Below are 68684 nucleotides of genomic sequence, written 5' to 3'. Positions count from 1 at the left end.
TCTAACTAACTTACCTCAATTATACTATTCTGTGTTCATGTACCACCCCTAAATGTTTCAAATTCATGTATTCCCCTATTTCTAATTGGACAGGGCAAGGAGGTGTGTTCATCACACCATATTAATATGTTATTTTACTTTAGGGTCTTTGTTCTATGTTTCCGCCCCTTAATTTATTTCCCAAAGCTTTATTCCCACCCGCATTTCACATTATGCTTAGTAAAATTTATACAATTTATAATATGTTACTCTTGGCGGGTCGATGGGTTAAGTTCCCATGAGATTCTCCCCCAGGTTCTCCTTGGCTGGGCTACAATGGTGTCATCATAGTTCCGGGCAGGGTTTAGTGCGTGTGCGCACAGATCAGGTGGGGTAGGGATTTCAGTCACCCTCCGGGGCCCAAATACGAACTAATAATAAAGGCAGAGAAAGGCATGTTAGAATACGAAAATAAATGAATTCACTGTGTACCACTTATCACTACTCTAATCCCATTTACTTATAATAACCTTTCGCATTAGTAATTAGTAGAACTTGCAAGGTTTAGTTTAAGCAGTAGCATGCGCATTAACATGTGAGTTTCAAGCAGCAATTTTAAAAGCTATTGCGCAGGTGCAAAAGTTTTCCTCCAATCATAGGATACGTCATACTACGTAGATGCAGTAGACGCATGCACAGTGAAGTTCCCGCGTTTTGTCGCCCATTTTAAGACACTCGGGTTACTAGTTAGTAATACACATGTGAAAGCATTCCCTAGATACGATATATTTTGTGCAATGCAATATTAGTATTTACAAGACAAATTGATTACGGTATTATACGTTATTTGAGAGGATTAAGTTTCTTCTTTACAAAATCTTGCTCCATCACCAGTAACCTTTGAATATCACTCCTGTCCTCCTGAAACACTTTTGCACTGATGGCAAGTCAAAGCTGAGTCCGGCCACACTGTCTGTCAATATTGTTATAGTTTAGTTTTATTATACTATAACTTGTGTAGTAGTCTCACGTGAGGCACACCCGCTAAGACTACAACTTATCAAAAAAAATTGGCAAACAACTACACAATTGCATAAATAAAGCAATATCCTTTCATAAAGCGGGCGGAACAATGTTTTTACATTCAGTGGAGTCCACCCGTTTCGTTCACCAAGCAGGTCCAGAAATTGCTTTCACATCGCTGCTCTCTCTCAAGCTTGGAAGCCATCAAAAAAATAAACTTTGAAGCCACAGGAGCTGTGCACAGGAGTCTTGAGGATTTAGGTGCAAGTACACTCTTATTGGACTGCAAACATGAACGAGCCTTTGCAAAACGCCGCTGCTGCTCCGCTGATGAGCAATAACAAGATGCGTGCTGCATGGCGGGCCAATTTTATACCATTACTACTCCCAATATGGCCACTAGACTATTGTGCTTCCTGCCAAATATAAAGGCATCAAGGGGATTGAAGTTCTCCCAATGGTCTAGTAGTAAATAGTAGTTAAACAGTGTAGTTATTGGGCATCATGGCTGCAAACATTTGCCTCACAATATAGATAGCAGTGTCTCACAACATTCTATGACCCAGCAAGCTTTCTATACCACCAGGAGTGTGCCTATAAATATACAGCATCCCTGGTATTCCCCACATGGGATTGGGAATATAAACAAGATTTTCTGGGACAAGCAATACTGGCAGCATTTCTTTATGATGGGGACCAGGCAGTTGTTTCCCTAAGACTGTAGATCACTAGGCCAGCCAACTAGACCTTGGAGTCACTCTAGGGTTCTAAGTTCAAGCAAAGCAGGTCCAGTCCTTTTTACCCAGATAAAAGGGAAATAGAGAGCAGGTCAGCACAGCAGGTCAGCACAGCAGGGCAGCACAGCAGGTCAGCACTTCAGGGCAGCAGTGCTTCAGAGCAGTGGTCCAGCAGAATGGCAGTCCTTTCAGCAGTACAGCAGTCCTTCTTCCTTGCAGATTGTCCATTACATGTACTGAATTGGTGGTGTCTGAGGTCCACTATTCATACTCAGTTGTGCCTTTGAATTGGAGGAGAAACTTATAGAGGTTTCCATTTGTAGCCCACAGCCTATTCAAATGTAAGTAGGAATGTGCCAGTGATGGCCCATCCAGGCACAGCTAAGTTGCCTACTGTCTGTGGCTCTCTAAGAGGAATACACAAAACCCACTTTTAGATACACCCAGTCATGTGACCATGGGACAAGCTACTGGCACTAAATGGCTATAGTAGGACAATAGCAACTTTCTAAAAGTGGCATTTTCAAAATAGTAATTTAAAATCTGACTTTACCATAAGTTAGGGTTTTTCATTACAATTCCAAAGACACCAAACAAGAACTGGGCACCTGTTCCCATTTGAAAATTGCAGCTTACTAAATGCAATGCAGTAAGTTTTTTACTACCAGGACGTATAAAAAATTATATGTCCTACTTTTTAAATACATTGCACCCTGCCTGGACGGCTGTTTAGCTCCTACCCCAGGGGTCACTTATATGTATTAAAAAGAATGGTTTGGGCATGGCAATGTCAAAATGGCAGTTTAAAAACTGCACACACAGGCTGCAATGGCAAGCCTGAGGCATGTCTAAAGGGCACCATAAGTAGGGGACACAATAAGTGCTGCAGGCCCAATTGCAGCATTCAATTCACATGCCCTGGATACATGTAGTATCACTTTATTAGGGACATATAAGTAAATTAAATACATCAATTGGGGATAAGCTAATATTACAAACATTTAGGGAGTGAGCATATGCACTTTAGCACCAGTAGCAGTGGTAAAGTGTGCAGAGTTGTAAGCAAGAAGTAGAGGAGGAAAGCAAAACGTTTGGGGGAAGAAAAGCCTAAGGTTGACAGGGCTAACAACCTTAAAAAAGAATATAGGCTTCGAAGCAATGATTGATTGAAGTAGATTTAAAATAAGATGTTGTCAAAAAACCTTTTTTTCTATTGTCTGTTAGGAAACAAGTAGAAACATCATTTTCACAGTATGTAGTCATTTGTGAAAATTAAATCAATATCAATGCACATATTGGATTATTATCTACACTTGCAAGATTCATTTAACACATTTGTCACATAACTGGCTTAAAAAATTGACCAGTCTAAGCTGGTGACATATTTGATTATCTTGTGTCTTGTGTAACTTGGAAGTAATTGGTTTCACCAGTCATTGTATCTGAATTGAGATTTCCAGCTGACAAATATCAATGCCTTTTCCGTTGAATGCCCTTCATGTAGTTAAGCTAACACCCAAATTACACTTGTCAGTCAGTACATGTCATGACACATCTTCTTGCACAGGTGTGTTCATTGACAATGTTTAAAAGTCCTTCTTCCTATGGCTGCAACCAGTTCTGTCCAAGATGGGTAGACATTTTCTGTGATCTTTTATAGACAGGAATGGGCTGAACGTCGATAGATTTTGGACAGGTAGGTTTGGATAGCTAAGAAAGGTTTAGCGCACCCATTTCAGGAACTGCATCACAAAGCATTGTGGAATTGTTTTTGCTATGAGACACAAGTAGGGAATCTGCAGGAGATTTTTAAGGATTCACTCCAGGATTGTCTCCAATCACAACATAATAAACCTTTGGAAGTTGCAATAACCTCTCTTTGGGGAATGTAGTGATCAGAAATAAGAAAAAGGAGAGATGCCCGGCTAGCTGGAATAATTCCAAATTCCATTCTGAAAGACTGTTGATGGAGTGTGTCTAGTTTATCCTTGAAACTATGGACCTGAAAGCCGATACACTTTTTACTAAAGCTAGCCTCCTGCTGACCCACAGGGATAAAGAGGGGCGGGTACTGGTGTCTGCTTGCAATTTCCACTTGTCTTCTGATCTGAGAGATTGTGGAAGATCCTGAGGAGAAAAACAGTGATGTTCAACAGTAATAGAACCAGTAGCCTTTGGCAACCGGACATTTTCTTCCCCTAACCGATGTGAAAAATTCTCCTTCCAGTATCTTGAGTTAAAAAAGGCCTGCATACTTAGAGCTGAATAATTTGGCACAACAGCCAATGAAACTCATTAAATTACTGTTGTTGGGCATTCTTCAGTGGACTTGAAGGTATAAGGAGCCCATGCAACTAGAAACCATAGACTAGTGCCTGAAGAATCTGTCCTGAAAAGCAGAACATGTTTTTATATGGTACCTTTTTTTACAAAACATTTGTTACTACATGCAAGTAACATTTTTAAAGGACACACATCCTTTTCAAAATGACTGTATTTTAAACAAATATACTGGGGCATTGCTTTATTTAAGTGCCAAAAGCAAATGAAGTGCTCCGATATTGGCCATTATTGTTGCACATTCTTTATTATGTGCTATTTTTACAAAGAGTGCTTTGTGATTCAAAAGTATCTGAATTACTGTCTTAATATATTGTTTTCAGTTTGGTTTAAATGTTTTTCTATCAATTTGTATAGGAATTTTAACTTGCTTCTTCTTAACAAAAATGTTGCTGTGATCTTGCTGTTCTTGTACCACATGCAAATTTCTATGACAATGACCTTCCTATTTGTATTCCAGCTACTAAGGGCACACTAAGGGTTTTCAATATAATATCATTACTTGATAAAAATAGATTTTTTTGCCTTTGTAGACAATTCACATCAATACATTATTTTCTGTCCCCAATGAGTCACAATCTGGTTTCATACAAGCAGTATTTTTGTATAGGATAACAAAGGCAACCTGAATGCTTATGTCATTAAACTGTATGAAAGATTTATTGTATTTTCCCCAGAATGGATGGCTGTGTCCACCACACATTCTGTTCACCATTCCAGTCACTCACAGAATCTTTTCATCCATCTCTTCTTTTCACTCCATCAAAAGGGCTTTTAGTTTCTAAAGGGATATATACCCAATTGGACCTCAGTTTACTCCACTGGCCCCTGGGACTTACTTTCTACTTTTTTTCCGTGTAGCAATGCTCTTACTCCTGCAGATTTAATACTGATTTATTTGTGTTTAATCCACCCTCAAGCTTTTAGTTCATCTCCAACTGACAAACCATGGAACCCAGAGCCAAGAAGAACCCTCTAAGCAACACATTCCACTTGCACAAGTGCCAACTCGAATTCCAAGGTAGCACACATCTTACCATTTTTATATTAAATTATACAAATCAAAATAAACCAACACACTTTACAGCATTTAGGGCCTCATGTAGGTGGGCTTGCATTTACCACTTCATAAATACCGAATCATACCGATTCGGTATTTATGAAGTGGTAAATGCAATGTAGGTAATGAGTCGGTAAATATTACCGATTCGGAAAAATTCGGTAATTACCGAATCGGTATTTACCGATTCGGTAATGAGGCATACCTTCCCATTGATGGGAAGGTATGCCTCATTACTGAATCGGTAAATACCGATTCGGTAATGGGGGAGCACATGCAAGGGTGGCAGGGTGTCACATTGACACCCTGTTGCACCCCTGATTCGGCCATGTGTGCACATGTGGCACACATACATGCCCTAAGGGCATGTATGTCTGCCACATTGCACACTTCTAAGCGCTATAAAATGCTTTTACACATCCATTCATTATTTACCACCAACTATTAGTTGGTGGTAAATACCGACTCCAAACAACACCCACACACTCCCCCTACATCTCATTTCTGTATTCGGAATTTACCGAATCGGTAAAATTACCGATTCGGTAATTTTACCGATTCGGTAAATTACCGAATACAGAAATGAGCCCCCTACATGTCACAAGCCTAAATACCGGTCGGTAACGGTATATTTACCGAAAATCGGCCGTTACCGACCGGTATTAGGCTTCCTACATGAGGCCCTTAGTCCTTAAACTAACAGAATAAATATCAGCTAGAAACATGAAGCTACAAAAAGAAACATGTTTCAAACATTTTCAAACATTTTCATACCAAGCACTCACTTTATTGGTAAAAGGAAATTCTCCTCACATTATAAATGAGATTCAAAAAGACAGTAAGCATCTAAGCTACATAATCTTTCAAATGCTGAAGTGACATCACCACCCTCCTCCTTTGTCGAATAAGGTCACTATTCACTTTTTATGCAAATCTGTTCTTCACCTACACCTCCCATTATGCTTCACTGCATCTTCCACCGCTTCCTCCTACACATCATCCTCACCATCATCCTTCTCCTCTCCATGCTTCAACACCACCACCCTACTCAGATCCCAAATGCGATTATCCTCTAGTTTCACCACATTTCAAAATAATGTATCCCCCTTCTGAAGTACTCCAATATTTGCGGACTTAACCAATCTAGGTGGTAACTTTATTCTGACCCAGTCACCCACAGTCACTTCCGTCCAATTGACCTCATGCCTAGAATCATACAACTTTTTCCTCCGACCCAGCTTACCCTGCTGCCTCAGTCTCCACTCATCCAGACCACCCAAAGTGTTCCTTTAATCTGATTAATCCAGAATGAACACATCAAAGAGTTAGGTTTCCTCCCTCTAAAGAGTTCAAACAGGACCTTTCCCATGATGAAATGTGCAGTCTCTTGTCTCCAGCTTGACTATCTGTGTAGTCTCCTCCAGGACTCTATTAAATCTCTTCACCACACCATTGGATTCTTGGTGGGACAGAGCGCATTTTCTATGCTGGATTCCTCTGTGTGACAGGACATTTTTAATCTCCTGAGAAACTAACTGTACACAGTTGTCCGTGAGGATGGTATCTAGAATCCCCTCTCAAGTGAATACTTCCTTTAAAAAAAATTCATTATATTCTTTGTATCAACACCTTAAGTAATTCAAATCTCCGGCTACCTAGAAAACTAGTCCATCAACACTAGGACATAGTATTGCTCAGCCTTGGTGGTGACAGATCCCAAAATGTCTAGTGCTTCTTTTTTCCCACAGTCCTTCTGGTTGTTTTTTCTCATAAACGTGAATTGTGTTCTTGTTATGTAACCTTTATCACTGTTTTTGCAATCTACACAATCTCTAAGTGCTCTTTCAATCTGGTTATTCAGCCTCAGCAACCACAAACCCATTCCAATACTCTCTTTTGTCTTACTGATAACCAAATGTCCTTGATGGGCCAAATTGAATAGTTTGTCCCTCACATTTGTTGAGGGAATCAATTTTGTACCCATTCACAACAATCCATGATGTTTCAAAAGCTCATTCCTTGCCTCCCAAAACTTTAGAGATTCTGGCTTTGTGTTCTTACCAACCTACATCAATCAGTTTAGTCACTTGCCTCAATTACTCATTCTTTAAAACCTGATCCTTCCATTCCTTTCACTTATTATGTCCTCAGTGACCTCACAGACACTAAATTCTTCCAATTCCCAAGGATCCTCTGCCATTCACTCTTCTTGCTCATCCTCCTTCACGTCAACCAATCTTGACAGACAATCTGTCACTACCTTGGGAATTGACTCCGCGCTGAAGTCACACTCCTGTAGTGAAATTACCCACATATCAATACTTCTTGACCCTGCATCTAAACCCTTCTTTCCATAAAGTTCTTTAAGGGGCTTGTGATATGATTTAACTAAAAAATTGGTGCCCCATAAAAATATTTTGAGGTTGCTGATAGCCCAATAGATGCAGAGGGCCTTTGTTTCTATTACTGAATACTGGTGCCCCGGACCAATCAAACACCTTGAAGTGAACATAATGGTCTTTTCATTACTTCCTTCACCTTGTTGCAACACCACTCCGAGTCCACTAGCACTGGCATCAGTAATTAAGATGGACCTATCCTCGGCATTTGACACAGCTTCTTTCAAATCCTTAAATTCCATATCACACTGTGGCGACTCTGAAAATTTCACTTCCTTTTTTAGTAGGTTTCTCATATTGTAGGCATGATCAGCCAAATGGGGGATGAACTTGTTGTAGTGCTTAGCCATTCCTAATAATTTAACCACGTCCTCCATGTTCTCTGGGGCAGCGAACTTGATTATGGTATCAACTAACTCCTCATTGGGTTCTACTCCTCACTCCTAACCTATGCATCAAATATACAATATCTTTACAGTTCAATTTACATTTGTTCTCCTTTAATCTGAGCCACCTTTTCCTGAACCTTTCCTGTACCAACCTCAAATGAATCCTGTACTCCTCTTTCCCTACCAAACAATTGCACAAGCACATTGTCCTGGTAGATCTTTACATCCACCATATACCCCATATATATCCCATAGCCCTCTGAAAAGCTGAGACTGCTGAGATCAAACCAAAGAGTACCCTGTTGAACTTAACTTATACACCCCAAAAGGTATGGTGTAAGCTGTTGGCTCTCTGGGCTGCTTCTCTAATTCAATTTGATTTGGTGATATACTGCTCTAAGATCTAACATGAAGAACCCCTTAGCACCATCCAACTGTGACAACATGTCTCTAATGTTTGGCAGGGGATACCTGTCTACCACCACTGTTTTTTTAATCATCTTAGGTCCACACAGAATCTAATTTCTCCTGAAGCCTTACATGCCAAAACTACCAGTGACACCCATTCTGAAGCTTTGTGTACTCAATTATGCCTTTCTTCTTCAAACCATCTAATTTGTCCTTCAAAGCTTCTCTCATGAAAAAAGAACTCCTTGCACTTTGCATGCCACAGGTTATGGATCATCCTTCCTCACAATCTCATGCGTATAGTAAGTCAAACAACCCAATTCATTGTTAAACATATCATGAACTTTTCTATGCCCAATGTCTTTTTTTCAAACCGACCCTCATCATGGCCCATCGCAACTTCAGACAAAACATGGGACCCATCACTCTTTTGAGCATCCCCCTGATCAGGTTGCTGCTGCACTTTGAAACATGTAGCAGCTTTTAAACAGCTGCTCCGTATTTCACTTGAATAAGTTGCCCCAGGGGCAGTGTGAGTTCCCAGATGCGCTGAGGGCAGCACATTCTTTGTAATACAGAGAACTGTCCCTTTTTGCGCCTGGCACACCTTTTGAAAGGTGTGCCATGTTGCATTTAAGGATCCCTGCACCTTAGCCACTGAAAACCATAATTTACATGTTATCACTAAATTACACACAGCGGTATGTTTAGCCCTTCATATATATAAGTATTCTCAACAACTTCTGAGGTTCGCTGATGTAGACTATTTACAGTTTATGCCCAATTCCTCAAGGTTTTATGCCAGCTCTGCCACTTTATGGGCAATATACCCATCCCCCTCGGGGCCCAATCATTGTCCTTATAGATAGTAATAACTTTTAGAAGAGCCTGTATATAACTTCAGATTAAATCTGATATACGCCTGTCAGCTCGAATACAGATTTTGCTAACCACATTTGGCTTTTCTGTGTTCATGTCAAATATCGAGTTAAACTGACCCCAGCGCTTCACTGCCGTTTTTTTCTCTTATTAATTTAAACGGGGGCATATCCTGACCCAAGATGGCCGCCGTCTTTCTATAACATATTGCTGCAACCAGACGTTACAATTTAGATTTACCTAGTTTCGACATTCTGATAATGGCCTTTGAGATATATTACGTATCCATGGAAATTATAGGATACAATTACTAACATTATCATCTTTATAAACACCCGAACATACTTTCTTCGCTGTTTCGGGACTATTATCTTATCATGCACGCAAGTAAATATTTACGTCTTGAATTACCCACACGATGAACATGATCATATTCTGATCGCCTATATACATTGAATTTGCTATTCAAAACAGTCCTAGACATGGCGCCTGCAGTTACCTGCATTGTGTTAGTACACATGACCGATTTCCGGTCATGTGACTTCCGATTCCGAGTCAAAAACATGCCGAGTGTTTTCTACCGGCAACTCGAATTGGAGCCAGACGCGGATGGGGGCAGTCTCATATTACGGACGTACTCTCCACTACTCGGAGGTAAGAGAGTAACTAGCAGCACTCGGGACGCGCATATTGGGTCCTTTTGAACACCTATTAATTTAAATAGTGTTTCCTTACACGGATCCTATTATTTTGTCTCGTTGACCGTAGATGGGATCTTTGCTGTTATACTGAGCACAGCCACCAATCGAAATTGTTTACCTTATAAGGACCGGGCCCCCCCCATCGCATGACTGTATGACCCGGAATTATCGTCATACCCTAAGTATGTATCTCTCTCTGGCATATGCCTGTGACGATTATTATGACTTCAGTGTCCCCTTACGTGGGTATTCGTGGCCACATGTACTTTTTCTTTTTTCCTTTTACTCATTGCAGATACTGATAATTAGACAGTGTGCAGGTCAGTTTGCTCATACCTTCGAGTTAATAACTTTTCAGCTTAACATACCCCACATTGATGTTATATGATTTGCAACTGCCCATTACCACCTACCTGGGTCTTTGGCTCTGCATACCGCATGCTTTAATCAGTAGACATCACAAAAAAACGGATTTCTATCACATATGTGTATTTTCACTATACACCACACTCACGCTAAAGCTACATGTATCTGATTGGTCACAAACGGATATTATAAGGCTAGTACTCACCTGATCTCACGGTGCATGCTAAGTACACTATAGCCTTGGGATACCACCTCCCACGAAAAGAACCCATAATTTGTGACACTTACCCTGGGAGCACATTTGTTTACAATGTTAACAAATGTATGCAATTTCCTAAATAATCAGTTTAACTAATGTAATTTACCATATCAATTTGTACCTAGCCGTGAACAAGTCGCATGTACAATATTACTAGAGGCGACGAAACACGTGTTGGCTTGGAAACCACTGTGAAGACTGTGAAATTGCTATGAATCAAGAATATTAAATTGAAGAAAGCTACAAGAAAGAAACGGAGATTCACTTATTGTGTTACAATTGTTACTTGATGTAATAATCTATGCAAACTTTATTTCTACGTGTGCTTGGGTACCCCAACTCTTGACTTTTGTTGCTCTGGCCACAAATCTTTTAGGGAGGCTAGTGGTTCTCCCCTACCCTCTAGCACCGTTACTGATTTAGAATCTCACGAATACTGGGTGCACTCACCACAAGCGCCTATTATCTATTATAAATACCACTGCCCAGCTCAAAAAAACTCTAAAAAGGGAAAGTGCACCATACCCATAATACTGCCCCGGATGCTTTCGACAATAGAAACGTCGCTCATTGATCCCAAACTTTAAAGTCTCAAGACAAAAGCCCCATTTACCCTTTGTCCATCTTCTGGATGATGGTAACATTCATAGTCTTTTGGGATACAGTGGCTATACTTGTGTGGTGCTTATTTGGGCATCCTCTTATAAAGCTGGTCAAAAGACCTTTGACCAGTGAGGTCATTTCTATCTATTTTTTAAAATGGATGGGGATTGTTAGAAATGGGATTTTTGGTAGGCTAGTGCATGTGCCAAAGCCAGGCAGAGACCTCCACTCTAGTCAGGATAAGGGAGTTACACTCCTAAAATAACCCCTGCTCACCCCCTTGGTAGCTTGGCATGAGCAGTCAGGCGTTTCTTAGAGGCAGTGTGTAAAGCATTTGCACCTAACCAACAGTAATACAGTGTAAGCACTACAAAAGGACAACACACCAGTTTAGAAAAATATCCAATATTTTTATACACTTAAGGCAAGACCAATAACGATAACAAACCACAATACAGTACTTAAAAATCTTCAGTTATCAAAATATGCTTGAAAAAGAGTTCCTTGATGTTGATAGCTCCATACCAGGCTATCACGGCATTGTGAGCAAACAGATCCAAACAGTTCTGGCTGACCTCGGTGTCGCGGGTCAGCTATGGTGTCGTGAAGACCCACAAACTGTTCCTTTTAGAAATGTAGGGGATCGGCGACCTCTCATTGAGCTTCCGAAAGCACGGCATCGGTTCCGGAGGTAAGTGCAGCAGGCATTGGGGCTCTCAAAGTCACACACGTTACAGATCGATCTCCTCTCTGTTGGAGTCAGGAGCACTCGCGTCGGCAGGCATTGGGTGTTGCGGTGCGAATGGCAGAGGTGCAGCGTGCGGTGCCCTCAATGTCATGGTGCGAGCAGTGGCTCGGTGGCGGCGTCAGATGGCGTTGTCGGTGAAACCAGGGTCACGGTTCAAGGTGAATCCGGTGCTTGTCGTGGTGCTGGCAGGTCGTGGTGCAAGCAGCGGCGTCATCGTCCCTGAAGCGCTGTCATCGGCTGACAAACTCAAGTCGATGGCACCAGCATCGGTAGTTCAAGGCTGTGGTGCGGGATGAGGACAGTGCGTCGTGTAACTTTATGAGCGGTGCCCTCAAACCACGGTGCAAGCAGCGGCGTAGATTTTGGCATGGAGCGGCGTCGTCGGAGATACCAAGGCGTTGTTGTGAAGCCAGGCGGTGCGGAGTGCGGTGCCCCCAGGTTGCCGTGTGAGCAGCGGCTCGGTGGCGGCATCACCAGGGTCATTGGTGAGACCAGGGTCGCGGTGGGGCATTGTGGCAGTGCCCTCTGCAGTGCCTTCAGGACACAGAGTCGGCAGCTGTGTCGTAGATGTTGTCGGGTTGCTTTTCTTCTGTTGCAGCACAAAACACACAGTCCCCAGTGTTGAGGGCAGAACAGCTTGAAGTCTGTGCTGTTCCTGAGACTTCTTGAACAGGGGGCAAACTCTACCTCAAGCCCTAGGAGAAACTCACAAATAGTACTGCAGAAAGTTCAGTCCAGTCCTTTCACTGCCCAAGACAGAAGCAGCCACTGCAGGCCAACACAGCAAAGCACACAGCAAAGTGGTAGTTCCTCCTCACAGCTTCTCCGGCTCTTCTTTTCGGGCGTCTTCTTGGTCCAAAAGAGTTCTAAAGTCCAGAGGTCTGTGCCCAATATTTATATTCCAAAATCCTTTGATCTCTTAGGCAGAGAGTGCCTGTGCCCAGCCAGAACCAGTTGTGCCTTCTCTGATGTGACTGCCTGGCAGGAGGTGGAGACGGCATGGTCAGAGGCAGACCAGGCCCTTTGAGGTGCAAGGAAAACTCCTACCCCTTCCCCAATTTCAGCCCAGGTCTATTCAGCCCTTTCCTGACCCATCTAGACTATCAGGAGCCACACCTGCTCTCCAGTCTTCTGTCATCGAAAAGTAAAACCGAGACAGTCAATCCACATTCCAGCAGAGGCACACAGGATGACTGAGCAAGAAAACACCTATTTTCTAAAAGTGGTATTTTCAAACAGAGAATGTAAAAATCACCTTCACTAAAAGATGCATCTTTAGATTCTGAGTTCAGGCACACTAAACTTGATTTCCCTACCTAATTCCCTGGGCCGGTTATGTTTATAAGATGTTATAAACAAACTCCCCATTCTTTCCTATGGGGAACAGTTAGCCTTGCAGTAGCGAAAAACTAATTTGGCCGTAATTCACAATCAGGACTTGCCACACACATCAGGGCATGTCAACCTTTCCCATACACTGCACCCACCCACAGGGGTACCTTGGGCCTACCTTAGGGGTGGCTGACATGTAAGAAAAGGGAAGGTGAGGGACTGGCATGTTTGTGCACTGGCCAAGTCGACATGGCAGGTACAAATGCAGACTCCGCAATGGTGGGTCTGAGTTACCTTTTCAGGGCTACTCACGTGGGTGGCACAATCAGTGCTGCAGGCCCACTAGTACCATTTGATTCACAGGCCTTTGCACACTCAGTGCACTTTACTAGGAACTAGCAAGTGAATCAAATATCCAATCATGGAAACGCCAATCCATAGCACACTTTCCCACAAGAGCACTTGCACTTTACCACTGATCAGCAGTGAGAAAATTGTGCAGAAACACTACGCCAGTCAAAACCGGGAGGTCGAAATCAAAAACTCGGGAAACACGCCAAAAGATGCCAAGTCTAACAGGGATATTCTGAAATATTATGCACATTTGCTTCACAATAATGATCACAACTACTGGAACCAGAGTGAACAGAGGATAGTTTGATTTCATCTTTGTTGCTTCAGTGATCAGCTTCTCTTGGCTTCACTGCACTTTCAGAGTAGAAAACCAGCATCTGGTAGACCAAATGGGGGGAAAAGTGGGGGACACCTGCTAAAAGCCTGTTTTCTTACATGACCTATCCCTAAAAATTATGTATGTGAATTGACAACGCCAATTGGCAAGGGCTTTAACCCCCTTATAAGTCCTTGGTAAGTGGTTCCAGTGGTACCCATGGCATGGGAGTTAAAGGAGACACTAGGGCCTGACACACTGATTGTGCCACCCTGAGTGACCCAAGTAAACAGATGACAGCAGTCCTGCCATTGCAGACTGCATGAGCAGTGCTAACTGCTCAAACTCAACTTTTCCCTCACCGTGGGTGACAAGATCTTTTTAATATATTTTAGTCACCCCTAAGGTAGGCCTCCTAATCCTAGGATGCAGGGTGCATTATAGTAAAGATGTGCAAGCTTATATATCCATATCGTATGCTCTTTCCATTAAGGGTTACTATAAGTGTTCAGGGATTCATTGGATAATATGGACTGGCACCTGGACACCCTGAGGTTGCCAATTCCATTTTGGTCCCACTGAAAAGACTCATGATTCCCAGATTTGATGTGACATTCCCCCAGGTGGCTACCTTAGAAGTTGCCTTCCTGGTTGCCCTAGCCTTGCCTGGGCCCTCTCTGACAGCCTGCAGCTGCTGCTGCCAAGACAGGACTATGACCCCCTGCCAGGAGGGTTGAATACTCCAAGGAGTCAGTAATAAAGGCCTAGTTGAGAAGGAAGTGACACCTCCCTCCCTGATAGGATAGCTACTGAAGTGGCACATCAAGGCGATGAGCTTCAAAGCTTACACCGCCTCTGATATGCATCCAGGCAGCCCCCAAAGGAGGAAACAGCAACCCCCCCCAACCCCAGGCACATTTGTACCTGGGCAGGTGGGAAAATTAGGTAGTCAGGAGGTGTACATCCCCAGAAGGATAACCACATCCCTAGGGTGGGCCACCTGGTCCTTAAAGCCAAGGAAGGTTTCTTCCATTTTTAAAAGTGGCAGAACAGAGGGTCCTGGATAGCAAAGGTGGCACAATCCCTGTATGCAGTTACATCAGGGGCGGATCAGGCACTAGGGCTAGTAGCCCATTGGCTACTTGCACCCACACCCCTAACGACCCTATATCTAGGATTTGAGCGGTACCCATGGCACCAGATCCTCAGATATTATTTGCTTTGCAAAGAATACACTCAAATGTACAGCCTCAGGACCTGCATGAAACAAAGGTATGATACTCTGCACCTGTGACAACCAACAGCCCACTGCACAACAGTGACATATACTGCACCAGAGAATGGTTCCCCATCAACAAACAACCCCTCTGAGAGCCAAAGGCAACTCAAGAACTCCCTTGGGCCAGTTGCATTCGCTTCCTACAGCCTGTAGAGAACTCACACTCATGGAAGAAAAGAATCACTGGTAAAAAGTATCTCCCAAAAGTAAATGGTACAGTGCATTGTGGAAAACGTAGTGCTATTCTTCGGAAAGTTTCAGGTGGCTATCAATTTCCTCCAGACTCCAGGACGGTGACATATCTTGAGGATGAGCTTTCCGCTGACAAGGCTTGTTGGTGGTCAGTCCGGCTGCCACTATCTTCGTTTGATGATGTGCCTCCAGTGAACCACGCAACACCTTCAACTTACTACCTCAGTGGCCCCATTATCACATTTTTGCATCTGTTTCCTCATCAGCACCATCTAAGTGATAAACCCAGCTCCCCTGTGACACCTGCTTCAGCACCAGGCACAGCGAGAACAACTCTACGCCCGGGTCCTATGAGCCAAGTAAAATTCAACTGACTGTCATGGCCTCATCCTGGGACCTGCATCTCCCTAACCCCCGATGGGCTACACGCATCTGAGCCTGCAAGTGATCTATTGTCACTAGTGGTTTTTCCCACTGACCGCAACGTTCATGTTTTGCAGAAGTGAACTGCACAGATTTCTTTTTCCTTCTTAAGTCCATAACTATGGTTATACTCATCCAATTGTGTTCGTTTTGCTGTCTAAATGTATATAAAAATTTGCTTTATTTTTATAAATTCGTGTCAGATTTTTTCAAGCCATGTAAAATACTTATTGTCCATGTTGGCACTCTAAATGACTTACAGATGTTTCTCTAGTAAAGTCTGACTGCTCTGTGCCATACTACCAGGACTGAGCTTGGGAGTTATTATTTTGAATCCACATGATCTAATTTGAGGTATTGCAAGAATATTGCATAGTAAAGCCTACCCAACCTCTCTACATAATACTACACTTTCCTACCCCCTGTGTTGGCCTTTTTACTGTGGGTGGGTCTCAATACATGTGTCTCACCCACGGTAATCACATGGCAAATGGACAGCGAGTATTTACTGCCAGTGTCGGCCTTTTAAGATAAGGCCAGTGCGAGGCAGCTAGGGTATAGGGCACGTGGATGGTTAAATGTGAACGCATGTGCACACGTGTGAGTGCTGCACGTGTGAGACTAGTGTCACGCGCAGCCCAGTAACTCCACACAGGTCACTAGGGAGCAGAGGGTACTCTGCAGGATCAGATATTGACCTGGGGTAGGCCTTATAATGTTAATAAACACTCATAGTGAAAGTCAGTATGATTTACTTTTTTGTCTGTAGTGACTTTTTGTTATAAACATGGAGGAAAAACTACATTAGAGTGCAATTCTACTTCCCTTTGGCCAGCAAAGTCCAGTAACATATCAAAATGGGGTGGAACATGCGCATGAAAATCAAATTTGCAAGTTCCAAGAGAATATCGGTACAACTTAAGGGTCATCGAGTATTGTCATAATTCTCTGGCTCAGCTCAGGATCAGAGCCCAGGCCTTTTGTAACTCTGCTGTGCTCAGAAATTAACATTTCTCTCCAGCAGTGAGAAGAAAGTCCACCCTCCACAAAGGGAATAATTACCAGTGCTTCCCTCAGCTCCTGAGGAGGGAAGGGTGGGCTTAAAAAAATCTGACAAAATTATTTACCTGTCACACTGCACCAGGGCTGTTGACAGCTTAGACTCACTGAACAGAGGAGGAAGCCCAGACAACTCGAGCCGATACCATAGGGGGCTCCTCTGAACTTTGGTGGGAAAGGCCCTGACAGTGATGTCAGCAGGGGGTGGAGTTGAGACCTCAGGAGACGATGTGACCAGTTATTCCTGGATAAAGCCATCTTGAACTTGCCCAGCATGCTGTGCAAGAGGGTAGGGACAGAGGTGAAGAAGTGACGTGTTACCCTAGGTTTGGCCAGGAGTGCCTTGATTCTAGACCCTTCCAACCCCATTTAACAACTCTTGCATTAGGGGGAGACTCTCTCTTGGTTTGTGTTTTTGTACTTCTTGCTGCTGGCCCCTTTAACTGGGACACCCATAACCAACTGGAAGAAGGAACCCCCTGATGGCCAAAAATGACTAAGGACTCTGCCTCGATTGAGCTCAGAATTAATCAGTTTCCCTAAGGGACAGTGAGGCTGCCCTTCCTTACACCCACAGAGGACCAGTTGGGGTAAAGCTCTGGACTTCTGCACCCAGACACAAAGACAAGGAAGAAGGCTAGCGCAGGGAGACAGGAGAACTGTATGTTATAGCACTTTGGTGGTAAAGAGATCTGCTCAAATTTCACCTGGTGGCTAGAGCTCGCCACCAGGAGTAAAATGTGCCTAAGACTGTCTGAAGCAGCTCAAAGGGGCCTACGTTATACCATTTTCGAGATTGCAACCTTTGACCATTTTACCAACAATGGAGCTTGTGGGGCTCCACTGCTTGGTCTCCAATGGCCCCCAGGTGGCCATGGCCTGGGGGTGTCAGTACAAGATGGATCCCTTCATTTTTTCCAGGGAAGGGCTGGATTGGGTCCCCCTCCCAGACTCTCTATTATCCCAGGGACCCCATTCCCCCCACCAAGGGTGCACACTCCCTCACCTGTGCACTTGTCTGAGAGGAGGAGGTGGCCACCAAGAAGCAACACCTTACCTGCACGGAGCAGGAAGGGGAGAACAGATCTGCTGGCTCCAGCGGCAGCAGGAACAGAGGCAGCCGCATAATAACCTTACTAAAATACTACCGGCCAAGGGGATCTACGTGCTCACTATCATTTCTACAAGATGATTGGGGGGCCTTGGTGAGCTTTTATACAAGTTATGTAATATGTGTTTCTTGCCCAAGAAAGGCCACTCCACACAAAAGTAGTAATCAACGGGGCTTCCCTCAGCTGCTGAGGAGGAAAGAGTGGCGATAAACAAATCTGCTTCTGTGGATTATCTGTCACACTGCACCAGGGCTGGGGACAGTCTGGTTCAACTGAACATAAGAGGAAGCCCAGACAACTGGAGCCAACACAGGAGGGGGCTCCTTTTTGAAATTTTGGAGGAAAGGACCTGGCAGTGTGTATGTAGGATGCCTGTCCAAAACGTTTCTACACAAATTGAGTTGTAATATTCATATTAATAAGAAACGTGTGCTTCCGTCTCTGGGCCCTGACTCTTCCTCCCTTGGGGTTCATATGTATTGATATTGGAAGGTTCTTAGCATACTTTTCCTGAACTGTCCCGAGTGTTGAGTTCCAATTTGTAACATGTAGGCTGGCTCCCGTGGGTTCCAACAACACCTTTATGTTTGAGTTGTCCTCAGTATCTGCACAGCTTATTAACTAAGGGATGTGGCTTTATTGATTTCAGCGTAACAACAATTCATTAGGAGCATCCTGGGCCTCATACAGGGATACAGCCTTGTCTGATATATATGTCGATCATTCACTTGTGCTACTCCAAGCTACTTATTGTTACTTTTACAAATGATATTCAGGACCAGCAGCAACCCCATTGGGGCACCTGTTCTTGTCTTCACTTCTGTTGACAGGTTTTGGCGAATTGATAAAGCAGGTAATTATTTGGCTCTGGCAGGGTGTATGTTCAATTGTCCTGTTCTAGTTGGCTGTCATCCAATGATCAGGGTTGTAACAAAGAATGGAGAATGCAATAGTAATGTTTAAATGACCTATTTTTAACGCTTGTCACACGGAGTGCTTCTTTTCCTGCCAGTGGTTAGGCTCGCCTCTCTCCCAGGGGTTTCTACAACCACTTCCTTGTACACATGATTATGTATGTGCGAAACACAGTAAGTAAGGCAAGGGGGATCAATTGTTTATGTACTCTTTAGAGGTGGGGGAGATTATAAAACAATGTGGAATTTTGTGGTGGGGGGTATAACAGTTGCTTCTTTTTATCCATGTAGCAAGGTGCCGGTGTACCGCTGTAATCATTACAAAAGACGGGGTAACCCAATCTGGTCAAGGACCTGGGTAATGTATATTACAAAAAACAATGGTCCTGGACCTATATTTAGAATGAATTAATCAAATTGCTTTGTAGTTTATGATTCAGTTAACCATAACATTGAATGAATTAATACAGCAAAAAAGAGAACGACCTGGAAAGGAATTCATCATATGTTTATTCAATGATGTATTGGATAAAAGCCATACATGTTATATTAATCAAATGAATTAATCAAAAGGAGGTTGCACCAGAGGAAGATGTGCAGTGAAAAGGAGAGGGTGCTCAAGTGTAAGGAAATCAGAAAAAAGAATACTTCAACATATTATCTGGAATTTAATATGTCAGGGCAGGGAAGCGCGGTTACAAGTCACCGTCTTAGCTGGTCTGTCCCAATGGCATTCATATAATCTTTGACTTTTGTTCAATCACAGAAATCAATTCTGATGCAGCACATTGAAAAGGGTATTTCGGGTACAGACTAAATACAAAGGGGCGTCGACGTTTCGATCCGACTTGCGACCATAAGGGAAATTTAGCCAGCCTCGGTCTTGCGGATCTTCATCAGGACTTGGCCTGGGCAACCTAAAAGGCAATTGGCGACGATTAGTAGGTCGTTGCATTACAAGGGAGTTAAAATCAATAAAAGGTTTACAGGGGCTCACCTATCAATTATAGGCGATTGGCGAATTCACGGTTCATACTTGGGGTCCAATAGAATGAATATAGTCAACCTTGAATGACAAATGTAATCAATGTAGGATCAGCTAAAGTAATAACCTTCTAACTACTACAAAGGGATACAGAGAATTTATTACCTTGACAGTGAATGTCCAAAAGTAAACCACCAGAGGCTTCAGGGCACGATTACAGCCAACTGTGTAAACAAAGAGGGAACTGAGTTGTAGCCTCCGTACATGTTGAATGCTACGATTTAATTACGTTACTCAGTGGGAATACAGTAATACCCATGGAAGCGCACTGCCATAGTGAACCAAATTTATATTAGCAAAGAGTCTAAAGCTAAAAAACTTCTGTTAAAAAGACCGTATAACTCATAGCGCTCGACACTGGTTGTAAACAGCGCCCAGAAGGTGTACCGCTGTAGGCCCCAGTCAAATGATAAGGACTATGACGTCAGCCTCAGTTTAATGAGTTTAATGAGGAGTAAGTAATTGGGGCCATGATCTCTTTCCATTCCTATTGCTCATGCTTGCTGTGCACCACTGTATCCCCCCCCGAGTCACATCCATCTACTTATAACTTGACAATTTGTATTCGGTACATTTCAGGCAGTGAAACATTTTTCACTCGGCGTTATTACTATTTAAATCTTCTGGCTCAGCAGTCAGCAGCTTGTCTTTTTGGCATCTTCTTTCAGGCTCACTCTGCCCTCCTCCTGGTCTTGATTGTAAAACATATGTTGCCTTTAGTCTTCCCTATTTCTTCTCGCATTTGTTTTTGTGTACTCTGTTTTTTCCATCGTTAATAATCCGTAATTAAAATGTGCACCTATCTGGTCCAGCTCTTAATGAAAGTCTGATTCTCTGAGTCACCCCGTAACCTCTGTTGACCTTGAGCTGTTTAGTGCTCATCCACATGCCACCTGCATAATCCTCATATTGACGAAAAACATGTGAAGTGTACTGCTGATGTTAAGCGATTTTTAATAACTAGACCGTCTTTATTTTTTCTCTATGTTCGGCTGTTAAGGCGGTAAAAATGATCCAGTCTGCGTTCTGCCAACTTGGCTCCTCGTTCTGAAGTGTGCCATCTGGATACTGAGCATGGGCTGAATATTTATGGCTTTGTGATTGAGATATCAGCAAGTCTCCAGTGTTGGAACACTACATGAACTGACCTGCGGTCAAGAGCAGCTCTTCATGAGGCCTGTTCTGTGCACTGTACACTAGAGGGTCTGTGGTCGAGCTTTCACCTCAGAAGATGAACGAGGGACACAGAAGAATATTTACAGCATGGGGTAGATGAGAAATTGCAAAAGCTTCAGGCTGTTCTGTAGACTGCTCATAGCTGCCATCTGTTCTACTGATCTTAGGAGGATATTATTAGTTCATAATTTGAGATTTTCATCCTAGCCCCCACTTTATTTTTTGCACAGTCCATATTTCAGAAAATCGCATGTTTCTTCAGAGACATTTCTTGTGCATCCAAAATGTTGAACTTGACTGCATTTCCGTGCATACTATTAACACATCTACTAAGTAATACACTTTCATTAAGTGATCTTATTCATGTCATATGCCAGAGTATATTAACACAGAGACGCAAGCAGTCACAGAGCAAATGAATTTTATAGGACTGGTAAAGTATGAATTTGTGGTAGGGGTAAAATACTACACTTTTGCTTATGTACATTTTATGTTAAGAACACATAAGATTACAAAAGTAACGATGTTGAAAAGGTGGAAATGAAACGTGATACATTTTCTATTTAGTTTGTGCTGCAGTCAGTCAGTCTCTGGGACAGATGTATGACCATTTTTTGCGGTCACAAAACGGGAATTCGGGCCGTTTGCGACCGCTAAATTGGTCAGCCCCATGTACAAACCATATTTTGGGAGTCGCTTACCTATTTCCGACTTGCAAAATATAGTTTACGACTTGCTATTAGGAAGGGGCGTGCCAAGGGCGTTCCTTCCTAAAACGAAGTCTGACTGCAATGTCAGGGTGGTAAGCCACTCGCAAACGGGAAAGGGTCCCCAGGGGACCCCTTCCCCTTTGTGAATGGGTGCGAAAATATTTTTTAAGAGCAGGGGGACCACTGACTGACCTTAAAAAATGAAACTGAAAAGTTACATTTTTCTTTTTAAATGCATCCTGTTTTCCTTTAAGGAAAACGGGGGGCTGCCTTATTAAAAAAGCAGTCACAGACATTGTGGTCTGCTGACCCCAGCAGGCCACCATCCCTGTGAATGCTAGCCAATCCCAATGGGGTTGCAAATTGTGACTGACTCATCAATATTATTGAGGCATGCAAGACACTGCTGTACATTCACTTTTGCAAGTCGCAATTCAACGCAATTTGCGACTCGCAAAAGTGAATGTTCGTACATCTGGCCCTCTGTGCTTTATCACCACTCCTTAACTCCACACAGGCTCTCCAACTCCATCCCTGGAATTCATCACTCTAACGGCCATCATAATCCCAGTAACCCCAACAGCCCCTAAAAGGGTGCCCCTTGTGGTTAATGAGATCTTTTATGTGGTCTGACGTGCTGCTGATATGCCAGTATGAACAGACTTCTTACTTGTTTTAACAAGGGAAACCTGTTGGACAGAGTGGGAATGGGAGGCCCAGGCAGTGTCAGGGAGCTGCTGTTGCTGAACGGGGGTTGGAAGTGGCAGGTCTGGATTTCAGGCACTCCTTGGATTGTATCTTCACTTCTTTCTGTCAGCAGTATGGTATAGCAATAAGGACAGGAGAAAACTATCACATTAGCCACAAAGCCACGCTACATTTTCTCTTTGAAGAGATGGCAGCTCAATTACTTCCTGTTTGCAAGCATCTCCTTATGTGTTAACACCCGGTACCAGACCTGGGGATGGCTACCCCTGCCAGCAAGACATGTCTAGTCAGAGTGTACGAGCTAATGTAGTAGATGCAAAACCAGCGTTTCACACTCCATAGACCAGGTGCAACATCGCTGTGTGGACATGCTTGGAGGGAAGTAAGCCCACCTGCAGTACAGATCCTGCAGGCTGATGCACAAGCTAGTCAGTCGTTTTTAATATTTTGTTATTGAATATTGTTAAAATGAATGCCGCTTTGGGGCAGAAGAAGTGCACATCAGTCATCACAAGCCACCCCTTAGGGGCTTAGGGGCAGAAGAAGTGCTCATCAGTCATCACAAGCCATGGTTCCCCATCTTCCTGTTTGTCGGCTGAAGGCGTAGTTTCAGGGGCAAATAGTGGAGTGTGAGGCTTTTTACCTACTTAATTGGTGGTGGTAGCCAATGTCTTTCCTTACAATCATTGCACATATATTATTGGACCGATCAAAACTGATCAATTTGGAAAACTTCACGTAATAAGAGTAACACAAAATTACAGATACTACACTAAGGGGTCGATTACGATATCGGTCGTAAAGCCTATGACCTTAGGTCGGAGGCTTTTCGACCAAAATTGTTGGTTTCAATTCCAACAGGCTGATTACGATACAGCTGGTCAGAATTTAAAGTAGACAGTCATTCCGGCTGGCTTTCGATGGGCTCCAGGAGCCCGTCGGCTAGTTGGAACGGACCCATAATCCATATGGATGGCGGTTTACGCCGCCCGGATTACGATGCACGGTTTCCGGCAGGGTTTCCATGCCGGCCTTTCTGACATGGAAACCTTGTCTTAAAGTGTGTTTGGGGGTCCCTAGCAGGGTTCCCTTTCTCGTGTGGCCTCCAGTTGTGGGCTGAGGGGGCAGTTATGGTGCCCCCCTGTTAATACCTGCACCTTGTGGCAGGCACCTTGAGGTGCCTGCCACTGTGTGCTGGGATTAACACAATCTCCCATTTCTCTGTGGGAGTTTGTGTTACGAGCAGTTTACGGCCATAACACAAGCTGCCATTGAGAAATGGTAGAATGCGACGGCACCATGTGCAGTCGCATCATAATTAGGCAGGCGGGACCGCCAAAAGTAGGTTGGTCAGTCCTGTTTCCACCACGGTGGGCATCGTAATAGGCCCCTAAGTACACTTGTATAATTCAAATTTCATTTAGGCCTAATTCAGTAAGTTAGTTATAAATTTTAGGGAGAGTCTGACTTCAATGTGCCGTGGGCGGTGTGACACCAGTGAGCACAATATTCAGGAATACTACATGCTGGCACTGTTTGCTGTGTATTACTGAATGCCGAGTGCCAAACATTTTTGCATACCTCTAATCTGGTTTCATCTCATATTTTGGTGACAAATATTTATTTTCCATAACTGGATTACCATTGCACACACAACAGAGAGCAGTAGGGAATCACATTATGTTGAAAACCATCGACCTACAAAGCACAGTAGAAGGCTGAAACATATTGCCAATGAATGGATGTTGGGGATAATCTGACACCGATACATAAACCCAATTCTTTTTTAAAAATCTTTTCCGATCAGTCCCAAATAAACAATTCTATCACTATTTCTCTAGGCAGTTTTATCTCCCCTTTTCACATACACATAATACCAAATAGCTCTCTTCCAAGAAGTTGACCTATCCTGGAGGTACATCATAAGGGGCGACCCGATGATGAAGCATGCCACCATTGTGGGTGAGGGACACTTCAATAGAAGGAAGCACTTTATCTTCCAAACTTGCCATACAAAACCCTAAACTTTGGTTGGTTTTGATGGATCCAGAAGATTTCAATGTGTGATTATTTCCTTGCAACTTAGTCTGGGGACATGGGGCAGGCCTGTATGACCGCAGCATAAAATATTTTACATATCCTGATGCACCATTGTTTGTTTCAGGATTTCAACGTGCAGGGATATGTCACAGTGATATTGTGCCTCAAAACCAGTTGGTACCACTCATCACTGCCTTGTTTTTTTCCCATACTTTTAGGCGCACAAACTGTGGTAGTGAGTGACAGAAGAAAAAGTAGATGCAGATGGACTGTATGGGACAGCATCAAACAATATATATATAAAAAGAGTTTTCATATTAATAGAAATATTGAGGCTTCTGTAAACCGAATTGAGGCCACCCATCGTCCATACTATATTCTTTTTAATACATTTGCACTACTCCCACGAATTAATCTGAGGACAACAACTTTATTTTTAGCCTTCACCTGCAAATTCCTTCACATTTACATAACGTTTTAACATTTTTAGTTTTACATTTTTCTTCTTTATTTACATACACTTTATCAATCTGTTAACAATATTTAATTTTCTAAGCAGTCACAGGCCCCCTGAGAAGGCGTCACAGATCCCTGTGTTTCCCGGATGGCAGTTTATGAACCAATGTGTTAGACAATCCCTTAGTCCACTCCTAAACCAACCTAATGGTAATCTACCTAACCCCAGACCAGGAATAATTTTAACACCACATCAAAGAAGACATTGGCAGTAAAAGAGTAGCGAGAGGAGGAGGCGTGATATGTAGGTTATGAGTAGTGAAAGAGTAGGATTGTGTGACTTTGCAAATATGTGTTTGCTGCAATGGGTAATTAGTTGCATTTCTTCCCAGAAACAGCTACCATTGGCATAGAGGGAAAGAAAGAACTGGCAGCAGCATGTGATTTGGTGATTGAGGCTATTGCTCAGTCGTAGTCGACATGAATAGTGGGTGTAGGGCCGTGGGGTTCCTCGGGGAGGAGGGTCATGCCGGGGGGGTTAATTTAATAATAATAAATAAATAAACTTACCTTACCGCTGGCCGGGACCAGCGTTGTCTCTGCTCCTCTCCTGCCACTGAGAGGAACAGGAAGCAGGCAGCCAGGCTCCCACCCCTAAACCAGTCACAATCCTGCAAGCAGCATTGTGATTGGTTGGGGCGCCGTCCAGCCAGGGGTTAATGGACCGGCCGTGTTATCCATGTGGGCTGCATTGCAGCCTACATGGAGAATGGCACAGTGCGCATGACTGGTTTGGCCGGCCCCAGAGGGCTGATTAAACCAGGAGTGGGCACGCCATTCCTCCCCTGCCCAGCCCCGCTCACACAGCAGCCCCACCCACTCGCCCACCTCCAACCAAACCCTTCTGCTTTCTCGCAGTACAAGAAGCAGAAACATAAAATTAGAGTTATTACCATTTTATGTTTCTGCTTCTCACACTGCGAGACAGCAGTAGCGTGTCGCTCCTCTGCTCTAGTGGAGGAGCCACCCCTGCTATTGCTATACCTTTCCATGGGTTTTGGAAAAAAATTAAGAGGGGATGGAACCATATAATAGCATTTCAAACCAGTCGGTGGCAACTTCTAGCCACAACAAAAGCACAGCTGTCATTGCCATTGCTGCCTCAGTCTTAGCAGCAGTAGCAGCTCCCCATCCCCAGATCTCTCTAAAGGTTGTAGTGGGTGTAGTTGTTTTCCATTTCCACTCCATCTGGAAATATATTGACTAGATTTATGTTAAACTGTACAAAATGGCAGTCAGTTTTTAGAAGCTGACCAACAATGCTGACTTTCAAGTGAAATGTTTTTTAAAGCTGATTTTTGAGGAAGTATTAGGTAGTTGTTTGATTTTATGATGGGGTGCTTGTAGGCTTTTGGGACAAGGTGGGGGTTGTTGAGGCCTGTATTATTGATGCACCAGGAGAGATTTTGGTAGGACTGTTTCAATATGGTCTAAGATGGGTTTGTGTTTTATGGAAGTGTGTGGATGTGGGTAGAATTAGTGCCCTTTTGTGAGTTTGTTAGAATTTGAGTTTAGTAATTATTGTTCAATAAATATAAAACAAATGTGGTTTTTAAAACAGAATTATATATTCCTATTTGGTGACAAAATTGTATTTTATTGTATGACACTGAATCATTTGGATAACACTTTCTATCCACTCATGAGGTCCCTGAGTTTGTTTGTGGATGATAAGTTGCTACTCAGTTGTTTTATGTCATGCAGATTGGAGGTGTGCTGCAAATAAGTTATTTGTCAGGATTGTGTAGCAGTACTTAAGCAGGAGAAGCCAACATGTTTCTGAGAGATATAGCCACATTTACATATACCTACCATGCTTTACTCATTGTGCTTACCATCTTTAGGTGACTGATTTAGACATAACAATAAAGTCCATGACAGCCCTTTTTAAGGGAGGTGTGGGTTTGTGGCCTGATTTAAGATTTCAAAAGTTACATTTTGATTTTACTGTGGTTTGAGGGTAGCCTAGATGTGGCAGAAAGCAATCCAGTAGGAGGTACTAAAATGAGGCCTTTCAAGGGCAAATATTTATTTTGGACATTATGAAATGTCAATTGGAATAATACAAGTTACAATCAAGGGTAAGTGTTCACTTCCCTACATCTAGTTCTGAGTCTACCAGTCGAGTGATTAACTACATTGAGGGACCCTGCTGTAGCAACAGGAAGGGTAATGGTGTCAGGACTGTTACCTTGGTGAGACCAAGACAGTGTTCAGTCTTGTCATATGTTTATGAGACATGCTGATCCCTGTAATGTTGACAATCCTCCCAGCCTAATTGAAAGGATGTTCTGAAAATACACTGGCTTCAAAACATGATAGATATTATGTTGCCAACATTGAGTTCTGACCACTGTTCCAGTTTAGATTAGAAGTCACCAAGTCCAGGGTATTGCAAGCACCTGAAGGTCCCTGGCAGTGATAAGGTGCCGATGGACCTTTATAAAAGCAACACTGCTATATGGGGTCTGTCGACATCAGAACCCCAAACAGTGGCCCTGATCCCAATCGACATCTCAGCAGTGTTTAACACCATATCCCACAACACGCTCATCAAGAGACACCATCACATCAGCTTCCAGGGTGATGCTATCAAATAGAATGCATCCTTCCTCACAGGACGAACCCTGAGAATCCGCCTATCACCCTTCACATTGAGACCCAAGAGCATCAGCTGCAGCATCCCTCAAGGCTCATCCCTCAGACCCACCCTGTTCAACTTACTTACATGACGCCCCAGGCCAACATCGTCAGAACCCATGGCCTCAACATCATATCCCAGGCAGACGACACCCAGGTCATCCTCTCGCTCTCAGAAAACCCCTCCACCACTAGGACCAGATTCCACAATTGCATGACAAGTATTGCCAGCGGGATGAAGACCAACTGCCTGAAGCTCAGCACAAACAAGACGGAAGTGCTGATTTTTGGGAACAACACTTCTCCGTGGAACGACACCTGGTGGCCCTCCAAACTCGGACTCACACCAACAGACCACATCCACAAGCTTGGCATCATCCTGGACAGCAAACTCACCATGAAATGCCAGATCACTGTAGTCTACTCTGCCTGTCTCCACATGTTCCAAAAGATCTTCAGATTTGGTGTGGGGAGCTAGCGGAGTTATACTCCGCATAATTCTGCAGAGTGACATAAAAATTCCTGCAGAATTCCACAGTTCAATCTATAACCGTTTCTGACCATTTAAGTTTTTTCATTCAGTACCATACTGTAGACACTGGGAGGCGCCCTTACACCATTTTCTGACCATGGTAAGCCCCAAGCAGTACAATTGAGCACTGAACAACAGTATCAACGCTTTCCCCTTACCAGAATTTTAAGTTCCCATTCCAAAGCAACCTAGCTTCTGTATGTTAAAAAGCACACAACAACAGAGCCAGAGGACTTGTGCAGCTCAGGAACAACACAGAGTTTGTGCAGGGTGTGTGAACCAGAGACATTATCTCCAAGTGAATCAAGCAGTTACTCCCATGACCTGGCACCATAATCTGCTTAATATTCACTTTATCTTCTCCGTCAGATGGTGGGGGTGTCTCTGCTGGGTGGGCTTAGGCTATTATTGACACTCTCAGAAGCACCAGCAACATTTCAAATGTGCCAGGAAGTGTGTTGAAATGCTGCATGTTCTCGCGAATGTGAACCCGTGAGAAAGGTCCCTTCAAAAAGGAAAGAAGACTGGATGTAATAAATCACATGGTGAAGTTGTTTATTTGTACTGCAAGCTGTTACATCAAAATGCTTTATATAATCTATTCATGCGTATTTAGGCTCCTCGCCTCCCTTTGCCAGACACTTATTAATGTAAGTTTAGACCTGTATAAAGTTATTTTATAACCTAGACACCACACTACATAAACTGTACAAGTGTGCAAAACCAGTGCAAATCAGTTTGCTTTAATTTGAAGTTTTGTCATATGGCTGCGTTTGAACTGTAATGGCATGGGGAGCAAAAGCACTATGGATTTAGACCCAGGTGTCTTTACTGGGGTGAATGTTTGACATTGTTCAACATTCTGTCCATCAATTGTTCTTTTACTATTTTTCACCCCGAGTGGGACAGGTATGCCCAGATGTGGGTCCCATGCTCTACATGCCACTGGAGTCAAGCTAGCTTGGCTTCTTGTTTCTGGTCCAGGGAGGATCTAGCCTGGCAGTTCGGGCCAGACTGTTCCCATGGGGAACAGGGCCAAGACTGATTTGCATATGTCTGGGTTTAAAGTGGAATGGCATGGGGAGCAAAACACGATGGATTGAAGCCCAGATATCTGTACAGGGGGTGAATGTTTGACATTGTTCAACATTCGGTCCATCAATTGTTCTTTTTGCAGGTACCGGTTCAGGTCACATGTACAGCTGTGTCAGTGTACCTCATACCTGTTCTGCAGTACCCTTTCTTGTCCAGACTAAGAATCAAACACAGTTCATTCAGTGCAAATCGGTTCTAATTCATACTATTATCTGCTATTTTAGTATGGTACATGTGCCCACCTCCACCAAGGCACCTCAATCCCGACCTACAGTATGTCCATATTAAACAATTGTGGGCCTATATACAGCCCTGAAACTGCAATTCATCCTGACATGCAGGCCTTCTGCTGTTTCAGTACTGAGCACGTACACAACTCCATCAATGCACCTCAGTCTTGACCTGCAATTATGCTTTTTTTCTAGCAATGGGACAGAGCAAGTCTCCACCAATGCATTAGGCCTAGGTGGAGTTTGCGGAAACCCCCTCTGTGCTCCGCAAAGTTCAGCAAGCGGCAGAGTGAGGTAAGTCACGCAGCTTGTGATGATTTTTAGTGCCAGGAGTTTGTCACGCATTGTAAAACCAGCACGAACGACACTACTCAGCGGAAAAGGGTGCATCTTCTTTCTGGAGCTCAAGTGGATGTTCTACTCGAGCTGCAGCTTCCTCAACATGAGCAGCAGGTTTCTCAACACATTGAGAAATCTCGTTGGAAGGTGGTCTAGCACTGGATTTTCCTCACGCACGCTCACCAACTTAACATTGGTGAGCCGTAACAGAAGAAAAACTCCACTTTGGAGCTTTTTGGAACTCCGCACTCTAAATGTTGTGGGAGTTTACCTCCCAAGCTTACAATCACTATTCCACTACTGACAGCACTCCTTGGTGCTACTACAATTTTACTCACAACGCCACTTCTAAAAGCTGCTGCTCCTCTTACAGCATGTGCTTCATCCCTGTTCCTGTGAATGGAGTGTGCTCACTAGAAGTTACCCAGTACTGGCTCACTGTTATGTGAGCAAAGGGTGGGAGGCATGTACAAGGGCAGCACTACAATGTAAACACAGGCAGCATCCATGGAACACATGCAGCAAAGGAGTACGGTACAGAGGAAGTGGGGGAGAAGCAGGAGACACAGGTCACAGCTACACTCAATGGCTTAGTGTTCAAGGGAGTCACTATTGAACCAAAGATGTAGCATGCAAGGAGCAAGTGGGCAACCTTCCCTTACAGGTCTGCTGCATATGCAGGCTGTTACTTAAGTTCTGCATGCTCTCCAGTCTCCAGCAGGATCCCTCTTGATTTACACATCACGACACAAGTCAACTTTCTCCAGCAGCACGGAGAGCTGGGAGTCGAGTCACCCGGAGGCCCCCCGCCTCTTCCTCTGTTGCATGGTCCACACCTGCCTAAGTACTGCATGTGACGGCAACAGGTCACTCAGGCCTCTGTCCACCCTGCCACTCCCTCCTACTGCTCCTGCACTCCCAGGGCCTCACCAGCTCTCCAGGGCACTTGTGCCAGGTGAGGCATTGAGTGATGTGACATCATGGAGGCGAGGTCGCCTCTGACTGGAAAGCTGGTGTGGGTAGAAGAGACGGGACCTACTCTGGGTGGTGGCAGCAGGCTACGGTACAGTGCAGGGGCCCATGCAACACATGGTTGCAATTTGCAAAGCATGATTCCACCGGCATAGCAGAGCAGCAGATTGTATTAATAATTCTGCATTACAATGGTAAAGTGGAATTACTAAATTACTCCAATTCGGCTGGCGGAATTAAAAATTCCCTCAGCTCTACCCGTAAGTACCAGGAAAACTGTCACTCAAGCCCTAGTCATCAGCTGGCTGGACTACGACAATGCGCTCTATGCAGGAATCAACTCCCAACTCCTGAAGAGACTCCATACCATTCAGAACTCAGTTGCCAGACTCATCCTGAATCTCCCCAAATAGACTCATATCACCCCCCACCTCAGGAACCTCGACTGGCTCCTCATCAATAAAATATGTCAATTCAAGATGCTGATACACGCCTGCAAGTACCTCCACACCAAGGATCAACATACATCAACCACCACCTGAACTTCCACAAACACACTTTACACCTGTGTTCCTCCTCCCTCGCCCTCACACACAAGCTACGAATCCGAATTCAGAAAGGGACTCAAGACCGGGCTTTTTGACTGATCCCAGCAAGAACCTAGTGCCTGGATACCTTCTTGTGTGATTAGCTGCGCTGTATAAATTCAAGTTGATTGATTGATTGTGGTCTCTGTATTTTGAAATTGGGCAAATCTTTGGCTTCAACTAGGCCTGGGCCAAAATTCCGTTCCGTTCGCGGAAATTGCGATATTTTGGCATTCTCGCGTTCCGCGGAAAGCGCGAAAATGTCAAAATTTCCGCATTCCGCAGCTTAGCGATAATTTTTTTCTTGCTCGCGCTGTAAAACAATACATTCTCGCGCGCGCGCGATCGCCTTACCTGAATCCCTGCGTTCTCCGACAAGTTTTCTTGACCCGGTCGCGTTCTCCACGAGATGTTGGATTTTGGTAGCCATTTTGCGCTGTCTCGCGAGAGTTCGCGGCCGCATTCAAGTCATTTTTCACGCGATCACGTCATTTGTCGCGCGATCACGTCTTTCTTCTCGCGATCATGCACCGCGCGAGTATGAGAAGATTGAGATCTCGAACATGTCATTCTACATCGCGAGCCAGAGAATGAGGACGCGGGCACATGAAATCGAACGCGAACAGGAGAAAGAGACCGCGAACACGTCATATCCAACGCGACAGGGACAAAGAAGAGAACGCGATCATATCGTTTTCGACACGCCGGCGGAAGTAATGTGAAGCTGGAGAACTCAACAACGTAAAATTTACAATTTGGAGAGGAATATCGGCTCTAGCAGCATGAAACCATCTGCAAATACTGATTTTGGATGAAAAGAACTCCTTACATTCACATTTGGCTTTCCTTTTTTGTGCAAGGAGTCATTTTTTTTTTACAAGGTGGAGAGAGGGAGGAAGTGACACAGATTCTCCAACTTCCTGTTCCTGTCCAGCAGGCTCCTCCCAGTGCTTTGTCCATCTCCTGCTCATTCTGCCTTTGGATTTGGAGCTGGAAAGATCACTCTTTTTGTCTGCTGCATCATTGCAATTGGATTTCAGGATTTTTGGAATAGGATATTTTACAAGTAAGTGGTTGTTGTGTTTGATTGTGGGCATTGCAGTTGTTGTGTAACTACAATTTATTTTTGATAATTAATTATCATCATTCCTTTTTTTTTTTTAAATTTATTTTAATTTTGTGGGTTGTAGTAGTAGGCCCGAGCTAGCCATGGGCATGGCCTCATGGGTGTGTGTGACTGTGTGCATGATGAAGCAACTGTTCCTTTTGTTTTTTGAATATATTTCATTTTCAATCACATTTAGGGCATGGATGGCATTGGATTGAGTTGGGGAAGTGTGTTTTTTGGGGTGGCCTTGCTGATGTTGTTGGGGCTCGCCATGTGGCTGGTGGCCATTTTGAGGCCTAGGCCTGCAAGCTTGCCTGGCCTTGTCTGCCAGCAGGCCTGCTTTCATCCACTGCTACCAGAGCAGGTAGCCACAGCTTTAGTAATCTACTGTTTTCTGTGTGCTCTGTTGAATTTAGACATCATTTAGGGCATGGATGGCATTGGATTGAGTTGGGAAAGTGTGTTTTTTGGGGTGGCCTTGCTGATGTTGTTGGGCCTGGCCATGTGGCTGGTGGCCATTTTGAGGCCTAGGCCTGCAAGCTTGCCTGGCCTTGTCTGCCAACAGGCCTGCTTTCATCCACTGCTACCAGAGCAGGTAGCCACAGCTTTAGTAATCTACTGTTTTCTGTGTGCTCTGTTGAATTTAGACATCATTTAGGGCATGGATGGCATTGGATTGAGTTGGGGAAGTGTGTTTTTTGGGGTGGCCTTGCTGATGTTGTTGGGCCTGGCCATGTGGCTGGTGGCCATTTTGAGGCCTAGGCCTGCAAGCTTGCCTGGCCTTGTCTGCCAGCAGGCCTGCTTTCATCCACTGCTACCAGAGCAGGTAGCCACAGCTTTAGTAATCTACTGTTTTCTGTGTGCTCTGTTGAATTTAGACATCATTTAGGGCATGGATGGCATTGGATTGAGTTGGGGAAGAGTGTATTTTGGGGTGGCCTTGCTGATTTTGGGGCTCGCCATGTGGCTGGTGGCCATTTTGAGGCCTAGGCCTGCAAGCTTGCCTGGCCTTGTCTGCCAGCAGGCCTGCTTTCATCCACTGCTACCAGAGCAGGTAGCCACAGCTTTAGTAATCTACTGTTTTCTGTGTGCTCTGTTGAATTTAGACATCATTTAGGGCATGGATGGCATTGGATTGAGTTGGGGAAGTGTGTTTTTTGGGGTGGCCTTGCTGATGTTGTTGGGCCTGGCCATGTGGCTGGTGGCCATTTTGAGGCCTAGGCCTGCAAGCTTGCCTGGCCTTGTCTGCCAGCAGGCCTGCTTTCATCCACTGCTACCAGAGCAGGTAGCCACAGCTTTAGTAATCTACTGTTTTCTGTGTGCTCTGTTGAATTTAGACATCATTTAGGGCATGGATGGCATTGGATTGAGTTGGGGAAGAGTGTATTTTGGGGTGGCCTTGCTGATGCTGGGGCTCGCCATGTGGCTGGTGGCCATTTTGAGGCCTAGGCCTGCAAGCTTGCCTGGCCTTGTCTGCCAGCAGGCCTGCTTTCATCCACTGCTACCAGAGCAGGTAGCCACAGCTTTAGTAATCTACTGTTTTCTGTGTGCTCTGTTGAATTTAGACATCATTTAGGGCATGGATGGCATTGGATTGAGTTGGGGAAGTGTGTTTTTTGGGGTGGCCTTGCTGATGTTGTTGGGCCTGGCCATGTGGCTGGTGGCCATTTTGAGGCCTAGGCCTGCAAGCTTGCCTGGCCTTGTCTGCCAGCAGGCCTGCTTTCATCCACTGCTACCAGAGCAGGTAGCCACAGCTTTAGTAATCTACTGTTTTCTGTGTGCTCTGTTGAATTTAGACATCATTTAGGGCATGGATGGCATTGGATTGAGTTGGGGAAGAGTGTATTTTGGGGTGGCCTTGCTGATGTTGGGGCTCGCCATGTGGCTGGTGGCCATTTTGAGGCCTAGGCCTGCAAGCTTGCCTGGCCTTGTCTGCCAGCAGGCCTGCTTTCATCCACTGCTACCAGAGCAGGTAGCCACAGCTTTAGTAATCTACTGTTTTCTGTGTGCTCTGTTGAATTTAGACATCATTTAGGGCATGGATGGCATTGGATTGAGTTGGGGAAGAGTGTATTTTGGGGTGGCCTTGCTGATGTTGGGGCTCGCCATGTGGCTGGTGGCCATTTTGAGGCCTAGGCCTGCAAGCTTGCCTGGCCTTGTCTGCCAGCAGGCCTGCTTTCATCCACTGCTACCAGAGCAGGTAGCCACAGCTTTAGTAATCTACTGTTTTCTGTGTGCTCTGTTGAATTTAGACATCATTTAGGGCATGGATGGCATTGGATTGAGTTGGGGAAGTGTGTTTTTTGGGGTGGCCTTGCTGATGTTGTTGGGGCTCGCCATGTGGCTGGTGGCCATTTTGAGGCCTAGGCCTGCAAGCTTGCCTGGCCTTGTCTGCCAACAGGCCTGCTTTCATCCACTGCTACCAGAGCAGGTAGCCACAGCTTTATTGATCAAGTGTTTTCTATGTGATCAGTTGAATTTTTAGACATCACCTTCCTGAGAGTGTAGTGTGGCTGTACACAGTACTAGTAGTATAACATAGCTCTAGTTAAAAAAAAATCATAAATGGCTAGACTATCTTTTGTTTGCACTAGTACAGTACTAAGTAACTGAACCACAAAAACAAATGCAACATTTCACTGATGTTCTTCTCCTGTCTTCTTTGCTTTTAGGTGCACAAAAGACAGAGTAGGAGGTGTCATCGGCATCACCTGGCTACCCGTTGTACTGCCAGCCAGACAGAAGTCCTGCTGCGCATCACGCCCACGTGTGACCAGAACTTGTTGTGCATCTGCCTCCTGCCAGACGTCGGAATAAGATGGCCCCAAAGAAAGGTACCAGGTCCAGTACCAAGAAAGTTGCTGGTGAGAAGAAGGAACAGAAAAAGGAAGTGCCATTAACCACGACTGGTGGTGTGCCGGCCAAGGTTTTTTTTGGCACCAAAGCGTTGTCCGGGAACCAAGCTGGGAGCAGCACAGCGGTCCAGCAACCCCACCAACCTAGGCCAAAGGGCTTTACTGTCGCAGAGGTAGCCAGTCTACTAACGGGCAACTACCAGAACAGCAGCCGCCGCAACCAGAACAGCAGCCGCCGCAACCAGAACAGCAGCAGCAGCCGCCGCAACCAGAACAGCAGCAGCAGCCGCCGCAACCAGAACAGCAGCAGCCGCCACAACAGCCCACCATAGTAGTTGTTGCTCCTGACGTAGGGGCATTTCAGGAAATCGAGCTTCCTGCAGACAAAGCGGAGCGAAGTCAAACCACTGTTTCAGAACATCTATTGTCTTCCAGACCACCAGCAAGGAAAAGGAGGCTTAGTCCATCATCTTCTTCTTCAAGCCCCGCTTCTGATGATCGTGATGACACTTGGGTCCCACCAGCTCGGTCTGAGAGTGAAGTACGCCACAAGACATTGCTTCTGAAAAGGAAGGTCCCAGAAAAACTTAGAGTTATGGAGGTAGATGTAGAAGAGGGGGGTGATGATGTTGATGAAGACGAGCCAGTCATCACGCACATTACTCCCGCCCCAAAGGGATTGGAGACCGACATTCTAACCCTATCCAGAAAGGCTGCTACTGAGCGGGATGTAGCACGGATCTCACCAACACAGGTTACACCACCACTACCTCCAGCTGCCATATTTTCCAAGGCCCGGCAGGGACCTACATCCAGCTCAACCACCTCAGTAGGAAGTGGTAGTAAAAGTCACAGTGTAGGTGGACAGGGTCACATATTTTCAAGCACCCCCTCAAGTTCATCTGGTGTTGAAAGTGGCACATCCAGCAGTGCCAGAAAGTTCTCCTCCCCAGTTTGGGACTTCTTTTCTGTTAGCGCCAAGGAGGAGAACGTTGCTATATGCGCAATTTGTCGGCAAGGTGTTCGGCGTGGTAAGCTTGGTACAAACTATGGTACCGGAGGACAAGCAAGTCATCTCAGAATACACCACACTATTGTGTGGGAGGATCACCTACTTAAGTTAAAAGAAAGTAGGAAAACTAAACCCTTTGAAGTTGGTCAGGAATCAGGGAACGATATTATTGTGGTGGCAGGTGAAGAACAGGGAGGCATTTCTAGCCTTGTCTCCAGTAGTGCAGTCACTGCAGTGGTAACGCCCACATCCTCCTCATAACATCAGAGTGGCACCGCAGTAAGAGCCATACTCAGAGTGTGGGTGAGACACCAAGGCGACCGGCGAGTACCTCAATGAGACAATCTGTGTCGTTGAGCCTTAGTGGGTTAATGGCACCACTAAGGAAAGTAAGCCAGCCTACCATTGACAGCATGTTTAGGTTGGAGGGGCAGTTACAACGCAACCACCCAACGGCACGATTGTACAATGCGAAGCTGGCTAAAATGTTAGCGCTGGACCTTCTTCCTTTTTCATTTGTGGAAGGGGTGGGTTTCCTTGAATTTGTGTCTGCCATCTGCCCGAAATGGAAAGTTCCAAGCCGGTCCTATTTCGCAAGAATTGCTGTTCCGGCACTACATCATGATGTGCTGGAATTGGTTGGACAAGCTTTGCAGAAGAGTGCTGTGCACAATATCCACCTGACAACAGACATGTGGACCAGTTGCCAAGCCACAGATTACATGTGTATCACTGCACACTGGATCTCTTTTGTGGGGGTTAAAGATCAACTATCTGCACGAGGTGTTGTTGACACAGCTGCGATTTTTTAAGGTACTCGGAAACATGCAACTGTAGCCATGTTCGCCATGGAGAAATCTCATACGGCTGAAAACATTTTAGAAGAGTTTCGCACCAAGGTTTTGGAATGGCTGCGGCCCAGAGGGCTTGGTATTGGTTTTGTTGCCACAGACAATGGCAGTAATGTACTTAAGGCCATGGAACTTGGTTCCTATTTCAGGGTTCCATGTTTGGCACACTGCATAAACATTATAGTGCAAGACTTTCTGAAAAAAGAACCCATAGTAAGCAATTTACTGTCCATCTGCCGAAGAATATGCACTCATTTCAGCCATTCTTTTAAAGCTCGGAAGCAGCTGAGGATCCTCCAACGTGAGCGTAGGATGCCAGTCAAGGCACTCATCCAGGAGGTGGCAACACGTTGGAACTCAACGTATTACATGCTTGATCGTCTGTACGAACAGCACAGGTCACTCAATGATTATGTCTGGTACAGAAGCAGTGATGCTAGTGTTAAAGGCATGACCCTTCAGAGGGAGCAATGGACCCTAATTCAATGCCTGACTGAGATGCTGTCTCCTTTTGAGGTCTTCACACGTGAAGTCAGCAAGGAGGACTGTACAATGGGCCAAGCTATCCCATTGTTGCAAATGCTAGAGCATGAGCTGAATAATGTGTCTGAATCCTACAAAGGTGTAGAGGACAGAAGGCAAGCCCATGACTTGGTGGAGAGCTTATCCAGGCGCTTATCAGAAAATGTAAGGATACAAAATAAAATTTTGTCACAAGAACATTACATTTGTGCCACAATTCTGGATCCACGTGCAAAATTAGGACTATTCCTTTCTTTTTCCGACACTGATGTTGCCCGCTACAAAAGTTGTATAGCTGAAGCAGCCATCAAGTTTGAAAACGAAGGGCTGCTAATTAAAAGCCCGCCACATCAACCCACAACAAGTACTGATACTGAAGCAGGCCATGCAGAATCAAGTGCAACTTCGTCGGCTGAGGGCAGTGCGGTTGGCTCACAATCGCAACACTCACCATCACCATCGACTACAAAAACAATAACTGGATCATTCAGCCGAGTACAATCATTATCAGATTGGTATGTAAAGATGGGCCGTAAGCACAGTGCTGATGCACAGAAAAAACAGCACAAAAGCTTACCAGCAGCAACCCTGAACATTGAGCGGATGGTCCAGGCCTATCTGGACGACCCAACAGAGGTGTACGTTGATCAAAACCCAGTGCAGTATTGGTATAGGAAAAGGTCTGAATGGCCACAGCTCAGCAGGCTGGCGATAAGCTATCTGGCTTGCCCTGTCGCAAGTGTCTCTTCCGAACGTGTTTTCAGTGCTGCTGGTTCCATTGTAACCTTGAGAAGGACCAGTCTATCTCCCAAAAACGTGGAGAGGTTAACAATGATCAAAATGAATCAGCACTTCATACCACCGAATTACACAATGCATGAATCAACAGAGGAAGATGAGGACAGCGGCTCAGGTGACGGAAGTATTGTGTCAGATGATTACCTACTACTGGAAGATCCCCCAGAGTTTGAGGACGAGCTATACTTCCCTGACAATTAGGCTCGCACTTACTGTCTTCCTCCCTTTTTTCCCCCTTTGTTTGTGTCTGTTGTTCCGGTTATAAACTTGTGAATCGCAACCAATGCATTATCACCGTCTTCTAATCTTCTAATTTAAGATACAAGTTTCAGGTGTCTGCCATTTGACACTACAGTCCTCAGAATCCAGCTCCTCCGCTCGATCATACTGCATCTCCTGGTCAATTCCATTTCCCTCATGAATGATGATTGGATGATGGTAACAACAAATTCAAACTTTCCTCGTCCTTCCAAAACAAGTGGCCCATGAATCTGATGACTTCTATAGCTATCCTCCTTCAGAGCCGAGAGAGACTGGCCATTAACTGAAAATAAGATGCAACAGGTAATGATTGATGCCATGCATTGTCCGCAGAAAAGCAGACTGAGTGATGTAGATTTTGTTGTGTGTGTTGCGCATGAATGAATTGATGTAATTGTGCACTGCCACTAATCAACATTCTACAGAACACACTAATTTTCCTCTTCTGGCAAACAAGAAATGTGTACTTCTCCTGCATCTTGGTGATACATTGCTTTTAATTCAATACAGGAAGGGGACTCACTCAATCTGCGCAATGCAAATGACTGTGACTTAACAGCACCGTCCATCATGATGATGGCGAAAGAGACGGCCTGCAGCGTTAACGAGATGAGATGCAACAGGTAATGATTGATGCCATGCATTGGCCGCAGAATAGCAGACTGAATGATGTAGATTTTGTGGTGTGTTGCGCATGAATTGATGTAATTGTGCACTGCCACTAATCAACTTTCTACAGAACACACTAGTAATTACTAATTTTCCTCTTCTGGCAAACAAGAAATGTGTACTTCTCCTGCATCTTGGTGATACATTGCTTTTAATTCAATACAGGAAGGGGACTCACTCAATCTGCGCAATGCAAATGACTGTGACTTAACAGCACCGTCCGTCATGATGATGGCGAAAGAGACGGCCCGTTAACTTAAGATGAGAAGTAACAGGTAATAAATGATGATAATTAATGGCATGCATTGGACACCTGACTCTGAGCTATTGGTCTTTGTGTTTGCGTTGTTTGTTGTGCACAAAGTGATGTCAAAGTGTACTAGTGTTAATCTATCTTTCTGTACACAATAAAGAATGACTCAAGTCAGTAATATTTATATTTCTACTCTTGTTGTGTTATAAAAATTACACTTGTACTGCAGGCCGATCTTCAGTCAGTAGAAGTATCAGAGCTGATGATGAAGTCAGGAGGATGTTTCATGAGTGGCATAAAACGGAAAAGCCTAAAGGTAAACACGTGAACCACAACCACAGCACACCCAAATGTCTGTGTAGAAGTTGAATAGAGTGTAGCGGTGGAATGACTGCAGTGCATTGATTTTACTAACTTTAACTGTAAAATGCTATGTCTGGAATGGATAATGTGCTTTGCGTTTGTCCAACTCTTTGAGAGAAAAAAAAAAAGGACTCTAAAGTGTTAACGTAGGATGTGCTAATGGTAAGCACTGTGGGCCTGATCTCTCCTGTTACTGTTGAAGGTCTATGCTGGAAACAGACTACAGTAGAGATGATGCATATGCATACATGCCACCTCGGAAAGTGTTCTTGTTGCACTACACCATCACTTGTGCATTTGTTTTCACTTTCTTTCTGAATATCCCCTTTGGTTTTCAATCTAAAATTACAGGCCGGGCCTTGTCCAAAACTTTGTAAAACATTACAATGCATATTAATTACCTTACCAATCAATCACCTTTTTATTCCAGCCGGGCAGTGGCGAGTGGTGAGGCGACACACCCAAGATTGATGGACGAGAGGAGCAAGAGGAATGCCGAGATGCAAAAAACCAGTCCACATTTTTGACCAGGATAAGACAGTAACAGTATCCACTTTTCACTTCTTTTAAATAATTTGATTAATATCTTGTATACATTCTTTACAACAGTGTGTTCTTGGAGTTGTTGTTATCAATCATCATTACGTTTGCTCTGTGTTTACGATTCTTCACTACCAATATTTTAAATTTCTATTTGCTATCTGTTAAAGTATTAAGGCCGGAACAGAACAAGAAATAGAAGTGTATGTAATCCGGGTCTCATCATGCATGCATTTCCTTTTTTATACCTTAACATATGGAATGGATATGGTATTGTAGTCTTCAATGATTGTCGTTTGTTTGTCTATGTATGCATACTGTTTTTCTATGTCAAACCTTTCCCGAAATCCCCCTTCCCATCCAATCAACGGACCCTAACCCTCTTCCCCCGGGCTGTGTGACTTATTGTCGAGGTGTAACTAAATTAAATGTACACCAATACTTAATTACACACTTGCTGGGGCGGATGTGGTGAAAGCAACACTACTTCAATTTCAATGCAGAGCGATGAACTTCTTCTGCTTGCCCACCCATGAGTAGGATATTTCACAGGTTATTTTATTTAACAAAGGAACATATACCTCAGCATGAATTGCCGGCATTGATTGGATTTGTTTGTTGTCATTCCTCATATACAGCACTAACTGTTAGACTGTAGGCATAGCCAAGTCGACAAAACTATAGTTTGTAACTCTGTCTAGTAGGCTATCCTCATAATAACCAGCATTCAGTTTTTTTGTCAAATATTTGAGCATATAATTGTTGCTCGGTAAATTCTGTGATGTACTTCATTCAACTACTCCTCTAACAGTCTCTCAAAGGCGATTGACTATCTCCTTTTCTTTTTTTGGAAATGCTGCCACCCTGCCAGTGTATACTACTACTACTATACTACCACCACCACCCCAATCATGGCATGTATGAAAAAGGAAACCATCTTCACCATGCAGCCAGTGCTGTGCCACAGTTGGACATAAACATCAAGCACCGGTAAGAGAGAAGTTTGGGGGAGGCAGAATCAATAATGGACATGTTGTCAATGATGTCAGTTTCAAACACCACTCCAAAGAATGCATAGTAGGACCAGTCAATGAGTGAGGTGTGTCGCATCTATCTGTTTGTGTCTTATACAGTCAGCAAATTATTGAAATCAAACACACGCTATGGGCGGCCATGCACCAGCAAAGAAACAGTGTGATGTAAAACAGTTACCCCACCTACAAAACATTAACAACATTGCATGTAACATAGAAAAATATATTTAATTGACCCTAACAAATAAACTAAACCCACAAAAGCTAACCCACCCACCTCCCTAACCCCAACGACTGTCCATAGAAATAGAGAACGCCCAAACGAGTCAAGAACGAACAGGAATTAAAAAAGGGGCAGTGACAGGGACTAACTGGTGGGGCGGGACTGGAGGAGGACACGAATCTGGTCCTCTAAATGGGCGACGCGGCGTCTAAGGCCGCGGCAGTTGCAGCCACAGTGGGGGGGCACCGGAGATGGCACGGTGGCGGCGGGCAGCCGCCAGACAGTGGCGCCGTACCGCTGGAGGGCGGTGGCTGGGGCCCGGGGCACTGGAGGAGGCTTGAATTGCTGCTGCAGTCTCCTCCTCCTCCTCGGCTAGGACCACCAGCCGCCGGTATTCATGCTGGATTGCCTCCAGCTTCCGGCGCCGTGCCTTGGCGGCCAACTCCTTCCGGTTGATTTTTGGAGTAGCTGTGTATCAAAAAGAAAAAGCAAGACAATTGTAAAATATAGTCTTAATAAAACAGTAGGACAAGGTAATTATTTACACACATAGTGGCATGGTAGAGTAGCACTATAAAATAAAGCACAGTAGTACATAACATTTTAAATGTCGCCCGTCCTTCTTCCTTCCACCTGTCTTACACTTTTTAGTTGAACAGTGCACCAGGTGCTCTTCTCCATAAAACTTTCAAAGCGGAGTTGAAATCAGATAGATGAGGCCATTGGTTACTCAATACTCTGGCTCCTAGTCCTATACCAATTAAAGGGAATTCTAGTCTTCTAGTTCACTCTTCAAACGTCCCCAAGAACTCATACTTACTTACGACATCGGATAGCGGGCGGACTTTGTCCGCCCGCCATCCGACTGCTAAAAAAGGGTGGGGGTCCCGTGGGGACAATTAATTAGGATGATGCGCCCGGCACAGTGGCGGGCGCACCCTGTTATTTTAAATTTAAATTCTGGTTGGCTTTGCTGAAAGCAATGCTAAAATGTTGTGCTGCTTTTCCAAGCACAACATGACGGGCCTCGCACGGAGCCTGTCACGTTTTGCTTTGAAAGTCGGGGGGGTACCATAGCATCGGTAGGTACCCTCCATGGGGGCCCCCAAGCATACTCTGCAATGTGTGCATGCCTTTCCGTGGCGGACGGTAATGCCGCCACGCAAAGGCATTCCAAAATGCAGATTATATGGCTGCCGGTGTGGTGAGAGAGACACCACCGCCATATTGAACCCTTTTCCGCCTAGACATGTCTGAATATTTTCTACAGGGATGGCGGGAGGTTTGCCCCTGCTGTGACGGCAGTGAATTCCAGCCAGCCCGGCGGGGGCAATACGCCCACCATCCTAATGGGGCCCTAATTCACAACTTTACAGTATACATATACATACAGTACACCTTTGCAGTGAGTGTGCTGTCAAGTTCAACAATAGTTAAAGATTATGAATCTAACTTACCACCGCCTGCCACTGGTGCTGCCACTCCCCCTCCGTTGCTATCTGCAACTGCCGCATCCTCGCCCTCTGCGTCGCCTTCGCTGGCCCCAGCAATGGTGGTCGGTAGTGCGCCTAGAAAACATTACACATTTATTAGGCAACATATACACCTCCCCCCTATTGATCAGTAGCAAGGTTGAAAAATGAGTTAATACTAACATAAATCACTAGTACAAATCAGGTAGTAGTAGAGTAGACACTAAGTTATATGATCATTGTAGCATTTGCTTGATTAGCCCTAGCCATGCACATGTGACGTTACCTTTACCTTGCAGCTTCTTAAGACACCTTTGAGCCCACATGACCTGCCTCACACTGCTACTGTCTAGTCTACGCGCTGCGTACAGGCGGTCAACAAACATTAACAAGCCACTTTTTTAGGAAGAACTGGTGTACTACTGTTACTGTTAGTCCATATTACTTATCCATAGATGCTACACTTTTTGGCACGGCTGAGAAATGCTTGCAAGTTGCAATATACTAACGCACACCATTTCTTTTTTCGCATTACAGACGCAAGATTCGCTTCTACGAACCAGAGCTTCTGAACGATGCACCAACTACCAGTACTAGGTTCTTCTGAGGTGAGGGGTCCCTTCACTCACATCTTCATTTATAAATGTATATAAACTAAATTGCTATGGGATGGTGGTGCTGCCTTCCACCACTTCAGTTATCATGATTTAATTCCCAACTGTATAAGTGTAACAATGTATATTGTTTTAATGTTATTGATTTGCCGGTTGGTGCTGCTAAGAAAACAGTGTACAGACCTTCTCAAATCGAAATAAAAATTTGAAACTTACATAGACTTTGTGGTATTTGGTGTGGAGTGGACTAACTTACACGATTGAGCAAATTAAAGTAAGGGTGTGCATGTGAATAGCTTCCACGACAGAGGTTGCGTGTGTTAATGTTCTGGGTTGTCTACTTGTTGGTTATCTTGGGGGGAGGGTTCCGAGACCTAATAGGTATGACAAGACAGTACTATAGTCAAGCAGTGGAATTGTGGTGGGTGCGGAATTTCTGATTGAGGTGTGCAAGGAAGGCCCAACCTACCATCACCAACATCCTATTTTCTGGTGCAAATGTATGTGCAAGATCCCTACAACAGTTGTATGTCCTATAGGGTATCATATCAAAATATTAAGAAATCTGGTAGGGCTGTTGCTGTGAATTTTCAAAGCCTAAACATCAACAAGAGTAAAAAGTAGTACAAGACAACAACCCAACGGATTGTATGAGCTACTGGTGAATATGAGTTTTATATTACAACCTTTCACAAAGAGTGGCACTGGCCAACTGGGCAAGACTAGCTACTACAGTACAGACAGACAGACTGATAGTATGTAGTGGTACTCAGTCATCATAGCGGAGGCAGGGATAAGCTTTTTGAAACCGTACAGATCGAAGGATAATTGGTGGTAAAAGAATAGCATTTGGAAACACACTATAGTTCGGGAGAAATGGGGCAGTAAAAGTTATGGAATAAGAAATATTATTAAAAACAAGAAGACTTACTGGGGCCAGCAGAGGAGCCCTCAGCGGTGTCCTCCTCGTGGTGTTCCTGTCCCGCCGACTGCCCAGTCCCTGCCCGTCTGCCCCTGGGTGCTGATGAACAGGAAAGATATAAGAAAGAGACAAACATTGATGGATGGTGTCAACTTAAGCAAATACAATATTTTTCAACAACGGTCAAAAAACACTTATGTAAACAATTGCAATAACTACATTGACCGATCTCATCTGGTCAACATGTAATATCGGGGGATTCGCAGTTCGACTACTTAAGTTACTATTTATCAACAGTAATCCATTCTTCCATTCTGATTCCAGAAAACTAAGTTACAAGTAAGCCTAAGAATTAGTACAACGTACCACCCAACCTAGCCCACCTATTCCAGGCATGCCAATTGTACATTAAGTATGCATTTCGACTGTATTCCTCAACAATGTGTATGATCCAATCATGGAGGACACATGAACATGACTACATTTTTTGTATACACCAAATTTTGGTTTGATTGATGCTGATCTGCTACTGCTAAGTAACTGCAAAGCCTACCTCCACTCATTGAACAAACTAGAAAGGTTCTAAAGACTGGCGTACTAGCAGCACGTCACGTAACTGAGTGAGGGGGGCATCACGCATACCACTAACCAATTAGAAGCTCATACAAAGTACCTAAACCTATGTATCAATCCGCCCCTATCTATTAGTGACAGGACAAAGTAAGGAGTGGACGTGAGTCACTGTAGCATTACGTAACTTAATTTCTCTAAAATAAACTCGTAAAGAATCACGCTAAGCAAGCGCAAACGGAAAGCTGCAAACAAGTAAGATTAGTAGTAGCGCAGAAGAGCACCTGTGTCATAATCACAGAAGACTTTTAAACGTTATTAACCTGGAATGTATTGCAAGCAGCAACATTCTAGCTGGTTGGAAGGAAAAAAAGATATTCGCAATATATAACATAGAGCAGAAGAACAGACACAAAGTTGTAATAATTAAATAGGTACTCACCAAGCCCCGGGACCTCCACTCCTAGCAGGTCCAGCAGGTCCTGCTCACGGTCCAGGATGTCAGACCACCGGTGCGTCAGCTGTGCCTGGGTGCGCCGGACCCCAGAGATGCGCGACACTGCCCGGCGCACCTTCCCCCACCGCTGCCGACGCTCCCGGAGGCTGTACCCGGACCCAGGCCTGCCACCTGCTGCCAGGGTTGAGGGGAGGTGGCGCTGCACAAAGAAAATTAGTGCAGCCAACTCCGCCTCCCCAAATAAGGCCCGTGCATGCACCCCTTGTGGGCGCCGCCTTCCGCAAGGAAGGCGGTCGCGGCTCTGGCTGCGCCGGCGAACAGCCCTGCCCTTGGACATGGTTCTGGGGACGGGGCGGGAAAGAAAAGGTAAAATAAATAAAGGAGTAAAGGAAATAAATAGCGGGCAATACAAAGAGAAAAAGTAGCTAAAAAACAAAAAAAAAGTACACAAAAACCAAAAATATAGAGGCAGGAAAATAGTTAGAGAAATATTAAGTAATAAAGATAAAAAAAAAGTGGCTATAAACAAAGGATTGAAAAGATTTAGGGAGGATTGAAAATCAGGCCCCAGAACCATGCAATAGAGTGGAAAACAAGATGGCCGCGCCCGTTGCGACCACGTGCGCAAGTTCGCGCGATATTTTCTCCCTGAGCAAGCAAAAAGCAACGCGATCAAGTAAAAGCGATCGCGAACAGGAAATATCGACCGCGAACATGCATTGCGCGACCCGGAACAGGAAGTAAACAACGCCAGAGGGCGGGACAAGTGAAAACAAGATGGCCGCGCCCGTGAGCGACCGCATGGGTAAGTTGGCGACCCGCGAACACGCAAAAAATACCGCGAACAGGCGGCAAAAAAACTTCCGCATCTTCGCGATATTTCCGGCGTGTTTGCGGAGATTTTCTGCATTCTCGCGATAATTTGCGGAGGTTAATTCCGCAAATTCCGCCCACCCCTAGCTTCAACTACATCTTCTCCATTAGATTGGTGGGGAGCAGAAATAATTGGTGTTTATTGCTTTTCTAGATGTAATAGGCTTTTGTCGGTGTACCTGGAATTAAGTTATGGTTTGATCTACAGGGAATTGGTATTCTATTACAAGAACATGAAGCTATTACATTTTGATAGGAGGATAAGTACACCAGTGTAGGAAAACAGACATTTTTGCAGGTTTCTGCCAACTTTTTACCCCATTTGGACTATTAGCTGCTGAGGCCTGCTTACCAGACTCCAGTGCCAGTGATCTGATCCATTACAAAAGGTATGCTGAATTGGATATCCCCAATTGGCAAGTACTGACTTACTTTTACGTCCCTAGTATGAGGTACCCAGGGTGCCAAGGGCATGCTAGGCAGAGCGTCCCCTCAGGGCTGCAGCACTGTTTGTGCCTCCCTGAGAGCAACAAATGACAAAATTGTCACCAGCCTGCCAATGCAGACTGGAAGAGCAGCGTGTACACTGTTAGTTTGACTTTGCCATTACCATTAACAGCAAAGTCACCCTTCCCTTAAGAGTATATGTAAGTCTCCCCTAAGAAAGGCCTATTGAGCCTTTTGGCACATAGCTGTATATGACATATAAGTTTGTATATGTCTTAGCAGCAAAACCCTTAAAAGTTGTCATTTTGCTGAGAAAAGTTAGTAGCCCCAATGGCTAACACAGGGTTACCAGCTTGCATCACAGCCTTGCTAACCTCTGAATGGGACTACCTAGCTGGGTAATGCAAGGTAGCAAATTAATCGTGCATTAAATCTGACTTGATGCCAAAGTCAAGATTAATGTCACTAATAAAGTTGAGCAACTTTTAGAAAGATGCCATTCTGTGTCTCAGCTGGTCCAATGACTTTGCACAAGCCCTAGCCAACAGCAGTTTTATGGCCGCCTAGGGGGACGTGTGAATGACTCCCAGGCTCAGGAACAATGGCAGTTCCAGCACAGTCAGGTGTGAAACCCTCTCCTAGGACGGCTACTCGGGATGGTAGCCCAAAAGGCGAGCTTAAAAGGGGAAGCTGCCTTTGAAGGGCAGCATGTAACAACACAACACACCTGAGCAGGATGCCATTTGTTCCTGTAGACAAGCTAGAGACAGGGACAGAGGGGGAAAGCCCATCCCCAATCTGGTTTTCCCTTGGGCATGTAGCCCCTAGGTAGCCACTCCCCTGGAGTGGGCTACTAAGTTCCTGACAGTCAAGTCAAAGTTTACACATCTTGGGAGTTGCAAAAATATTTAACTCTGGGATTGCCAAATGCTACACATCTCCAGAACTTTGTCACCAAAGAGGAGGGGACATACTTGCCTATTGGCTAGTGACATGTTGCCTCCTCAGGGCACTCTTATGGGCTAAAATGGGCACCCCTGACACCCTGAACTTCAGATCATAGCTGGAATTGGAGAGAGGACTGAAGAATTATTGCTGCTGCCCTTGAAAGTGCACAAAGAGAGGTTGCAGCGTCGGAAGAACTGCACCTGGTGCACTGTGAGTTAGCAAAGTTTGGACTGTGCCTGTAGCTCCTGGCTTGGGGAAACGTTGATTCCCTGACCCAACCTATAGCAGTGACTCCTGGAACAGCTCCAGGGACACAAGAACTGGAGCAAGCAACCACCACAAAGACACCCCTGTGAACAGCACCTCAACCGTAGCATCCTAACAGCATCTTTTGCCTGTGTCCTAAGAATCAAGACATCTCCATTGATGTCTATTGCGGTCATCATGTAAATTGAATTGGCATTTGTCTGGCACATTGAATTGAATTGGCATTTGTATAGCGCATGGCTACCTGGGAGCATCCCATCGCTAAAACCGTAACTAGAGGATAGATACCCTAGGGGAAAAGTCAGGTCTTTAGTTGTTTTCAGAACATCAGGTGATTTGGTTCCCTACGGAGGTTCAGCTGAAGGGCATTCCAGAGTCTGGAGGCATTGAATGAAAAAAGCTGTCCGCCTCTTCTGGCTTTCTCAATCCTAGGGACCACAGCAAGGTGAAGTTCATCTGAGCGAAGTTTCCTGATTGCCCTATAGGGTTGAATCATGGCTTTGTTAATGGGGGGTTCACGCCCGTCCAGCGACTTATGGGCTATGCAGAGAGCCTTAAAGTTGATTCTCTCTTGCACCGGGAGCCAGTGGATAGAGCGTAGGGTGGGCCTTGCTGAGCATCGATAGGGGGTCTCGTTGAGTAGCCTCGCTACACAATTTTGTACGACCTGCAGTTTCGCGGTCACTGAGTTCGGCGTGCCCAGATAAAGGGCATTTGCATAATCTATACTCGACAAAATTAGAGCCTGGATCAGTAATTTTTTTGCTTGGAAAGGTAGGAGAGGGAGGATTTTGCGGATCATTCTCAGCAGACCATAGCATGTTGCAACAGTCTTCCTAGCCTGTACTATAAAGGTAAGGTCCTGGTCTAGCCAAATTCCATGACTTTTAATCTCTGTCTTGGGAACTGGCTCAGGACCCATAGAGGGAGGCCATATGGTGCTTGGAGGCAGACTTCGAGAATTACCGACAATCATGAGCTCGGTCTTATCCCCATTAAGTTTCAAGTGGGAAAGACTCATCCACTTGGCAACTTCCTCAAGGCAGAAATGGAGGTCATTGGTCTGCTGGTTGGGATGGCTCAGCGCTAGGACCAGCTGTGTGTCGTCGGCGTATGTCACCATATGAATCCCAAAGGGGGCTATAACATCCGCCAGCGGTGCCATGTAAACATTAAAAAGAGTAGGACTCAACGAGGAGCACTGCGGGACTCTGCCCTGTAGGGGGATGGGTTGTGATTTGGCGCCACCTTCAAAGCTTGGAACCTGCCTTAAAAATGCTCCGGTGGCCAGGTAACTGTCCAGAATATTGTCTCTGGCCCCCTAGACCTTTTGCCAGCCAGATTTGGTCACCCAGCCAGGGCCAGAGTACCCGCACTAACTATCTCTGCACTGTTGACAAATTCTTGTTTGTGGTTGCATTTAAAAGTGATAACAACTTCTAAAATCTGTATCTCCAGAACCCTCTAGTGGATTTTGATGATCAAGATCAAAATTCATAAACATGTGCTCTATTCTTATAAATTGTTGATGTGTCTCTTTCTTGGTGTGTGACTTTCCTATTTCGTTGTTAGGTGATGTTAAATGCTTTGCACTAAGTAGCTTTGCCAAGCCTTACTGTTTGCAGCCACAGCTACTCAGGGTTAAGGTTCGGCTAAGTAAATAAGACTGGCTGGACCCAGGATGGTATGTGTGAGTGTACGCCACAATAAGACCCTCAGCCGTATCATATAGTACACCCAAATCCTCACAACTAGGTTCCGATGGGGTCCTAGAGGAGAAACTATAAATTGGGAATGTATTCTTCCCACAACTGCTCATTATTTCTTCCCAGTGAGCGAGTGAGCACACCAGTAAACTCTGCTCCATCTGCACTTGAAAGAGTTTTTGCCAAACTCCGTGCTCCAAGTGGAATGCAGAGTAGCAAAACTCTGCAAACTCTGCCGGCGGAGCAGAGTTTACCACACACCCCTTGCTTTTATCCAGGGAAAAGAACAGGGTGGTTATTGAAGAGGAGTGCTTTGCCATAGTGTAGGCTTTGTGAATGTTCTAGCCATATATGGCCCCTCCCCGCTGTCGTGACCCTGGAGGTGCCGCTGTGCTGAGGGTCTGATGGGCCCTTGGCCTGACCTCGTACCACTGCTCGGTAGGTGCGGAGCCCCTGGGGCCGGTGTGGTCGCATTGAGAGTTTGGCTTTGGACGCGGAGTCTGCCTGCAGTTCCCAGGAGGTTCCCGCCCGCCATTGCTGACACTCACCGCGAGAAGAAACATGGTGAGTGGGGGCATTGTTAAACATCACCGGGAGTCCAAATAGTAAGCCCGGGAGGCTGAAGACTCCTGACACTGTCCTCTGTAGACCATTATGTCATTTAAATCAATACTATCCAAGAGCCTTTTTTTTTTTTTTTTCAAAAGCGCCTGACCCCAGCATGGTGCCTGCTAAAGATCATTGCCAAGGGTCTAAAGCAATCACCCCAAGGGAGGCCCCCTTTAGTATCTACAGTGTAGAGGTGGTGGGAGATCGGAGGCCCGGGGGGTACCCAAGTTGGGCCCACATGGAATACTTTGATAACATTTTTTAACGGGATACGACTCGCCTGACCTCAAAATGGTGCCCGCCAGGGACATATCACCACAGAGAGAGGATGACCCTGAATCCGGGTCCTACCGTACCATCTGGAAGAGTCTTAACAGAGAAACAGTAATCACAGTGGCAAGTCCAGCCTCAGAGTCACCGGGATCTACAGATTCCTATAATCAGCGCATCGCATTTCCCCTTCTACATTAAGTGCCTTACTCTACCAGCCTGACTTCCTAAAATAGCCCCCATAAGTATGCCCTTGTCCAAAGCACTCCTACTCCCTTTGTCGGGGATGGATCCAGCATTTTTACCCTGGAGTCTCAGAGTCCCTTCTGAGAGAGTCCACAGTGACAAGGGAGTCACTCATAGTGGAGGACTGGGATAAATCGCCTTACCGCCGGGAACCGTCTCCTACCCTGCTGGACGTCGGACACTGTGTTCTCACTGGGTTTTCTAACCCCTCCCCCACCTCTTCCCTCCTTCTTTTTTCAGAGTGTGCCCGTGACCAATGCACTCCTCTCCCCTTGTTGGGTAGGGATCCAGCATCTATGCCCTGGAGTCTCAGCAACCCCGCTGAGAGAATCCACCGCAACTAGGGAATCACACATAACGGAGGACTGGGAATGATCCCTTTACAGCGGGGAGGCGTCTCCCACCCAGCCGGATGTCAGACACAGTTACTTCCTTGTCTCCATGCTGTGTCTCCTACCCCCTCCCCCACCTCTTCCCTCCTTCATTCTTTGTCAACCACCCCTATTCCTTTCCTCTCTCCCCTGAATTTCTCTCCCCCTGCCTGCTTTGTTGATCCTTATGCCTATGCTCGGCTTAATCTCCCTCCCCATTACCCTTTTACATTACCCCCTGACCCTTCTACATGCCATGAACCAACGGATGTAACTTGTAACTGATATACCTTCTGTAACAATGTGTATCTTGTCACCTATGTAACTCTCCTCATGTAAAGCGCTCTGATAGTTCCGGGTCTAGCCAGCTCTACATAAAACTCAAGTAAATAAATAAATACATAAATAATTGTTTGATGTGACGTTTCTGTTTCAAGCACATCACAGGCTACCCAGGTGACTGATGGCAATCAAGGGTGAAAAGTCCAACTTGCTGAGGTGGTTTATCATCTCATAGGGCCTAGATTTCAAAGTAAAGCCTTGCAGGCACATGCATCAACCATGTTTGCGAGCGCAAACGGTGCGATTCGCAAAAATCGTCCGTTTGCACCCACAAAAAGGGCATATGCGATGGATCAAGGTTCAGGGCACTCGCAATTTGAGAATTCGCATTTATTTGCGATTTCTCAAATTGCGATTGCATTTAAGGAACCACAATTTGCGATTCCTTAAATGCAATGCAAGAACCACTTAAAAATAGCGATTTCGCAACTAGGGGGCGCAAATTACCATGAAGTTGAACTTGATGGTAATTTGCAAAATCTTTGACAAATGCACTAAAGTGCATTTTTCAAAGGTTCATGTTGCGTGCACACATGCCCTTGTGGTATGTGTGTGCGCAACATGTGTGCACAGAGCAATTTCAGGGGTGCAACAGGGTGTCCTTTGGACACCCTTGCACCCTTGAAATTGCTTGCTTAATTTGTGAGAACCTATTGGTACTCGCAAATTGTGCATGCAATCTCCCATTCATTCCTATGGGCCGACAAGCATTCCTTAATTGCGACTCGCAATTTGCGAGTTGCAATTAAGAAATGTTTAGGAATTGCTATTTTAATAGTGATTCCTACATGCATAGGCTTTTGAGAGACCTTAATTGCGATTCCTTAATAATCGCAATTAAGGACTCGCAAAAGCCTTTCTTGATGCATGTGCCTGTAAGAGCCTTATTTAGAGCTTGGTGGTTACAGGACAACTGCCATAAAGTAGTGGATGTCTCATCCACCGTATTTAGGGTGTATATGGCCTCCATGCATTCTAAATCGGATCTCACATCCGCCAAACTCAAAACTAGGCCATATGGCTAGAATGAACTACAGGAGTGCAGATGAACTTTCCTGATAGTTTTGATAATCCAACGACCGAACTTCTCCCCTGCATGGAGTACATTTGTGTCCTGCGCCTTGAGTGCCCGACTGTAAGTATCTGGTATCCTAGTTTTTCGGCCCCAGCCTTACAATAATCTAGCATACCCATGAAAGCCTTGCCCTGTCTCTTTATATGTGGCCAGTCCTAGACCTTTCCTGGACCTGGAGGAGCACAAAAAGCATTCTCTCCACATGGCAGAGGACTATTGTCCTTCTCTTGAGTTCCCTAATGTAGCACCCTGGTGGGAGAATACTATGTTTTTAGCTTGATCTTTGTTTTATTTTATTGAGCTGCTTTTATTTTGAACTTTTTAGTTGCATCACAAGAGTGCTGGCCTACTGATCTTATGAAGTACTGCTGCTGCGGGTGACTTGGCTTCCTGTGCTGATATCCTGAGCATATTCATGCATGAGTAAATCATAAACCACACACATGTGTATGGTTTATGTGTTGGGCACAGTATACTTGTCTGAACAAGGAAGGCCTGAGAGTTTAATTTTAGAAGCTGCTAGCCTCCTCATGAGCACAAGATGAAGGTGAGGTTACTCTCACAGACGTCACCCTGGGCGCGACACTACGCTTCGCCCACGTAGTGTACGTAGCACTGCCTGCTTCGCAGTTTTCGAAGTAGGCGAAGCAGGCAGCGCCTACGCACACGCGAGGGCGAAGCGTAGCTGCCTGCCGCCCACCAACCACCTCCCGCCCGCCCTACTTTTAAAAGATAACATAAATTTATAATAAAGCAAACTAAAAGGCACTTACCTGAAGCGCAGCGTCTCCGGGGCTCCCTCTTCCTGGTTTTCAACTTTCCTGACAAATGCGCATGCGCTGACGCCCGCGCATGCGCATTTCTCACAAGAATGGACATTAGAGGAAAATGACTTGAGTCCCATGGCTCTGGCCCAGCAGGCCTGCTTGGCCTTTGTCCCCTGGAATGAGACTGACAGTTGGTAAATAATAAGAGTAAACTAGAATATTTTGCCATAAAATTCTGCAAACGCTCTGAAAACATTACCATAGAATCTACTTTTTGTGAGCCAGTATCAAGTCAAGTTAAGTCAAGGATATGTTTATTTATACCAATGACCTTTAAACAATAGAGCAATAATGTGAGCAGGTGTCAAATTTTGATAATGTTGGCTATTCATCTCAAAAAGAAGTAATTATTAACAGATTCCAAACGCAATCGATTTCCAGCTGCAACCACCTACAATTCATTTTAGTAAAAAAAATGGCTAAGAGGCATCCTCATCCTCAAACATCACTGTTCTTTTTGGCTAATTCATTAAAACAAACAAAACCAGTCAATTCAAAAAAGAAAGTTTGTCACGTTTCTTTCAACATTACAGATAAATTGAAAACTAAAAATTAAATAAAATCACTGTTCATTAAAAGACTGTGCAGGCAATGCTTTTTCCAATACCGCAAAAAAGGAAAGACTTCTCCTTTAAATGGTCTCTGGATCCTAGTTTCCGTCACATATTACTCACGGTTTCTGATCATACGGTTGGTAAATAATAAGAGTAAAATTTAATATTTTGCCTTAAAATTCAGCAAACGCTCTGAAAACATTACCATAGACTCTACTGTTTGTGAGCCAGTATCAAGTCAATTCCAGTCAAGGATATGTTTATTTATACCAAAGGCCTTTAAACAATACAGCAATAATGTGAGCGGGTATCAAATTTTGATAACTGTGTCTATTCATCGCAAAAAGAAGTAATTACAAACAGATTCCAAATCCAATACATTTCCAGCTGCAACCACCTACAATTCATTTTAGTAACAAAAATGGCTAAGAGGCATCCTCATGCTCTAACATCACTGTTCTTTTTTGCTAAGTCATTAAAACAAAAAAAAACAGTCAATTACAAAAATTAAGTTAGTCACGTTTCTTTCAACATTACAGATAAATTGAAAGCTAAAAATTAAATGAAATCACTTTTCATTAAAAGACTGTGCAGACAATACTTTTCACAATACAGCAAAAAAGGAAAGACTTCTTCTTTAAATGGTCTCTGGATCCTAGTTTCCGTCAGATACTTCACACGATTTCTGATCATACTTTAACACTGTATTTGAAAATCTTATCACAGCTATTTTATAATCTCGTTTGAAATTATTCAGTTGTATGATCTAAACTATTACCAATCTGTTCTTTTTCTGAAGCACTGTATGAAAATATTTTTGAATCCTGGACCAAATCATGTCATTGTGACTAAACAAGACAAGACCCACTTGTTCCATAGTCACATACATGTTGTGCATTAAAGATCCCCATTAGTTATATTAAGCTATGTATAAGGGATATCAGAAAATTGAATACCCATATATTTACAAGAGTGTAGCTCTGTTGCGTCCTTAGAAGATATTTATCAAGAGATGAAGTTAGTGTACTAATGACATAATTTCTGGTTTTCAGTGCAAAATCAGTCAGTGCTAGAGAAAAGGGAACAGGGGGCTTGAGATATGCAAAGGGGAATATATTATCTACAATAAAATAAACTGTGAAGCAGGTGCTTAACTAACCCATGTGTGCTTCTACCTGCCCCTTTAACTTGATATAGGCCACGGTTCTGCCTGACTTTAGGTTAGAGCCTAGAACCACTTTCAACCTTGGCGAGTGCAATGTTATTTTTAATATAGGCTTGCAAAGTCTTTGGACTGATTACCTATCAGCAACATGGTTCCTGTACTAAAAGACTGGTATTTGTCATGGTTTGGGGCCAATTGCTATGAAAATATGAACACAAGTAGCCGATTAATGGGTAGCTTCTCTTAAAGAAATATGAGGCTGTTGAGTCATTTGTCCTCTGGGTTGTGGTTATGTGGTTATGTTTGAATATCTGTTATGAAATTCTCCCTGTTGCAAACATTACATAATAGGGACCGTTACACCAGCTCAAATCTCTGCTATTTCTGTACCAATCTAGTGGAAACAATCCCCATTACTTCTTGTTCTGCCTAGCCTACTCAGGCCATCACAAGTGCTTGCTAGTATTGACCATCAAGACCGGGGTAGATATGGACCACAAGTAAGCCTTTCAGATTTTAAAGTCAGCAACTACCTCCATAATATTATATGCAGTTATTAAATTTCTGAACAATTCATAGAGAATCTGATGTGGGCTGGTGGCCTTTAACCAATAGAGTCATGTCTGAAATGTGTTGCCTCTCTCTCCACAGCTTGACTCTGTTGAGTAGCAGCCCGATTGTTCTTCCTATAAGTTCTGGGACAAATCATTTTAGCAGTTCTAACTGCTACTTCAGAATTGATCAGAGTGATAATACTATCCCCCAATAGTTTGCTATTGGCTCAAATTCTTGTGATAACTCCATGAGCCCTCTATTAAATTTCATGCATTCACTTTAATGTATTGTTCAGGATTGTATATATTGTGATTTTGCCAAAAGAAACTTGTGATCAAAGAATTTGTGACAAGGTTACTTACCCATCTGACTAGAATCTAAAGTTCCCTTTTCACCATCTTGTTATTAAATGTCACCGCTCTGTCTAGTGCCCTAAAATAACTGAAAGAAAAGAGAAACACTGCAGCTGTAAATTGTGGAAGCAGCACTATGCAATCAAAGAGTCAGGGAGCTGTTCTTCTGAGTTTGTGACAGAGGAGAGCAGGCAAGACAGTGTTCCACGTTGCCAAGATACTTCATTTTCTCAGGCTGTCTCACCAGTGTTGCTGAAGGTATGAGTCAGGAACATTTTTTTTGTATACTGCCACTCATTGGAAATCCTCTTAATTATAGCACGGCATTCCCCATAATATCTTTTGCTAACATACACCTCTGCATTTGATGTCTTTTAAAGATGTATTGATAATAAGTGAGTCTTTGGTACTACTACTGACTGCTAACTTACCGCGCAGCAGCAAGCTATATAACTTCAATTTCAACAAAGGAAGGAGTACCTCAATAGATTTTCCATAAGAGGTAATAAGACCGTAGTATTCTCCTAAGTGTGAGGCTGTGTATTACCTACCAAACAAAATGTATTATGTGAAAGAATTTAAACACTGATGCTTTGCTCTGGCTTGATTTGCCATCAATTTAATGAGTGCTTGTAGGGAAAAGGAAGATAACGCCATCCACTAGCTGACTGATTTTGTTGTAAGCCCAGGAAGCAGGTGTGGAACATCAGTAATACATCTGTGCGCAAAGCAAGCAAAGGATGACACCCACTGGCCAACAGGATGACAGTCGATGGCAAAAAGCATGTGACCATACGTTTTTATAAAAGGTTTGATTTATTTAGTTTGGGCCACAAGGTTTTTTTTTTAATTGATGGGATGTGTTTAGGTCAGGCAACCATTAACAACATGGATGGAGTATGGTGTGCGTTCTAGTCTTTCCACCTTAGCATCATCAAACCAAGATTTTGTGGAAAAACATGTTTTAACAGAGCCATGACGGTAAAGAAAATATGGCTATATTAATGGCGAAAGCACTTTCTGTACTCAAGTCATTTAGTCTTTGTGATTCAGACCTCTGCACCCATTTTTAAATCATTTGGCTTCACTTCACCAGCGGGCTATAATTTTAAAATATCCCTCAGGTTATTTAAATGTGTCATTGAGTGGTATTTCAGCTGCGCTATCACCTTCTCATTTTAAATCTATGGAGAATGTACAATTAAATACATCCACTAAGGATGAGAATGAGTTTGAGTTACTAATATTAAAATATTGATGGAAGTGGTTAACAATATAACCACAACTTGGTCAATATAAAACTTTATGATGTAGCTTTAAAGTACACTTCAGAGTATTTTGGAAATATTACTATCAATGAGTAATTACCAAGTAATATATTCCTCTTTTTCAGTGGCAGTAATGGATGAATTAATGATATATATAATGTATATGTGAAGAGGGTGTTCAACGTGATAGGCTGTGTAGATACATGACAAGAAAAACAGGAGCATATAAATGGTTAAAGGGAGCATCCCAATAAAGTCGAAAGGAAAGGGACATCACATCTCTAAATGTTTCAGAAATGTCCATTGTTAGGGATGTGTTGCCTCAAGGTGTAGCTAAAAAACACTTATTAATCATGGGTAATGAAATCAAACATGCAAATATGTAATTTCGGGCTAATTTATCCAGATATTTCATGCAAAGCAATGAGGAAATATACAAACAGCCTTTGGGGGAAATTCGAAAAATAGATGAATATTAAAATACAAATAGGATGGGTAAAATCTAGGCAGACAGAGAATAGTAGCTTAATATGATGATATTGTGAATTTACACAATTTTATCTGGTATGAAAATGTTTGGGCTTTGTTAAAACGAGAAATAAAACTAAGCTTTAATGCACAGAGCCAGCTCAAAGGATACGCTTTTCATTTTTTGCTGTATTGGAAAAAGCATGGTCTGCATGGTCTTTTAATAAAAAATGATTTTATTTCATTTTTAGCTTTTCATTTATCTGTAATGGTCAAAGAAACGTTATTAACTTTCTATCTGAAATTGACTGGTTCTGTTTGTTTTAATGATTGAGCAAAAACAAACAGTGACGTTTGAGGTTGAGGATGCCTCTTATCAATGTTTTCTACTAAAAAGAATTGTAGGAGGTTGTAACTGGATATGTAATTCAGTTGAGATCTGTTTATAATGACTACCTTTTGCGATGAATTCGAACATCTGGGTTCTATTTTATTTGTTAATCTGTAAATTCTTCAGGCCAGTAACAACATATCTGCGTACACCTTGATCTGTTTATGATGTGATCTGTTAGGATAAAATGTGAAATATCACATTCTAATTTAATGTGGGAGTGCATTTCAACCGTAATCTGCTGTTGAGTAACATAAGAACAATTTAGTCTATCTAGTCAGGTAGATATAGTAGGTGTCTGAAAAATAATATGAGACCTCATTTATGCATTTAATCTAATAAATGTTAATGGAAACTTTGAAAAGAATCACCAACCTCTCACACTTTTAAGATTTGGAGAGTTGGAGCCTGATAAACTATGTTTTTCATGTTACCAGAAATATTTCATTCTTTTTAGGACTTTGACATGATATAGAATAAGAAAAGTGACCATATACTTCTGCAGTTTTACAATTTCTCTTGCAGCCAGAATGAGGCAGATTATGTACTAGATTTTGCTGTGGATTATCTACAGTGGTTTTTCCCAAAGTATTCAAAATGTGCTATTGAAAGGATTAAGGTTGTGAGTTAGAGTTTAGCAGACAGGGTACTCCATCACAAAAGGGATGAAATGCTCTATCCGCCAAACCCTAGGTGTACTCACAAATGTTTTCTGTCAACAAAGCCCCTGTTAGCTTCATGAATGGAAGGAGTAGGAGCTGTCAGGGGAAGGACATTACTCTGCCCACCCTGTTTAATGTGGACAGTATAATGTCTTTTTTTCTTGTCCACCACTGCTGGGAAAACAAGTAAAGACCCTCACACCCCTAGAGAAAGCCCCCAAGGTAGGGGATAATTTATTTTTGTTTTTCTGAACCAAAGTCCCATTTTGGGAGTTTGTTTCTGAAAAACAAAGAATTTGAATAGTTTTGTTAACGGCGATAAACACTGATGTCGACCGTCCACCAAAGCTTTTGTACATTGAAAAGAACCACTATGACAGTGATTCCTTTTAATGTACAGAGATAACGGCTGGGCTGGTGGTCATCTCTAAATTTGGTGGATGGTAGTCCATCAGAGGTGCAGAGTTAAAGTCCTATGCCACCATAACAGACTGTATTCAATCCACCAAATCTTAAATCAGGTCCTAAGGTGCTTCAGATTGATTACCTTAGTTTTCCCTAATATACTGGAGAAAACCCTCTAACGTGGTATCAGGCTTTAATGGAAAGGCTGCATAATAATTTCAGGCTAAAAGCTCATACGCAAAAAAGGAATGTAACATTTTAATTCAAAAATAGTGTGATATGCCTGTTTTGACTGTGAGAACACGAAAAAGATTCAGGGAGATATCTTATGTTTTTTCACACCTGCTATTTCTTAAATAACACAGTTATTTCTATAAGCAAACTACCCTTCGTTGATGTGGCCCGTAAGTTGGGTAAATCTCTTTATAAGATAAAAATAATGATTTTAAGTAAGTTACAAAATGTGTTAGCTATTTGTAATGTTGTAAATATCAGGGACTTCTTGCCTATTGAAATAGTAAATACATAAATGAAATATATATTCTGCCAGGTTCATGGATATCCAAATCAATTCACTTCTTTCTAAAGATGATTGAATGTGTTATGATTATGATTTTGAGATGCAAGTTCATGATTTCTAGGTCTAAAAAAATAATCTAAAATTATTGAGGGTGTAGGTAACACAACAGTCTTTTTAAAAATCATCAAACTATCTGCTGATATTATCTGAATGGCCCTAGAGGTACCTCTGATCCATACTATGACAGAATGTTGGACACGTTCTTGATAATATTGAAGGTCTACAGAATCCTTTTGTAAGAAAAAACCTTTGTTTGCATGATCACTCCCCAAAGTTTTGGACTGATGCTGCTTTTCTTTGAATCTATGCACTGAAACTATGCTAACCAGGCCTTAGTTCATGTTCTCTGACTCCTACAACATGTTGCAATCTACAGTACTCCTAATTGGCATATTTAACATAAATTCCGCACTTTGCTCTTGTACTTGGAGTGTGTTACACTCCATCTATCCTCGCACTTTGCTGGGGATCGCTTGACTCTAGTGGCCATATTGTTAGTGCCATGCGTTTTCCCCGGTCAGCGCTCTAGTTGCTGCACACCGGACTTACACCACCCTATTTAACGGGCAGTGCTCGGAAGCACGGCACCCGAAGGGTTGTGTTTTAATGGTGTTTTAACTGAAATTTTAACTTTGATTCTTAGAACTGTGTACTGCATTTGTTTTGGGGGCTGCTTCCTTTTCTGCAAAATTCCGCACTTTGCTTTTGTACTTGGAGTGTGTTATACTCCATCTATCCTCGTCACTTTGCACTTTGCTGGGGATCGCTTGACTCTAGTGGCCATATTGTTAGTGTCACGCGTTTTTCCCGGTCAGCGCTCAAGTCGCTGTACGCCCGACTTACACCACCTTACTTAATGGCCACAGCCCGGATGCGCCAATGGTGCGCCAAAGGCACGCCTAAGGCAAGCCCGTCTAAGCCCGTCAGCTTTCTGAAAGCAGCCAGGGCCAGTCATGCTGCCTGTCTCGAGTCCGCAGCGGGAGATAGGTTCTATTTACTGGTGAGTCCCTAAAGACGCTTCGGGCATTTCCGTGTCTCCCACAGGGCATTTGTGCTCCTCTTTCTGCCCTGACTTTGTTTGTGCTGCATGTGGCTTTAGGCCGATTTTAGATCTTCCTGGTAGGGACCCGCCTAGTGAATAATTAGGAGCACCTTGTATTCGGGCTGCCCTTATTAATGTAAGATCACTCAAGAAGCATCATGTTGATGTGTTTGACCTGATTTTGGATAACACTTTTGACCTATTATTCATTACGGAAACTTGGTTGGATGATACTTCCAATCCAATTGCTGCGTTAGCCACTCCTGCCGGCTATAAGTTCTCCCGTCTAGACCGGAAGGTGGGTAGGGGTGGTGGCATAGCTATTCTGTATAAGGATAAGGATAAGTGTATAAAGATAAGTGGTCTTTCCATAATGAAGACATCAACGCATGGGTTGACAGTGAGGTTCTGGATTTCAGTATCCACCTCTCGGACCACTTCACGTTAGGTGGCTCACTTATTTACCGTCCCCCTGGCCCGGCTAGCACTTTTCTCAAATCTTGTGGCGAGGCCGTGGTTGAGCGGGCTCTTCGCTTTTCTCATTACTTGCTCCTAGGTGACGTGAATCTCCACCTTGATCAGTCAGAGACCAGGGATCCCACTGATTTTCTTGACTCGCTTAAATTGGCCCAACTTTCACAATGGGTCTGCCTTCCCACGCATCAAGGGGGTCACATCTTAGATCCCATCTGCTCCAACTTTCCTATCCAGGTGGACCAGCCCCTTCCGGTCTCCTGATCGGATCACTTTCTCATCTGTTTTTCCTGGGAGACCACTCACCGGCTTTTTGCTTGACCCTCTTCGGGTCAATAGTGTTTTGGCATCCTCTCAGCCCTCCTGTCACCAGGACCTCGAAGGGAGTTTGGCGGGGTTTACGGAGGTGATTTCCAACTCTGTGGCCGCGCTTTCTTCATCGCGCTCCCCTAGGCTTGCAAGGGAATCTCCCTCCAAACCCTGGTTCTCACAAGAGTTTCAATCACTGAAACATGAATGTAAGATATTGGAGAGGATGTGGCGTTCCAGCAATTACTGCCCTCGGGCGAAACACACACTTAGAGTCAAACAAAAGAGCTACTATACCACGATTGCTGGGGCCAAAAGCCGATATTTAACATCATGCATTGATCAGGCGAATAACAACTCTAAAGAAATGTTTGCCAAAAAACAGAGTTTGCTCTCCCCCAGCACTCAGGTATGCTCACTCCCTGCCTCTGAGACCTGGTGCAATGTCCTCTCTAAGTTTTTTCTGGATAAGATGCATTCTATTCAGGCTGTTTTTTCCATTTTAAAAACTGCACCTACGGCTTCTCCTCCCCTCGCCCAGTCCGCAGCTGGTTCATTTCACAAGTTGCTCGCATTTTCACCAGCTGATTTGCCTAGTACCCTTAAAACTCTGAAATCGGGCTCGCCCTCCGATCCGTGAGCAGCGAGGCTTTTGGCCTCAGCTGCTGACATTATTAATCCAGAAGTCAAATAATATTATTAATGAGCACAAAAGAATGGGGATCAAAGCATAAATGCCCGCACCAGTCTTAACGTCCTTATAGTTTAAACACAAAACAAGGTGCCAAGAGCCTGGGACACAATCCCCTAGATCCCAATATAGAGAAACCAGGAGAAACCCAATTGGTTCCTCTAGTACCATCCAACAAAATAGCTCAGCACACTTGTGAATAATATATATGGACAATCCACAGTTGTTTTCCCAAAAAGGAGTCGATATGTTCTGTTGGTATTTAAATTCATCTTTTATTCACAAATTTTTGCAACCGCCAACGCATTTCGTCCTCATTCGGACTTCTTCAGGGCTACAAAAGTACATAAAACACTATTTAGAACATTATATATACAAATAAAAGATTTAAAAAGTTTTTTTATCTTTTCAGTACAAAATACCAACATTGCTTAATTAGTAGTTATGATTAGTACAAGATTAGAATGCACTTTTGCGATGACTGAGAGTCTAAATGATTTACTTTCAGCTCTGCCATACCCTCTTTAGCCAGGCTACTAATGGTGCACAGGCACTATGGTTGAAATTCTAAAAGCGTTTACATCTAATATTGATAGATAGTGATGTGTGTTTTCACTGTTGTAACAAAGCAGCAGCCCACTAATTTTACAGCGAATAATATCTGTGATATCCTCCAATTTCTCATATGTGAGGACCCCTCTTGGATCTAAAATAAACTTTTTTATGGTTGTTGCTTGAAACAAACACATGTCTCTGCAAATAGTAATAGACTCCTTACATCAATCACAAAAAAAAGAAATGAAACAAAACGGTATTTATAAGAATCTGTTTAGGAATTATGGACGACATGCCCATACTCGTGTACAGGGGCGCAACTAGACCCAAACTTCGGGAGGGGGCTAACACTCCCAGCCAGGGCTGACCCAAGCCCTTGTTGCACACAGTGCAACAGTCTTTTTTGGTGCCCCCTCCCACATTTCCTCCTTCTCCATCAATTCCCTCACTACCACTCACCACCGATGCACCTCATCTCTCTTTATTTTGTTATAGCACTACTCATTAGTTACTCACACTCAGTTATATGATCTGCATGGTACACATTCTATAGAGCAGGCACATTAACCCTCTGTGCTGTGTGGGTGGCAGGACTGCTCATGTGAGTGCACGGTGAGCCATGCGACTGTTTACGAGTAGGGTAACAGGAGTGACTGCAGGGTGAGCGAGGTGACCATATGAATTTGGTTGCAGATATAAGTGCAGAGTGGGACGAATGAATGTATGGTTAGTGGTGGGCTTATTTGAGTGAGATTGCAGATTGAGCAGTGAGGGGGACAGGTGAGTGAAGTGTCACTTGAGCGCAGGTTGAGTAGTGTGCTTGTGTGATTGCAGGGTGAGGTACAGGGTGAACAGTGCAAGTGCATTGTGAGTGCAGAGTGATCACTGTGAGTGCAGGGTAAGTGGGTGAATGGTGTGAGTGCATGGGGATCGGTGTGAGTGCAGGGTGAGCATGAAAGTGAAGGGCGAGAATGAGAAGCAAGTTGTCTGAATGCAAGGTGCATTCCCAGACACTTGAAGTAACTCAGAATGTTATTGACGGCAGTGTAGGGTTTCAAATGTGTTAAACTATTGCTAATATGGCAGTAACCAGGGATCAGGGTGAAGGAAATAAATAATGTGGTGATCCTGCAACAAACTCCAGGTCTTGTGATTAGGGTTGCCAGCTCATTATTTTGATGTCCCAGGTGGTACAAAAATAAGCAGTCACCTAAAGCTGTTTTGTCAGTACTTGTCCATGCATACTTTGAACAGCAAATATAAATAGAAATAACTTTTACTTGTGTTCTAGGGCTGCCTGAATAATCTATGGCTGATAAAAGGGAACATGCTTCTTTATTTCTAGACAAGCAATTTGCAGTCTGTTTAAAAGAACACATGGCTGGCTGGCATTTTGCGCGCCTGCCTGTGTAGTTTTAAAAGAAACTTAGTCTCCTTTCTGGGAAGCAGTAACCCTCCCAGGAGGGGGTTAATTCATAGAGCTGAAATGCTTCAGCTGCAGTGAGAGGCAGGATGTCTCCACTGGTTAAACTGAAAGCAAACAAACAGACAGGCATTTCAGCTGCAGTGCGAGGCTAGGAGTCTCCTCTACTATAATATCGAATGTGAAGGCTGTCTGTTCGTTTACCTTCGGTTTTAGCAGAGGAGACTTCCTGCCTCCTCACTGCAGCTGAAGCTGAATGAATTATCCCCCTCCTGGGATGGTGAACATAATAAAAGCATGGGCAATTCGTGCCCCGTCGATTCCCCCCCCCCTCCTGTCTCCTCCCTCCAACCATACCGGAGTTCTCTAAGAAGACCTGAGACAGGGAACAAAGGTAAACTAGAGTGGAGTGCGCGCCCCCGCTAGGATGGTGTCGCACCCCCTCAGGGGGGCGCGCCCCACAGTTTGAAGAACTCTGTTCTAGGAGGTGACTTTAATTGTATCGCTAACTCAGATCGTGACAGATCACATCCACCCCCTGATAGACTCTTCAGTGCATCATGTTGCTAGGCAATTAAGGAATAGGCAGCAGAGCTGAGGTTAGTGGATTTGTGGTGATGTTCACCCCCGATGCTAGGGACTATTGTTATTTTTCAGGGCTGCATTCAATTTATGTGGGATTGGAGACATTTTTGCGTCACCCTGGGGTGCATCGTGGGGTGCAAAATGTAGAAAATATATGCAGGATGGTCTCTGACCATAACCTATCCTACTTTTATCGAAATGGAACTGTGAGCCACACCAAATACCGAACTGGTGCTTGTGGGTGGAGACCTTGGAGGATGCTGCATTTCACAATGTCATTAGAGAGGCATTGAAAAAATATTTTGATGAAACTGAGGCATTGACTGGATCTTCCCTGATGGAGTGGGATGCATTCAAAGTTGTTATTCGGGAGCATTGCAGAACGGAAATAGTTGGGGTAAGGTGTACCTTAGTGAAAGAGTTCGAGAAACATGAGAATGTGCTACATGGACTCGAGTTGGCAAGACTGGAAAATACGGCTTTGCTACTGCAGCTTTTAGATGCCCGAGAGCAAGTAGCGGTATATGTAGAAAGATTACACTGCTTTACCAACATAGAATATGTGGCCAAGGAGCATGCGTATTGGGATAAGGCGGATACTCTGTTGGCCTGGCTTACAAATCCTAAGAATAGAAGTACAAAGACAGAAGGTGGATACTGAGAATGGCACACACCTAAATCCACTTGAGGCCATTAATAGCAGATTTAGAGATTATTTTACAGTGTTATATACCCCTCCTCCAATGTTGCCACCTCAATGTGTCACTGAGTTTCTAGACCAGGTGGAATTGCTGAGGGTTTCTGTGGAGGAAGCGAGAGACCTGGGTAGAGAGGCTACCATTCAGGAAGTAAAGTCTGCTATAAAGCTTATGGCAAGATTAAAGGTCCCTGGGTCAGATGGATTCCCTGTGGAATTATATGCTGCTTATAAGGATGCATTGGTGCTAAGGCTGGTCACTTTCTACTCAGCTAACCATGAGGCAGGGCATTTGCCCAAACAACTGCGGAATCATTAGTAATCCTGTTATTGAATGGGCAGGATTATCGTTCACTCTCCATGCTAAATATGTACTATAATATTCTTAGTAGCGTCTTGGCAGTGCTCCTGTTACCATTGATTGCCAAAGTAATACATTTAGACCAGTCATGGTTGATTCTGGGGCGAAATATAGCTCATAATATTCAAAGGGTGCTGGCGGTACTGGAATAAGAATTTGCAGAGAAAGAAAAACAAGTGATTGCGGCAATTGATATTGAAAAATCCTTTGATAGTCTACGATGGTATTCCCTTTATAGGGTGCTCAATAAAATAGGATGGGATGATGGGTTTGTCTAATGGGTGATGCCTCTGTATGCAGTACCTACTGCCCAAAACTGAAGGCGTAGGCATATCCCTGAAAAGTATATGGTGTGAAGGGGGGCACTGCAAGGCTGCCCCCTTTCACCATTATTGTTTGCAATTGCGGTTGAACCACAAGGTAGTTGCTTTAGGACTTAGTGGGTCTATAGGGGTTTGAGGCACAGGGCGTCTAGTATTATTCAGCATTATATACTGATGATATGTTGTTTTTTCTGAGAGACGCAAATGTAGATTTACCTCATGCAATTAGCCTCCAAAATATTTTTGGAGAAGCTTCAGGCTTATACTTGAATTGGAATAAATCATATTTGTTTCCATTACTAAAGTATGTCCCGCAACCTGGGGATCTAAGGGGGATTACATGGGAGGGAATGTTCTTAACATATTTGGGAGTTTGATTATACTATGCACCCTCTGATTTATTAGAAGGTAACAATGGAGTGGCAACTAGAAACCTACATGCATGCGTAGGATTCTAGAGGACACTACCACTTTTGTTGGCATTACCCTGATAGGTCTTTTTTTTATAGCAGTGCCTTTGGTGATACCTTGTAAGGTTTTTCGAGTACTTGTTTCCTTGTTGATATCCCCTATATGGGGAACTGGCAGGTGGAGAGTAGCCTTGTCTAAATTACAATGATCAACATCACAGGGAGGATTAACAGCACCAGATTTGGAAACCTATTACTTGGCACAGTTGCAGTGGTTTGTACAGTGGATCTACTCACAGAGATTTCCAGAGGAGACAAATTTGGAGATGTTACCGGATTTAGATATATTGTATAGAATCCTCTTGGCTCCTGGAAGACCAGTAAGGGGTGTGCTTGCTGCGTTAAGGGTTTTTTTTTTTTTTTTAAATTTTCAAAACCTTTATTCAGCATGAATACGAAATACACAGCCCCATGCCTACAACCAACCTGTGGCCGGCGGCGTGATACGAGAAGGAAAATGAATTTTAAACACAGCTGCCTGCCTCCAACCCTCCAGGGGCCGGCTGCGGCATAAGAAGCAGGATAATTAGTATGCCAGCATGAATGACCACCACCCATCAACCACGGAGTACTTTGCATTGAAACAATCTACCCACAATAACATGCAGCGATGGTATAGAGGTGCCTCATAATCGTGCACAATGACCGTCTCACCTCTCAGCCCCGTGTGTTGCCTGGCCGAGGGACAGAAGGTGGGCCACTACCGTAGGAGCGGTGTCTAGAAAGGTTAAGGGGTAAGCGGGTAGGAAGGCCCGCTATGGCTGTGGGTGTGACAACAGATATGCCTGTAAGGGACCCCGGATGTCAGTTGGCTTAGAAGCGGAAGGCAGAAGTTCAGAATATCGAAGTAAAGTATCCTGACAGTGTACCATATCACCAATCCAATCCTTAAATTTGGGAGCCCTGCCCCGTCCCCATCTGCAGGCTATCAGACGTTTCGCCATAAGAAGGGCGATAGTGGCAAATCTGCGGACCGGTTTTCGTATAGTTTTTGTATAACCCAGGAGTGCCTGCGTCGGAGAGGGTGCCAGTGGGACATCTATCATTTCCGAAATGCCGGAATACACTTGTTGCCAATAGTCGGCAATCTCCCGGCATCCCCACGTCATGTGAAGGAAGTCCGCCCCCGGAGCGCGGCAGCGCCAGCATAGATCATCCTCTCGGAGGCCCACCCTATGCATGTGTGCTGGAGTACAATAGAGCCTATGTAAGAACCTATAATGGATCACCCTGAACCTGCTACTGGAGGAGATCTGTTCAGTTTGTAAGCAGCAATAGCTCCAGAGTTCGTCATCTATGGGCAGTCCTAGGTCTTCCTCCCATTTGGTACGTGCCCTGCAAGGCAAGGAGTCTGGTGTAGTGCGTAGCGAGTGGTACAGGGTAGAG

At 44.1% G+C, this 68684-nt stretch overlaps 1 protein-coding gene across 1 annotated transcript; it reads right to left on the bottom strand.

Moving 5' to 3' along the window:
* Nucleotides 1–8022: 8022 nt before the first annotated feature.
* LOC146866123 (uncharacterized) lies at nt 8023–45419 on the bottom strand. The gene is made up of 5 exons (XM_085640357.1): nt 44969–45419; nt 43409–43519; nt 42247–42419; nt 11154–11287; nt 8023–8107 (listed from the first exon to the last, which is right to left on the bottom strand). Exons 1-5 carry the CDS (start codon nt 45093–45095, stop codon nt 8023–8025), a joined length of 630 nt encoding a protein of 209 aa, XP_085496483.1. The 5' UTR covers nt 45096–45419.
* Between the last annotated feature and the right edge of the window lie 23265 nt (nt 45420–68684).

This window comes from Triturus cristatus, chromosome 2_1 (genome assembly GCF_964204655.1).
Source record: "Triturus cristatus chromosome 2_1, aTriCri1.1, whole genome shotgun sequence".
NCBI lineage: Eukaryota > Metazoa > Chordata > Amphibia > Caudata > Salamandridae > Triturus > Triturus cristatus.
The sequence above is the reverse complement of the archived record's forward strand: the minus strand, read 5'-3'. Positions and strand labels throughout refer to the sequence as shown.

What these genes read in the sequence shown, in the direction of transcription:
- LOC146866123 (XM_085640357.1), bottom strand. Translation starts at nt 45,095, where the DNA reads ATGTTTGTCTCTTTCTTATATCTTTCCTGTTCATCAGCACCCAGGGGC. An exon ending in CCAGCCACCGCCCTCCAGCG is followed by an intron (nt 11,288 to 42,246) that starts GTACGGCGCCAC and finishes TTTAAAAAATAG; the next exon opens with ATAGAAATGACCTCACTGGT. An exon ending in ATCCAGAAGATGGACAAAGG is followed by an intron (nt 8,108 to 11,153) that starts GTAAATGGGGCT and finishes ATTGTTTGGTAG; the next exon opens with GGAAAGAGGAGTACAGGATT.